This window comes from Marmota marmota, unplaced genomic scaffold (assembly GCF_001458135.2).
Source record: "Marmota marmota marmota unplaced genomic scaffold, marMar, whole genome shotgun sequence".
Classification (NCBI taxonomy): domain Eukaryota; kingdom Metazoa; phylum Chordata; class Mammalia; order Rodentia; family Sciuridae; genus Marmota; species Marmota marmota.
This window is the reverse complement of record NW_026000026.1, coordinates 33,023,828-33,088,303: the sequence shown is the minus strand read 5'-3', so window position 1 is coordinate 33,088,303 and position 64,476 is coordinate 33,023,828. Positions and strand designations below refer to the sequence as shown.

General features: G+C 35.6%; 1 protein-coding gene across 2 annotated transcripts; it reads left to right on the top strand.

Moving 5' to 3' along the window:
* The first annotated feature begins 13,096 nt into the window (after positions 1 to 13,096).
* Tmx4 (thioredoxin related transmembrane protein 4) lies at positions 13,097 to 53,959 on the top strand. Of its 2 annotated transcripts, none has more exons than XM_015482839.2 (8): positions 13,097 to 13,482; positions 22,336 to 22,451; positions 30,999 to 31,044; positions 32,676 to 32,804; positions 35,581 to 35,626; positions 43,014 to 43,115; positions 48,315 to 48,378; positions 49,535 to 53,959. In XM_015482839.2, exons 1-8 carry the CDS (start codon positions 13,307 to 13,309, stop codon positions 49,903 to 49,905), a joined length of 1,050 nt encoding a protein of 349 aa, XP_015338325.1. In that variant the 5' UTR covers positions 13,097 to 13,306; the 3' UTR covers positions 49,906 to 53,959. The 2 variants fall into 2 exon arrangements, with proteins under 2 accessions (XP_015338325.1, XP_048667252.1); XM_048811295.1 differs by lacking the exon at positions 13,097 to 13,482 and adding an exon at positions 13,768 to 13,805.
* Positions 53,960 to 64,476: the final 10,517 nt, after the last annotated feature.

Sequence of the window (64,476 nt, the reverse complement as noted above, 5' to 3'; positions counted from 1 at the left end):
TTGGTTTATTGCTTCCTGCATTTCTAGGATATCTGTTTGTTTGTTTTTTATAACCTCTATCTCTCTGTATAGTTGACCTTTTGCTTCTTGGATTTGTTTATGTAATTCATTGTCAAAGTGATCTTTCATTATCTGATTTTGCTGTCTAATGTCTTCCTTGAGACTCCAGATCATCTGAAGTATGTATATCCTGAATTCTTTATCTGACATTCCATCTGCTGCAGATATTACCTCTTCTAAAGTTGAGTTGACCTGCATTGCTTGTGGTCCTTTCTTTCCTTGTCTTTTCATACTGCTCACGTTTCTTTCTGCTTTGTGAAACTGTTGTGTTATTTATTTTCCTCCTATATATTTATATTGCTCTTGTATAGTTACAAAGTCTCCCTTTTGTGGAGAAAGACAATGTTAACAGTTCTCAATATCAATAGTACATCATCTAAGCACACGTTTTCCTTATTACTACATTTATAGCTAGACTTTATGTCTACAAATGTTGGTTTTGATTTTTGTTTACAAATATAGTCATCAGTTTCATGAAAGGCATACCATTTCTGGTAGCTTGTAGAAAACTGAATTTCAGGTGTAGGATGTTATGTTTAGGGGGAAAGGAGTGAGGGTATGGGGTTAATCTAACTTAGTAACTTTGGAAAGCTCTAACCAATAGATGGGTAATTTATGGAAGAATGTATAGATTCAAATTCCTATCTATATTTATAAGATTACTCTACTTATAAATAGTAAAATTTAGGGGGTTGCAAGTGGGATAGAGGGAGTAAGAGGGAGAAAAACAAATAACAAGGAAAGAAAGAGAAAAAAGAGAGCGGGAAAAAGAAAATAAGAGAAAAAGAAAAGAAATAAAAAGGGGGGGAGGGAGGTGGGGCATATGCAATTCCTCTATACTATATTATTCTGGTGATTCAGTTGTTAAAAGACTTTTTCATGTACAATTTTTGGTTTAACATATGTTGAGGTTGCGAGGACCAGAGGGGGAAGGGTAGAGGAGACTGGATGAATAGATGAAAAGAGAGAGAGAAAAGAAAGAAAGAAAAAAAATGTCTCTCAGAACTCTGTTTTCTTTTCTTCCAGTTGGTGGCATTGTCTATTCCTAGCTTGAGTCTCTGGGCTCAGGGTGGTGATGGTAGTCAGTGTGAGAGGACATGAGCTTCCATCTGTGGCCTCTCTACTCTTATTCTCTGAGATGTAAACCAGGTGCCTGATCTGCTGCAGAACCGAGCTGGTAGCCACGCCCACCTGTTGGTGGGTTTTAAGGGTTGGTGGGATTTTCCAAGATGAGTTCCATCAGTTTTTCTCATAAGGTGTTTGATGAGGTGGGGGTGTTGGGGAAACCTTATGTTTGCCCAGAGCTCGGTCAGGTGACCGCACGGGCGGGCGGCTGTGCCCCCTCTCTGGGCCGTGTGGTCTGCCTACCATGCAGGCGGGAGGCTGGGCTCCTCCTCCAGCTGGGGTAAAAAAAAAATGCAATCTCTATGAAAAAATATAAAACTTTATTAAGATATTAAATAAGTTATCTTTTTCTATCTTGTTACTGTATATTGAACCCAGGTTCATTTTACTACTGACCTACATTCCCAGCCCTTTTTATTTGTTGAGATAAGGTCTTGCTAAATTGTCAAGGCTGGTCTTGAACTTGTGATTCTCCTGCTTCAGTCTCCTGAGTGGCTGGGATTACAGGTGTGTGCCACCCTCCATGCTTAAAAAGGACATCTTTAAAGAAATGATATACATTATTGATAGATTGAAAAACTAACTTGATATACCTAGGGTAATCTTTTTTAAAAATCCAACAGGTTTTGGTTTTTGGTTGGTTTGGTTGGTTTTAGGATTGGCCAGAATATAATATATTCTAAAATGTATATGGAAAAATAGAGAAACAAGAATAGTCAAGGAACTCACAAAAAAAAAGAAAAAGGGGCATAATTTTCTCTACCAAATATCAAAATATGTCATAAAATATATTAATTAAAGCAGGATATCATTAATATAGGGACTAAAATAGCTCAATGTTATAATTTTGAGCTATTTATACTTAGCTTATGACTTACAAATGTGCATGTACTCTATGGCAAACAGGTTAGTATATCAGATCAGTTAAGGTAGTATATTATTTCTTGGACCACTGAGGAACCATATTGAATTGAATTGAGTTGAATTGAACTGAATTGAATTGAATTAAATCCCTACTTTACATCATATTAAAAAATTAAGGAGTGTAAAAGCCTAATAATTAAAAGGATAATTGGATACATTTTTTAGGATAATATAGGAAAAATAGATTTGTGACCTTACATTAGAAGACAAATTCCTGAATAGGACTGTGAAAGTACCAATAAAATAGAAAACACAGGTAAGTGTATTAAAAACTTTTACAAACTTTATTCATCAAAACTAATTTCACCATGAAATTAGTGAAAAACTATCTAGGTGTCATGGCAAAAGATTAATTTCAAGAATACATAAAGAAATACTACAAATATATAAGAAAGTCTCAGACAACCCAGCAGGAAACAAATGAGCAAAATACCTGAACTGGTCCTTCATTAAAGAGGAGAAATTGGCAAATAAACATTTGTAAAGACTCTCTAGGATATCACTAAATATCCACCATATAGAAGATTCTTACAGTAGAAAACAGAGGAAGCTGGGTGTAGTGGTACACATCTGTAATTCCAGCTATTTGGAAGACTGAGGCAGGAGGATACCAAATTTATTTAAAAAAAAAGATGGAAAAAGGGGGATAATTTTCTCTACCAAATATCAAAATATGTCATAAAATATACTAATTAAAGCAGGATAGTATTAATATAGGGACTAAAATAGATCAATGTGATAACTTTGAGATATTTATACTTAGCTTGTGACTTACAAATGTACACCTTAAAGTGGATAAATCATATTTTTTTCCAAACAAGCAAAAAGGTACAGTAGTTTAAATGGAGTATAGCTATATTCACTGAAATGAATAAGGCAAACCTCAGCGACTTAGCAAGACACTGCCTCAAAATATAAAATGAAATGGACTGGAGATGCAGCTCAGTGGCGAAGAGCCTTTCTTTTTTTTTTTTTTTTTTTTCTTAAAATATACTTCTTTTATATATAATAAGTATATTATACTTAGTACTAACAAAATAAAGGACAAGAAAATACTGGAGAAAATAACATTCAAGAGGGATTTTTGTGTACTACCAGTAGAAATATAAATGGATACAACTATTTTGGGAAAGAATTTAGTACTATCTGGTGAGGTTGAAAATACACATACCCTGGGATTCAGTATTCAGTCCTATGATGTCCATCAACTGGTAGACAAGCGTGCTAGTGTTTGTGTACACAGATGGTCCCACCAGCATTGTCTGTGGTCCTCTGAACCTAGAAGCAATTTAAACATCAATCTACCTTAAAGTGGATAAATCATATTTTGTTCATACAAGCAATCAGGTGCAGAAGTTTAATAGAGTATAGGTACATTCACTGAAATGACTAAGCCTTAAAGACATAATAATGGGTAACAGAAGTATCTATTGCCTATTATCTAAAAGTATGAAAGTCACTTGAAAATTCTATTCACAAAATAGTCAGGACAGGTAGAATTCTTTTCTGATATTTAGTGACATGAGCTGTGACATCAACTGTGAAGGTAGGCAAGCAAACAATTGCCACATAAGTTGAGACAGAGATCACCTCTGAAAGGGATGGAGGGCTTTGTGATTAGGGAGGACCAAGTGAGAGACTTCAACGGTGCTGAAGATATCCCATTTCTTCGCCTGTTTGATTTACATGTGTGCAAATGTTCACATTTGTGCAAGGTTTCTTTTAACATTTGACTTTTTTGAGGGGTTGTTCTGTTATTATAGGGTATTTACTAACATCCCTTGTCTTAGTCCACTAGCTATCACTAACATCCCTTCCTTCCAACGTTTTCTGATAACCCAAAGTTCTCCAGACATGGCCAAATGTCCCCTGAAGGACAAAGTCATTTATCACCCTCTGTTGAGAACCACCTGTCCAGTAGTTTTCTAATGAAAATCTCTGACACAAGACTAGTTATTACTCTTGCACATCAGCAAGATATGCAACACCTTTTCAACTTGAACCTACATTTTTTTTAACATAAATAAAACATGGTGGACATTGTACATCTCCTTTCAGGAATTCTTTGCTGTTTCTCATAATCCTGGGTATGAGATTGCTTCTGTTCCTTTATCCAGTGAAAGCTTTAGAGGCCTCTATCTTATAGAAGAATATTTGATTATCTTGAATGATTTCATGAAAAAACTTTAATTTGCATGGCACAAAAATAAGATCAGTAGAGAATGTGCTTATATGTTCAACATAAATGTCTTAAATGAGCTTATTATTTCTGCTCCATTGGCATGGGAAGACTAGTATTTTTAAGAGTTAGCTGGACTTATTTTCATTTTTGATGGTTAAAAAAGAGCAAAAGTGAAAACTTGACAACACAGAGCATGTTTTATATTACAGATATTTTAAAGTATGTGCTGTCTTGTATATAAGTATAATTTGAGAAAAATAATGTTGTGATTCATTAGGGTTTAGGCAATGCTGTAAATCTGTCATGGAACATAGGAAAAGCATCATTTAGTTATGTTAGAAAGAGGATCATTGCCACAGCCCAACCACCTGTACTGAATCAAGTCATTTAAATACTCAAATGTGTGCTTGTGCAGTGGGTGTGTGTGGGTGTGTGTGGGTGTGTATGTGTGCATGCACATGCATGTGTGTGTGAGCATGCACAAATCAAGCAGTCACTCAACACAAGTTATATTCCTACATAAAAATTCACTTAACAATATATTTGTTCTTTAGTTATGTTCTAAAAACTCCTTTAAAAGAAAGTCATTTAATAATAAGTGCTAAAAAAGCATAGGATTAAATCAGGTACAATATTTTAAGTTCATAAATATGCAGCACACACCTGTAAAAATCATAAATTTTAATTTATACCATTCACACTCAGAACAAATAGAAGGTAAGGATTTTGATAAGTCGTAGTATACTATTATCAGTGTTTATGATGTGGATCTGGAATAAACTTGCACCCAACTGTAAGAACCAATTGGTAAAATGCAGAAATTTTGCTAGCTGGTGAATATCGAGTAGACAGTTTAAAATCAGACATGGGGGGATTCTTAGGTCATAGAATTTGGCAAACTCAACAGATGAGGTTATCTTGGACTCTGGAATGTGGGTTTTTAAATACTAGTACACCACATGTGCTTAGGCTGAGTGCTGTAACATGAACTCTATCTTATTATATTAGATTTATTAAGTATTATGTACATGCTTTAGCAGTAAATTGTAGAAGTGATTCATGAAAAATAAGAACTTTTGCTGGGCACAGTGGTACACACCTTTAACCCCAGTAACTCTGGAGGCTGAGGTAGGAGGATTGTGAGTTCAAAGCTAGTCTCAGCAACTTAGCAAGACCCTGACTCATAAATAAATAAATAAATAAATAGATAGATAGATAGATAGATAGATAGATAAATGGCTGAGTATGTGGTTCAGTGGTTGAGTGCCCTTGGGTTCAATCCCTCATACCAATAAATACATAAATAAATAAATAAACACATGAACAAATGGACTTTTTAGTTAGGTTTTCACTTAAAGAATCTAACATTTTCCCTGCTTATATCACTAACATAGAAATCACTGCCCATTCCAAAATATTTTATTAGGTAAAACACAAGGTATTATCTAATATGCTAATGCTTATCTGTATCTAACTTTGGCTTTAAAAATTTTATATGAAGACAATTGGAGAAGAGCTTGAAATATAGAAAAAAAGATTATAGATTATAAATGTAAAGTTAAGTTTATTACCCAGTGAATATTTGATTTCTACCTTTATTGAAATATAAACACAAAAAATAATTTAAAAATATGAGTTAAATATGTTGAGAAAGATTTGGATCAAATACAAAGAAATATTTCCTAAAACAAGATCTATAGAATAAAGTCAATTCTTGCTAGACATGCAAGAACTGATGGTTCAGTTAGCATGTTTTATTTCCTTGGAACACAGCAGTAAACTCAGCGGACATCTGTGTTCCTTTCCAGTTTCTCCTCTTCAATAAAAATAAATCTTGATTAAATGTGTCAAGTGCAGAAATACAGATCCTGATTTCTCAACCTTCAAATGCCAAAACACAAGAATAGATATTTCTTCATAATAAATGCGGTTGAGATTTTATTTGTTTTTATGTTGAATTTAAACCTCAAAATGTTTTCTTCTTTATTTTGCAGTGCTGGAAATTGAATGTAGGGCTTTACCTATGCTACACAAGTGCTGTACCATTAAGCTACATCCTTAACCCAATATAAATTCTTTTTATTTATTTATTTTTCAGATACCAGGGATTGAACCGAGGGGCACTTAACCACTAATCCACATCACCAGTTCTTTTTATGTTTTATTTTGAGACAGTGTCTCACTAAATTGCTTAAGGCCTCTTGCTAAATTGCTGAGACTTGTTTTGAACTTGCAATCCTCCTGTCTCAGCATCCTGACTCGCTAGGATTACAGGCATGTGCCACCATAACTGGCTTTCTTAATCTCATGGCATCTTCCCAGTCTGAAAATCTCTTTGCCCCTCTTCTTCATCTTTCCTCTTCCTACCTACATGTCAGAGTAGTTCTGAAGTTCACTATCTTGCATGCTATATTCTCAGCCTTTCCATTATGAAATGATCCAGATTACTGAATAGTTTAGAATATGAATCCATTCAATTAGCCTTTTTTTCAATATCTTATACAGCATCTTTTGGGTTACTAATTTCCAAACACTGCTTAACTATTATTATTTAACATGTTATTGATTAATGTTCTGTCTCATTTAGAACAGAGATTCACACCTCCTTGTCTCACAAAACCTAGCACAAGGTCTGTGTACCATCTGTTTTCTGTGAAATTTGTTCAATAAAATGAAGACACCATGGGTTGGGGTTGTGGCTCAGCGGTAGAGTGCTGGTCTAGTACATGCGAGGCCCTGGGTTTGATCGTCAGCACCACATAAAAATAAATAAAATAAAGGTATTATATCCAACCAATTACAACTAAAAAATAAATATTTTTTTAAAAATTTTAAATGAAGACACCAGGTTATATGCTCCAATATGCAAGGCCTGGTGATTACTGGAGAACACTCAACATTGTAGGTAATTTTACACATTATACATTTATTTCCTTTCATATATGATTTGACCTATTTAAGGTACATGATTGCTATTTAATAATTTTTATTCTCCTTCTTTTCCAGTTTCCATTTAGTTGTACTTTGAAGTTGATATGCACATGCCAGATTCCCAAAAGTCATGTAATCAGAGAGAAGAATCATAAAGTGAACAGTACTTATAAAGGGAAAATTATGGCTGAAGACTGCTGAGGATTTTATAGTATTGGGATGTCTAGTCCTAATAGGTTGACCCCTAAGGAGTATCATAGAGTATCATAGAGAAGTATCAAATAAACTATCAGTAATTACAAAATGTACTTTTCTGATGAGCAGTATGCTTGAGCAGCTTTTTGTAATAATCTTGTTAGTTTTTCATCTCTGGATATGTGTAATCTTGCAGTTATGTATAATCTTGCTATTATCCCTTTTCTTAATTATTTGTAGAACTTCAACTTTATAATTATTAAACCATTGTGTGCTATGGAGATTTCAGACCATTTCACTCTGTTTGGCTTTACTTTTTCAATATTGTTTTTTCATTATGTGGACAATTTCTAGAGCAAAAATCTCCTTGTAGTCTTTTACATGTCTTTCACCCTGCAGTGATCTTGGAGAAAGTCTCATGTTGAGAGAACAGAGTCATAAGATTGAAGCAGTGTAGTGTGTATTGTGTACACCCTGGCTGGTGTACAGCTTTTTTGGAGAGTTTCTTGAGTCCATTGTGAATTTGTATCACAGAGAATGGAGATTTGTGAGTTAAGCCTCTGTGTTTGTTATTGTAGCTTAAGTCTATCTTATCCTGACTAATATGTTGCATATGTAAATATATATGTTGCATATATATTACACACATACACACACACACACACAGTATGTTTATTTCTTGGGTCTTAACTATGAACTATTTATCCTCTTGCTGCTTCTTATGCCAGTTTCTCCATTTCACTATTTTATTGCAACTTTACAGTAGGTTTTACCACGTAAGAGGACCAAGACCTACATAATTGCTCTTTTCAAAATCCCTTTGACTGGTCATAAGTATTAAGACAGATTTTTAGAATTCTGTTAAAAAAAAAGACCTTGGTTGGATTTTGAATCACATTGCATTATATTTATAAATCAATTTGGGAAAATTTACTTCTGTGTCAAAAAAGTACTCTAGTATGTTCCCTGTATCTCATATGTTTCTTTTAATTTTTTAAAAAGGAGTTTTTGTTGCTATTGTATAAAATCTTTGTCTATATTATATTTTTAATTAAATTCCTACTGATACATAGAAAGAGAACTGATTTGCCTACCTTTCTCTAAAATGCAGCTGCTCTTTTCCTGGGCTCATTTATTAGTTCTGTAGAAACTTCGTTGATTTTCTTTCATCAAGACATGGCCCAAAGCTTCTTTCTTAGAGATTTATTGAGTCTCCTTCTGGATTTGTTTCTAGTCACTAGTCTGCATACACTTCAGCTTATTTCCATCCTTCATGGTTTCTTCTGCCATCTGTTCTAGGACATATTACTGTGTCCTATTTAAATTCTCCATCCACCTCTTGTTCCTGTAAGGCATTTAGCAAATCTGTTTGTGTAATTAAATTCCTGTACTCTCATTACTTTATAGACTAATTTTACAGCATTGCTTAGCTTATTTAATATTTCCATACCAGTTTCACCATTCACAACAGGAAAATCATTGCATATCATTATTTCTATAACTTATAATTTTAGATTTTTGTGATCTGAATGCAATCTTCTTACCTTTCATTGATTATCTGCCTAATATCAAGTTCCAAGTTGCCATATTTATTGAAGTCTTTGATTGGTAACTCTGTATTAAAACTTGGTACCATTAGAACATAAGATTTTATCTCTCTTAAAAATTGTTTTTCTACACTCATTATTCAAGCAAAAACAGTTTCAGAATACAGATAGTTATCAGATTTTTACAGGTTTGTTTACACAAATATTCTCATTTTAAAAATCTTTTGGAATGTGTTTAACCAAAATTTTATGACCTTCTAAGGGTACTTAAATCAAACCATTTGGCTGTAGCAGGCTTAAAAATCATTCTCACAATTTTGCACAAATCAGCATCTCACAGGCACCTACCCACAAAAGATAAAAGGGGAGAGGGAGTTCCCATTCTGTTTTGTAGAAATACCACTGTACCACTGTCTTTTCCCTCAAAACACCCAACCTACTACTGAAAGGAAGACAGAGGGTTGATCAGAATTGCATAAATTGTGCTTCAATAATAAACTATTCCAATTTTTTTACTTTTTGGTATATTAAAAATGATCACAATTGCTGGGTGTGATGATGTATGCCTATAATTCCAATGGCTCAGGAGGCTGAGGCAGGAAGATCACAAGTTCAAAGCCAGGCTCAGCAACTTAGGGAAACCCTAAGAAAATTAGTGAGATCCTGTTTCAAAATAAAAAAGGGCTTGTCATATGACTCAGTGGTTAAGTGCTCCTGGGTTCAATCCCTGGTACAAATAAATATATAAGTAAATACCAAAAAGGGGGTCAACATTTATTTTGCTGCTTCTTGTTAAGTGGTAAAATCCGATTCCTCTTCTCTGGCTGGCCTTTAGTGCTTTGTTTGACCACTGGAATATGGTACAGGTGACATTTTCACATCTTTGAGTTGAGGTTAAGAAGCAGTGCAACTTCTAGTTGTATATGGGAGCTTTTGCTGTAGAGATCTTAAGGAGGACACTCCCAAAGTGCCAAGCTGTAAGGAAGTCCAAGATACACACAGGGAGAGGATGTAGGATAAGAGAGATGTCTGATCCATCTCTTGCTGTCCCACAAATCCTGTATCAAATGTCAGTTGTGAATGAAAAGATTTTGACTCTGGCCTTAGCTCCAAACATCTGCCACCACATGAACACACACACATCGCATCATCATCATCATCATCATCATCATCATCGTCATCATCGTCATCATCATCACCATCATCATCATCAATCCCTGGAACCATAGCGATGAGTTTTGGGTTGGTTGGTTATGTAGTAACAGCTAAGTTGAATAGGTTATCATAACGAATATTTCTTGCCTTTGTGAAGTGTGTTACCTTCTCATCACTGTGACCAAAATACCCTATAAAATCAACTTAGAGAAGGAAAAGTCCAAGAGATTCCTTTTCTTTGTAGGAATCATGTATTTTTGTGTAACCATAAGTGCCCCACAATATGACCATTACAAACTTATTCTGGGGACCGAATCGCTTTCTCCTAGTACCAGATACCACTCTTCATTAAAATGTAAAGAAATATTTCACATATGAAAATCATGTACATCACAAATTATCATAAATCTTTATGGATTAATACACCAATATTTATTATGTCACAGTTTCTGTGGGTACAGTGCTCTGCTAAACTCTTGTCTTCTGGCTTTGGGTCACTCTTCAGGCCCATGTATCTCAAGTGCACTGGGGATAGATTCACTTGTGGGTTACTCACATGATTATTCCCAAGTTTTGGGTTTTGGCTGACTGTTGGACTGAGGCCTCAGTTCCTCATGAGATATTGGCTAGAGGCCTCCCTAAGTTTCTTGTCACTTGAAATTCTCTATACAGTGTCTTGGAGTGAGCAAGCAAGGGGGGTATCTGAGCGAGAAGGAAGTTCTGATATTTTGTAAGCTTGTAATAGAAGAGCAATGCTATCACTTTCATCATATTTTGCTAATTCAAAATGAGTTGCTGGGCCCAGTACACACTCAAGAAGAGAGAATTACACAAGGGCCTGAACACCAAGAGATGAAGATCTTTGGCCCTGTGTCAAAAATTGTTTACCCCAAGTACTGCTATGAGGCGTGAATTCTGCTATTTTGGAGACACAAAGATGCCTAAGGTAAGACCCTTAACTTTGAAGAGTACCTAGTATGGATTGGAGAACTGAGGTGAGAGAGTGATAACTAAGTGTAAATGTGTTGAATCTAAAAGGAGTATGGTAGAGTTACACATAAGTGTTATTGGATCTGAAAGGAGATAGCAGCACATTTTGCATGGTCTATTGGAGGAACACTGTGAGCTACATGACAGAGGTTAAATAATGCCTCACTAGGCAACTAGGGAAGAAGAGTGTTTAAGCAGAATAAAGATGCAAGGAGGCATCCAAGTACCAGTGTGCTTTGGGAAAGGAGGGTAGTTTTGTGTTACTGGAGCAAGGGAGATTGTGGGAGGCCATCCTTGCACGTGATTGAGGGAGATTGGAGAATGGTAGAATGTAAGCGGTAGAAATGAAGCTGAATGTGAAGGACATTACTTCGGGAAAATTAGAAGGCCTCAAAAGTATTATAGGGTATTACTGACTCCAAATAATAATAACCTCTTCTGGATTATACCATGTCATAGGCATTATACTTTTATTATCTTCGTAGCCACCTTTTAAAGCAGGTTCTATCATTTTTTCATGTAAGTTTGGTACAAGCCACAATCACTTGGCTAGGATGTGTCAGAACTGAAAGTCTGACAGCAGCTGCTTCCTTTTGGGCTGCTCTATGCTTCCTCAAGACAAAGTCCTTTCCACACATTCCTGCTATATTGTTTCCTTCAGTCTTCTCTGTCCTCCTTCATCTGAAGGCCAAGAAATGCAATTCCTGAACACACAATTTGTAGTTGAGATAGGAAGTGCTCCAGCAGTGAGTTTCTTTTGTGCCTGAGATGATTTCTCCCTCTTGTTAACACAGTAAACTATTTTCTATTGACTGCAGGACTGATGTATAACAGTCTTAGTAACATTCATTGCAAAGACATTTTTCTAATTTACAATAGTTTGTAAACTCTTTAGTGTTATATTTTGATGATAAGAGCTGTGTCTACATAGGTTTTATCTAATACTAATTAACACCTAATTCAGACAAGCTCTTTTCTGCAAGTAAAACTCATCTTTCTTACTTATATTACTGATTGGAGAGTGATTGCAGGTGCTTGAAGTACTCTTAGTGTGTCTAAGCAACCACCTCTTTTTCAAGATCTAGTAACTACACTACTGAGTTTCATGCTTTGTACACCTAGTAAACGCTTATAAAGCAACTTTGAAATCACTCACCCACGCTTTAATTGTAACCAGTCTTACCTACTCAGGGTGTGGTGGTCCCCCAGATTCATCTAATGTATTACCTGCAAAGAGATTTGGAAATCATTTAAGACTACAGCTTATTTTATTTTTTAAATTAATTAATTATTTGTTTATTTTTAGCACAGGGGTTTGAATCCAGAGGCACTTTACCACTGAGCCACATCGTTAGCCCTTTTTATTTTAATTTTGTTTATTTTGATACAGGGTCTCCCTAAGTTGCTTAGGGCCTTGCTAAGTTTCTGAGGTTGGCTTTTGAACTTGAAGACTACTTTTATCTTAAAACACTAACAAAACTATAGCTGAGAGAAAGGTGAAGTTCATTGCGTTGCCCATGGCCATATTCTTATTAAATGATGCATCCATCTGTCAGTGCTCATGTTTTAATTTTTAATAAAATTAAAATATTTTAGTAAAAATTATATAAAATCGAATCGTCTAGTTTCATCATCATCTCCAATTACGCGGTGATGCTTCAATGTATGCATGCAGAAAGCACTTAAATTTTTCAGCCAGAAGCCAGCCCACATGTCCCTCCATTTTTCAGTGACCTTAAGATTACTCCACAGCCCCCTGCTGCTATTTTAAAGAGCATGGATTTTAAATGACCGGCCACGTTTCTCTTTAGAGAAACGCACGCGCTCCAACCCGCTATTCCAGGGGCCTGAGCGGTGCTGGCACTAACTTAAACAACGTTGGGTCATCTGTTTATTTTCAGTGTGGCAGTCAGGGAGAAAGGGCGGCTGTTGCCATGGCAACCGACACCCCGGGCAACGGCAAGGCGAGGCGGGAGGGGGCGTGGCCTCGGCGGACGCAGGCCGATAAGAGGCGGTGCCGGCCGCCCGCCGGTGTCGCGAGCGGGGTCTGTACACACTGCCAGGCGGAGGCGGGGCGGCTGGGCATCTCCTTTGGACTACCTGGCAAGGCCCCGCCGGGCGGGCAGGCGACCAGGCCTCGGCCCTGTAGTTTCCTTGGCCCACACTCCCTGCTGGGGAGTGTTACTCCGCGCCCAACATGGCGGGCGGGCGCTGCGGCCCGCTGCTGACGACGCTTCTGGTCGCTTCGGTTATGGCATTGGCGGCGACCGAGGGCCCCGACCAGGCTGTGCTGCCGGCGGAGCAAAGCCGAGTCCAGCCCATGACCGCCTCCAACTGGACACTGGTGATGGAAGGCGAGTGGATGCTGAAATTGTGAGTGTGCCCGCCCGCCCCGCTCGCCACATTATCCTCGCGGGCGCCACCTTCCCGCAGCCCGCGTGGTCGGCTCGCATAGTGGTCCGGCTTGGCTAGACCTAGGGCCGGGTACCCACCCTGCCAGCGACCGGCGGTGCGGGGGCCGACCTCCTCTGCGCATGCGCGCAAGACCCTCCGCGCTGACGGCTAGGGGTGAAGTGCATCCCCACATTTTTCTCACTTGCTTTAGGGGAGGTTGTTTCAGGGAGAGAGAATGCAGCTTACCAAGGGAAAGAGGGTGGAGGGGAGGAAATCTGCATGAAAACCGTGCCCTCACAGGAGTGAGTATACGTGTATGGGATAATTGGCAGTCATTCAGTGACATCATGTACAGTATGAATACGGAGGAAAGGATAGGTAACATTTGTGTTGAATAAGTTACAGTAGATTAGAGAAGGGAAACCACTTTGTACTAATGTCTTAGTTTTTCTTTTGAAGACCTTGAGATGTCATTGTGAGAATAAAACATTAACAAGCGTGCATTTTAGTTTTAAAACAGGATTACAAATAAATGCTGATACTATATAATTTTTAGAGGTCGATCTTTTAGGTGGATTTAATAATTTAATTGTGCTGACTTTATAAAGAGTAGGTTATTAACAAATTGTTCCTTTTGAACAACAGAAGGTAAAATGTTTTCAGTGCTTTTGCTTGAAAGGGGTGGGCAACTGTTTTTTAGTTAGGAGAAGGCAGGGGATTTGTTGGTTGTAGCTTTCAATTAACTCTGAATAGTAAGGAAGTAATCATTTGAAAGAAGACTTGAAGTTGACCGAGGACAGTTGTTTGAATAGACTTGAGAGACCATCATGATGGGCTTTTAGGGAAAATGAAGTTCTGGAGAAATAATGGCTGAGACCACATCTCTGTAGCCTGTGGTTTCAGGCCATATATGTGTATATATATTTCCTAATATTTGATAATTAATTTTTCATTCGGCACAAAAGACTCTCAAAATTGGATCTGTCTTTATCCAAGACCAAATTTTGATTCCTTAGAGTGCAATTTAGATTGCAAGCAGATGCCTAATAGAGTAAAAACAGTGTTGAGATGATGGACGAAGTTGTCACTTAACAAATTACATTGCTCAAAGAACATAGTGCATACTATCTCTTCAAATTTGCATTTAGCTTTTGGTTACAAAAAAAGGAATATTTAGAACTCAAAACAAATGCCCTTGTTATCATAATAAATCAGTAAAACTGTTGGAAAAAAGCTAGAGGATCGAACAATTAAAGTAAACCACTCAACTACTTTGGAAGGAAGTGAGGAAATCATATTCTATTTAAGAGAAACTTTTAAACTAAGTGGAGCTTTATGTTAGGAATGCCTGTTTCCCTCGAATAACTGTAAGAACTTTAGAGAAACTGCATTTTGCCAGCTAATACTACGGAAAGGTCTTTTTTTTTTTTTCTAGTAGATTTTTACACCACGTTCTTTTCCTGGATGTTAATTTTCTGATTAAAACAGTTTGTGTATGTAGGTGATAACAGTCAAAGAAGAAAACTCATATTTAATGTTGTCCATTATTGGTGAATAAAAACTTATTTTTAATAAAAATTCCAAACATCAGCTCCTTTATGTTTATGGTTTCTTTTGGAATTGCTTTTTTTTGGTAAGTCAGAGAACTAAGAACACTAAATCAATGGTGAGTTGAAGCCCCACTAAGTTTCTAAAAATGAGTGACAGCCAATAACTCTTATGTTTGGTTATGTTGATGGTTCACATTGTACCTTTTTATAAATGTATAAGCCTAGATGGGAGAGATCATATGCGATAAGCTTGCCATTTGTCCAGTTGTCTTGTGTAAGCTTGCACTGTGATGCAAAAAGAGTCTTGTAACCTGGAAGTAAGCTGTGTGCATATTGAGATCATTTTAGTAGGAGTTCTCTTTACATGGAGTATTCTGCAGAATTAGTGGATAGGAAATGACAGGAAAGGAAAGGATTCACCCAAATTACATTCCAATTTCTGCATACCAGAACCTCTTCAGAAATGTTTCCTCTGAATAAATACTATAGCTCTTGTCTATTTTTGATTTATTTTTCTGTATTATTAGATGATACTCCTTCTCTTCCCTTTGAAAAAATCCAACAGTTTAAAAAATATAAGATTCATTATATTATTGATACCACTATAGGCCTATGACATTCTAGGGATTCAAACATTATCAGGTTTTTCTTCTCGTAAGAGAAAAACAAAATGTGTTTATGCTACTTCCCAGATCAACATTGTGCTCAAGTGAACTGGTTTTATAATTGGAGGTAACTAGAGTCTGCTGCTGATGTGTTGAACTACCTAAAGAAGAAATGTTGGGAAACTTTCTCATGGTATTAAATATTTGATAAGGGGGGTAGGGCTGTTGCTTAGTGTTAGAGCACTTGCCTGGCATGTGTGAGGCACTGTGTTGGATTCTCAGCACCATATATAAATAAATGAATAAAATAAAGATTCATCAACATCTAAAAAAATTTAAGAAAAGAAAAAAGTTTGAGAATCTAACATCACTTTGAATGACAGTTCTTTCTTTATTCATTTGCTTATAAGGAACTTTTCTTCTGGGAATCTGCTGTTCTATATCTCATGTCATATAAAGCCTCTGTAATGCAATTTATGGTTATATTTGTGCTGTTAATTTCATTTAGTTTTAAGGACCTACCAATGTTTGCCTGGCTCTGAGACATGAAAAGATCCAAATACAAAATTCAATTTGTTATATTTTCTGTGTCTTTCAAACAGACAAGTTTGGGGATCCTTGTAGCTGAATTTCCAGTTTTAGAAAAGCAGTGCTGTGTTAAAGAGAAATTATCAGATAAGAATATATTTGCAGTAATTCATTTCTATTCTGAAACCTTTTTACAAATCTGCAAAAGAATTTTATTACTGCTTATATTTTCTTTAATGCTAAGGGCTTACTGTATTCTCTGTTTTCTCTTTTTGTTTGCTTTCATATAATCATTTTATAACACTCATCCATTTCTGCCACGGCACTACAACTGGCTTGCTGTGCTTTTTTTTTTTTTTTTTTTAAGATCTTCCCATGTTTTCTTTTCTTTTTTATGTTATGTTCCATTCCGTTGCTTTGCAACCTTTTGTTGTTTTAAATACTTGCTTGGCTTCCATTATGTCAGTCCTTGAGAATACCGCTTTTATTCTTTTGAAACACAAGAGTATGCAATATGATACACTCTGTATACTGTTTTGATAGCTAAACAAAGCAGATAAACAAGCAGATATCCAAGTAGCTTATTTTTGACCTGCTATCGTTAAACCAAAATGCAATGAAAAAATATAAAAATATTTGAGTTAAATCACATTACTTCTATAAATCAGATCAGGTTGATTTTTATAAAATACTTTTTCTGACCTTGTTCTTGGGCTGCTCATGTTTCAAAACAGATTAGACACCTGGTGATGGAGTAAAGCCTCATTTATTTGCTTAGGACCTCTAGATTTTGGAATTTTCTTTCTAGTATTCTTCTCATGCCTAGAGGGTGTATTGAACATTATTTCCTTAACTTATCTGTGTCAAGTAGTTGTCATTTCCTGCAGTTTATAGATTGTCTTGATTTTATTGATTGACTGTTAAAGAGGTAGTTGCTTAAATTCTTGTTGTAGGTTCTTTACAGGGTTGAAGACTTGGGAAGGTGGAGGTGAATGAGCTACAACCTTGATTTTAAGGGACTGGCATTTTATAATGCTCTGAAGGAAATAAATAGCATAAGTTACATTCATTTCATTTAGCAAATGTTTCATGTCTCATTGTCCTTCTCACTTCTATGAATGTAGTACGAAATACTAGTGAGATTGGAGTGAAGACAGAAGAAAAATTGTCCATTATTGGTGAATAAAAACTTATTTTTAATACAAATTCCAAAAAATAAATTTAACTAAGTCTTCCCTCTGAAATGTTTAGTACACCTAATGAAATTGAATTTGGTGACTTCATACAAAAAATGTATCATCACCGTGCATCTAGCAGAACCTCAGTGTACTTTGTATATGAATACTACCATAGATAACAATGGTGTGCTGTTGAATTTGGTTCCCCAGAAATGATTAAAAACGTTAAACTTATATCCAAGTTATGTAATTTAACAGCATTTTGGTTATCTGAAATATATTTCAGATGTCTTTATGAAGCTTTGTAATTTTACATATCACTGTGACTTGCAAAATGTTTTAATAGAAAATATGTTGACCTAGTTTCCAGGAATACAATGATATACTAATTCCCCATAGAGACTCTGAAATCAAAGAGGATTACATTATGTGTAAAGGACACACTTACTGGCAGATAAGATTTTTTTATAGTTCTTAAGAAAAGACTGCTACTATGAGGTAATTGTTTTTTTTTTTTTCAGTACTGGGAATGGAACTCAGGGACTAGAAAATGGTAGGCAAGCCCTCTATACACTGACCTGTGTCCCCAGCCTTTTAATAATTTTTTAAATTTTAAGACAAGTTTTCCCAGGATGGATTGAACTTTTGATTACAGACATCTGCCACTGTGCCTGTCTCCTTGTTTTAAACAATGTAAAGAAAGACCATGTTTGGTTCTTTCCAACGAGTTTTATTTATGCTTACATGCACATGTACATAAATAAATTATATATACATATATGTGGGGGGGGAGAGAAACTCGAAGATCACATGGCATATCTATGCATTCATTTTACCCCTGGCAATATTTTATTTATAATAGGTTTTAAATTCTTGTTTAAATTATTATCCCTTATATACAGAAGAATACAGGAGTACACATAAAAAAGCTGTGGCAACAATGGGTCAGTTCTCTTACTTAATCCAGAACTGGCTTATCTCCACAATTGAAGGAACATGTTGGTGTATTCCACCACAACCAGCTCTGACTAAATATCAGAAATAATGGCTTTGACAATCCACAGCCCAGTGGTAGCAGCAACATAGAAAATGGAATAACTAAAATTACTTCAATGGCTTATCTGATGGTGTATCATAATTGCATATCCGAATACCAGTTTCACCAAAAATCTAATTTACATAACAGTCTAGCGACTAAGGGCTTGATTTTTTAAAATTTGTGAAATTTGCAAGGTTTAATAATTAGTAATGTAGCACATGTATGCAAAGACAGAGTCCTAGAGAAATTAAGCAGAGAATATCTAAAATCCATTAAATTGTCCTTCAAGGGTTTTTCCTTATTTTTGTACATTCTTTCTTATGCCTCCTACCTCTTTCCCTCTGAATGTTGGTGGTGATGTTGTCTTTTTGTTGTTGTTGTATCTTGAAGATTTTTTTTTTTTTTAATCACAGATACCTCCATCTGTGTTCTTGCTTTAAGTGGTCTTAAGACTTAAGCAAGTCTCTCTAAACCTGCTTTCTCTCTTTGTCAGCAAGGATATGAAGTTCAGATGAGCTGAGGTGAGGTATCATAAACGTGTCTTGGAAACCTAGCAGAGTATTGCAAATGTAGTTTGTGTTAATGATCATTCTTACTGTGTGCTTGCTTTGTATGTATCATTTAACCTTCCAATAACCTTGTAAGGTAGCTCCTGTTACTATCTCATTTTATAGTTGAGGAAGTTTAAGCATGGAAAGATTATTAACCTGCCCAAAATCACATGGGTAATTCATGGTTGATCTGATTCCTGTAGCAGAGCTCTTATTCAAAATCCTGAAATGCCTATTGAAATATTCTGAATGATTTAGTGTTCCTTTTTCTTTAAAGTTTGCCAACTGCCTAAGACTCATCTGCCTTTTGGATATTTAGAAGTTATATAGAAAATAACTGTTTTTTTCTATGAAGAATGAAAATGAAATTTTTACTGAAGTTTATACATTTGCTTATTCAGCATACATTTCTAGACCACTTACTGTGTATCGGGAATATACTTTGCCCTGGAAATATAGAGATAAAATTAAAAAAAAAAAAATCCATGTTAAAAAAATGTTACAGGAATGTTCTCTAGCCCATGTCTTCTAGATCTTCTGTAATGGGAAGACTAATGGTCTTTTAGAGCGATCTTTGGATTAGCTAGAATAGTCTTTTCTAGAGATGTCATTAGGGAGTTTTGCTAGTCTTGCTGCTTTTGGGGCCTGATTGGATAGAGGTTTGGGCATCCTGTTTCTTCTGATTTCTGCTTAATTTCCAGTATTTTACCTAAAATAAATTCATCCTTTCCCCTAGTCCTGTCTTTTTAACATCCCCACCCTACCTTTTTATAATGTGAAATATTAAAATCTTTCCTGATTGCAGTTTTTTTTTTTTTACTTTGTTGTTGTTCTGCAAAGTGCATGTGTATAATTGCTTTGATTGTTTGAATAGAACTTTGCACAGTTCAAGATTTTAAAAAGACTTGCTTGCACAGGTGATCTGACATCCCTTTAACCCTAAACCTTATTTAAAAATTGGATCAATTTACTACCTTTCCCCTTTACTCTGTTTCCTTTCCTAGGACTTGGTGTATGTGTTTGTTTTTTTGGCAGGCATTTTTTTCCTACTTCTTTTTCTCCCCTGCCTCTTCCCTCTCTTAATGCAGAAATATTTTTTGTGAAAACGATTTTGTAAAAACAATTCAGGAATTGAAAACATAAAAAATAAATTGAGCATTTTATAATGTTTACCAAAAACTTGGTGTATCTCTTCAATCAAGTCTTTTAAAAAATATTATTAAAAAATCTTTCTACACAAAAATAGGTGTGTAGTAAATCCTTATTTTACCCATCATTCAGGTTTAGCAGTTATCAATACCTTGTCAGTCTTGTTTCATCTGTACTTTCTGTCCATTATCCTTTGGTGGTAAAATTTTTATACTGTGAGACTCATTACATGTGATCAATCTAGGGATAGCAATTTTTTCTTATGTCTATTTTATTTATTTCCTCAATATTTTGACTTACATTAAAGATTTTTTCAAAAGTTTAAGTAGATTAAAAAAATATGTCTAGTTGGTGGCATCCTGAAATGTTACTTAAAATGCGCCCAATGATTTATTTATTTTTGCCTGGAGTATCCTATTCTATTTTGTGAGTACTAATTATTTTATTTTCTATTGTTCTGGGAATTATTCAGCAAAACCAAATGTTTCTCCATTTGTTCCAATGTATTTTTGTGCCATTATTCTGAAAATGTTAATTTTCCTTTTAATTTTGTCATGATAGTATTTTGAATGTATTTCAAGCATGTGGTATTGTTTGTTCACAATATTTTATATTAAGCATAATCCTGCAAGCTTTGTTAAATCTCTATACAGCTTGTTTGATCTAACTCCTTCTAATTTCAAAGGATGTCTTCCTTTCTGTATTAGTTTCTTTGATCTGCTATCACAAATTACAGACGGGGTGATTTTAAACAACAGAAATTTATTTTCTCACCTTTCTGAAGGTCAAATTTCGAAGGCCAGAATGCAGCAGGGCTGGGGGCCCCTGTAGGCTCTGTAGGAGTGTCCCTTTGGTGCCTGTATGAGGTGGCTGCTGGCATCCCTGGGTGTTCCTTGGCTTGTAGCTATATTACTCATTTCTATGCCTCCGTCTTCACATGGTCTTCTGCCTATTTATCTTTGTCAAAGCTCCCTTTTCTTCCTCTTCAAACAACTGTTATTGGATTTAGAGCCCATCTTAAGTCAGAATGATCTCATCTTGGGATCTTTAATTATACGTACAGAGACTCCTACTTAAAGTAAGGTCATATTCATGGATACCAGGGCCAGCACTTGGACATATCTTTTGGGGGAATATTATTCAACCAACAACACTTTCTGAGCAGTAAACTTCTCTGGATTCTCATCTTAACAATTGCAGATTAAACCCTGAAAAAAATTTAGAGCTTTGTAGTGTGTATCTTTATGGTGTTTTCCAGACATGGGAGGGCAAGGTGAAGCCACTAATGTATTGTCTCAGGGCTCTGAGTCTTCACACATATTTGTTTTTCTCTGCTAAGGGTTGAACATTCTTTGACCCCTCCCTGATGGTACTCCTGTTTTAAATCTTTCTTAGTGGCTCTTTCTGAGGTACCCAAGCTCCTCAGTGTCACTATAGCATCTGTTCAGCATTCTCAATCATAGCATTTGTCACTTCGATTGTATTTACCCGTCTGTATCTTCTCTTCACCCCTGGATAATACAAGCCACAAGGAAAGGAGACACCACATCTATCCCATTCACTGTTGTGACCTCAGCTTTTAGTAGAGTGCTTAATGTTTTTTTATGTAAACATTAAATGTAAATTAATATTTTTTATTGAATAAGAAATATATATAAAAAGTGGGATTTCTGCTTGAAGGCCCAAGTATTTTTAACTCTTTTTCAATTTAAAAAAGTGTTGTATAGAACTTTTCCTTTTCTTCTTGGAATGATTCAGAACACAGATACTCAGATGTTTGGAAACATGCTTGAGGACCCACTAATGACAGAACTTCTGGCCTCTATCTAGTAGATCTACAGCTTTGATGGATCTGAAACTGGTTTATCATAAGGGTAACCTTGTGAAAATTACTTTCCTTTAGTGGGGCACTCAAAGTGCATTCATCCTCAGAGATCAAAATATATTTAGAAAGTAACAAAGTTCAGTGTAAGTGTAAGAATAGCATTAAACATTTTATATATAGCAATAATTCCTCAAACTTTGACTAATTTTTTCCAATAGAATTGATATATTAAATTCTAGAGGGAAAATATGCTTCTCTTTTTCTATTTTAAAGGACTTTGGAAAAGCTTGATTTTTATACTTGTCTTTAGTTTAGAATTTATTTTTTCATTTAAATATTCTATTCCTCTATTTTTTCTTATAATTTTTTCCATATATTTGTGCTAATTAACTATTCTTCTCTTCTAGTTATGCCCCATGGTGTCCATCCTGCCAGCAGACTGATTCTGAATGGGAGACTTTTGCAAAGAATGGTGAAACACTTCAAATCAGTGTGGGGAAAGTAGATGTCATTCAAGAACCAGGTATTGTAAATGTTGAACATATATGCAAAAAAAAAAATCACTTTTTATTTTGTAATTTTTTAAAGTTTATCAAAAAGTTGGGAGACTAGGACTACCTTTTAAATCATCAGATTACATTTTAGCACATCTGGGTCTGTCTATGTATGTGCATATGTATTTGTATTTTCTGAGACATTGGCAGTAAGTTGCAGGCATCATGACACTTCACACTTCACTTCTTTATCATGTAAAATCTTCCTGATTATTTCCCATGGGTGAGGGGGAATGAATCAAGGTTTTCAAGCTGCATTTGTTTTGTTCTGTGTTTTTAGTCTCTCTCAATTTAGAATAAGCCCATTTTTTTCTTTCATGACATTAATATCTTGATGAAGATAAGCCAGGATTTACCTACGTGTTTCCTTATGGTGATATTTAACTTACTCTCGTATTTTATTCATTTTCTATAAAGTGGAATTTTGATCCAGAGGTATAGTTCAATTCTGGCTAGACATTATGGCAATAGTACTTCATAGGTGGTACTCTGACTTTATGTTGCATCTCAGCAAAAGCCAAATGTTATCACCATTAGTGAAGTTAATTGTGTGCATTTAGTTAAGGTGGTAACACTATCTATCTAAATATTTTAGAAACAACCTGCTTATTAGCAAATAATCAGTGAAATGATACTTTGGGATTTTTAAGATTCATGATGATTTTACCTGACTCAGTGGGTTCCAAAATGGTGAGTATCTAATTTTGTCATTCCATCTATTCTTATAAGCTCTGAGGGCTGTAATTTTTTAAGAGAAAGAATCACTTCACCAAAGAGTAAAAGCGAATACTTTATATTTTGGAAAGCTAATATACAATAAATTTGTATTTGTAGTTTAAAAATAACTTTGTGTATTATATATAAGTTGAGAAGTTGTGGGCTTTTATGATCTAAATCTCTGAATGTGCCTATTTTTCAAAGTTTATCAGTCATCTTTTCTTATAGAAATTCAATTTTTACCTATGACATCACTTTATAAGTGAAAAAGAAGTTAAGCATGAAAGGGTAGCTGTTTACCTTTGTATAATAACTGTGAATTAAAAAAACTATACTAAGTAATGAAGTACCATTTACTTGGAAAAAAGAATGGATGATATATGTTAATATGGACATAAGGACAAACCCATGGAGAGATATTTTTTATTATAAGCCATGTAAGCCATGAGTCTTCAAGCTTCCACCTTTTAAGCATTGGAACAAAGTTGCTTCTGTCCATCCTCTACTTGGGGATGGGCAATTATGATTATTAGTTCTTGGTTTTGGCTGTTGTGGATCAAGAATACAGTAAGAGAAATTGCTTTGAAGAAATATTTTTAAAACATTTATTGTTAACTTAAAGTTTTCTGTAGATGTAAACTAATTATATTTGAAATACAAAAAAAATGACTCTTTCATCTGGTATTTTACAAGAATAACTAAGAAAATAAAGTTCAATGAAATAAAAGTATTTTATGTATTAGCACAATTTTTTAAGGCAAAGATTCTAAAATTATTTTAAATGATAAAATCTTGAAGACTGCAATTCATAAACACAAATTAGGAGACAAAGTTATACATGCATGACTGTTTGAATGTCCTAGAGAATACAATCATGGGCTACATAATCATGTTTTGGACAAGGACAAACTGCATAGATGACTTTGGTACCATAAATTCTTATTGCCTAATGATGTAGATTGTGTGTAGAATGTAGTTTGTGTCAGTGCATTCTATGATGTTCACACAAAAAAATTACATAATGATGCATTGGCAGAACATGTTCTGATCTTTAAATGATGCATGGCTATATGCTTCTGATTATAGTGTTTTAAGTTTATAATTTTACTTGAAATTTCAAACCTCATGTTTTCATTAACCCTTTAATAGGACTTAAAAATAGCATGTTCATTCAACAAATATTTGAATTCCTACCATGCATCAGACTTGAAAAGTAAACAAGGAATATAGAAGGCTGGTTCTTCATTGAGCTTACATTCTAGTAAAGGAGATAAGTAGTAATAAATACAAATAAAAAATAATGTCAGATAGTGTTTGGCGATAAGAAGAAAATAATAAGGTAAAAATTGTAGAAACCAATGGGAGACACTTTTTTTTTTTTAATAGGATGGCCAGGGAAGAAGTCTTTAAACCAGAGATCTTGTTATAATAAGAGAGTGAACTTCAACAAGATTTGGGGCAGGAGCATTGCAGGTAGAGCAAACGCTATGTGCAGGTAGGAGTATTCCTGGCTTATTTGCAAAAGCAATAAGAGGGCCAGTAAAGTACTCTGAATGAATGGAAATGGAGTGGTAGCTAGGCAGCAGGCTATGTAGTATCTTTTTGGCCATGGCACGGAATTTAGATTTTATATGAAGGATGATAAGAAGAAAGATTCTGGAAGTTTTGAGTAGGGAAGTGATGTGATGTGATTTTATGTTTTAAAAGAATTCCCTTTGGCTGCTATGTGGCAAAAGCTGACTGTAGGGAGCCAGAAATGGAAAGTAGGGAGAACAATTAGGGTGTTAACGCAGTAATTCAGAGTTGAGAAGACGGTAGCTTAGCCTAGAAGCAGTAATGGTTAAGTGGTTGGATTTGAGAGTAGGATTTCCTGATGGATTGTTTGTAGAATGTAGTAGGGAGACAGGAGGTAGGTCTGAGGAGGAGCAGATTTGGGATGGGTTAAGTTCAGAGTGTTAAATAAACATCCATTTAGAAAGAAGCTAGAGAGAGATATTTGAGGATCATCTGTGCAGATGTTTGAAGCTAGAGAAAGGAAGAATTGAGATTGCCTATGGGGCGTGTACTAGAGAATGAGAACTTGGGCACTCCAACATTTGGAGGATAAGAATTTTCAGCAGAGAAGTAGAAGCCAGTAAGGTAGAGGAGAGGGGTGAGGGGAGAGAGGGCATAAGCATGCATCTAACCTGGTACCAACTCTCAGGCAAACCTATGTGGCAGCTTGTCCCTATGCCTAGAAACAATTTTACTATTTATTTTTATAAAATTTATTATCCTGAATGAGTAATGGAAAACCATTGAAATGTTATTGATTACTTTTCCCCAAGTTGAGCACTCTACTGGATATTTTTCTTTTTTCTTTTTCTTTTTTTATTAGTTGCTCAAGACAATACAATGATCTTGACATATCATACATTTGATTCAAATGGGGTCTGAATTCTCATTTGTCCACATGTACAGATTGCAGGATCACATTGGTTATACAGCCACGTTTATACATACAGCAATACTAGTGTCTGTTTTATTCTCTGCTGGATATTTTTCTATGCAAATTTCTATTTGGTTATAGAGCTTCATTTGCATATTCTTTCATCAAGACTGACTTGCCACAGGCATGTTAGTCAGTAGTAATTTCATTTTTCTCTAAGAGTAAAATTTATAATCAGGAAAGCAACAATATTTTAAGTGTTCATACATAAGAAAATGCATTAGTCATGCCCATGATTCTTCTCCTTTATGTATTATAAATAAAAGATATTTCACAATTATGAAAACAGACATTATAAACATATTGTGTTTTTATAGCTGAGATGTAGAAAGGAAAGGACAAGCTTTAGATTCTAAGTTACATTACATTGGCTGTTTAATACTGCATAGATAGGGTGATATTTCAGTTGGGTTCTCTTTTTGAAATTGAATTTAATGAGTATGTACAAAACAGTAGCTGCTCATACATCACCCATGGGTGATGGCTATGTCACTGGATTAGAAGGAAACCAGACCCTACCTCAACTAAGAATAAACATTGTTCTTAAACCACAATTTAATGCAGCAGAAGTCAGTTTAGTTTGCTGTACTTCAGTTAGTGTTATATTTTAAATTTTATAATATAACAACTTTGTATTCTACTATAATTGGCAACATTATTTCAATCTCAAAGATTAGGTTAGTTCTACTTTTTTTTAGTTGTTTTCCTTCACTTTCTTAAGTGATAACTAGAATTTAATAAGCCTTTACTTTTGTTTGTAATTGTGTTAGGTATACGCATTTTAGCTTTATAATAATTCTCCATCTTACTCAGAAAACTGAGCCTCAGGAGGTTTAGTAACATGACCAAGGTATCACAGCTAATAAAAAGTAGAACAAAAGCTATTAGTTTTCTCAATACTGACCTTAATTTCTATTGTGTTTTTGAATACCAGTATAATTTTTTTCCTCTAAGTTTTTAATCTTTATGTGTTTTCTGATAAGAAATTTAAAACTTTGTGTATTCTGGATTTATACCCTTTATACATTGTGCTATATATAGTGTTTACTTTAAAGTAGAAGCCACCCTTACAATAGAAAAGTCACACAGAAATTTTGGGAGTGTTGGTCAGACTCTGAATTTCAGAATCCACATGCTTTTTGCAGCTTGCTGCAGTGAATTATCATGTGCTCCTGGAAATGGCTGCTGCCATGCTGTTCTAATTCTTTGCAAAATTCACACTTGGCTTACTGGTTTTAAATTCTGAAGTCCCAACCTCAGATAGTTCCTATATGTTACAGAGTGCTCATATTTTAATTTTGCAGATAATGAAAAGATGTCTCTTGCTGCTTTATAGCATCAGTATAAAAGGTTAGAACATGTTTGAAACACTGGCATGGATTTCCTATGGTGTCACATCTGCAAGGGTTTTAGTAGTGTGTCATACTTCAAAGATGACTTTGGCTCTTCTAGATTTTGTTGTTGGTTTTACTGAATTCATCCTCACTGATGATATATTATTCTAGAATAAACTGAACTCATATCTACAGTCCTATTATGCTGCAATCCTGTTCTTAATATTCCACACATGTATTGTCATTTGAAGTCAAATTGACAAAGAAGTATAAATGAAAGCAGTCTTGAGATGGTACTATTTATTAGCAGTAGTCTTTATTTTAAATGTATCATTTTATGGCCTTGTAAATTGATACAATGGTTACAGAAAACAAATCAGCAGTTCATATCAAGAGCTGCCGCAGTCTGGCTGGGCACAATCAGGAGCCACTTGTCAAAAGAAACTAACTTTATTTTTAGAACCACACACGCCAAACAAAACAGCCTCTCAGGAAAAATCCTCAGAGCCTCAACTGCCACCACCGGCTTTCCACAAGCCTCTCTTCACCTCCCACAATCCTCCTGCTCTTGAGGCCGATTGGCTGGGTCACGTGGGCGGAGCCAAAAAAAGTCCCCCAATGAGCAGCTCCGTGGTCTGAAAGGGCAGGGAAACAGTCCAATGAGCATCACCGCAGAGGAGCCAATCAGCTAGATGTTGCTGGGGCCGCTGTGAGCCAATCATCAGCCGGCAGCTGGAAGTTTGCTGGCAGCTGGAAGTTTGCTGGGGCCCCTTTGGCTGTGGCTCTCAACATCTCCCCCTCTCTGTTTAAACAACAAGCATGTGGCTTAGGGACCGTGTCTGTTAGGCAGTCCAATTCAACATATGGTCCTTACCCGTCATCGGATGAACTGACCTCTAGGCGTCAGCCTCCTGTCTTAGGTTGGTACCACTGCAATTGGATCATACCCGTCACTGACTACCGGCCCAGCATACAGCTATACTTGTGGATAGGCCTTTGCACCAGTGGGGGGGGTGAGGTTCTTTGCCTCACCTCTGTTGGCCCCCAAATTTTAGACCATCACTAGTAGAGGAGGATGCAAAATGCCATGACATTAAGCCAATTGAGGGCTCCTTTGAAAAATTGTACCACCGGTNAGACCCTGAGCACCACATAAAATAATCGATCCTCAGCACCACATAAGAATAAAATAAAAAGGTATTGTGTTCAACTACAACAAAAAAGTAAATATAAAAGAATTTAAAATTATCTACCCCAGATTAAAAAGGCAGAAGTGAGATTAAATCGCAGGTATGCTGGCTTCTGAAATTGGAAATATTTTCTGTATTGTGTAAATAAATATTTAAGAAAATTTTTGTACTTTTATGCATTTACTTATTTATTGCTATAGCTGATGATGACTAAACATATATAAAGGACTTTAAAAGCAGGTTAAGAAAATTGCAGTGATATATAACATTTATTAGAAATTCCATTTATTCTGACAAAATCTAAATAAAAAACTTTAAGAATAAATGAGAGATACTGTTTATTTTTTATTCCAACTAAAAAAACCATGTAAGAAAAATGTGTTTCCCCAACACTATAAATCTCAGATAAAATTTCAGGATAGGTATAAGAATTAATAGCTAGGAAAGAAGTAAAACATGACACTATTTGTAATTATTTTAAATCAAAGCATGTAATAATTTTTAAATACTTAGAAATACCAATACATTTCCACATCGCAATTTAGAGTTGAAAGTTTAGTACAGCAGAGGTATCCTTGCTCTTCATTCTGGTGGAATTCCAAGTAACGTCAGAGGTAAAAATGCCCTCAGAAGTGCTTGTCAAAATAAAATCCTCATTTGACCTCTCCTTGGGTCACTTGCATATTTATAGCTGACAAAACAACTTTTTAAAAAAGGGTAGAGTGAAAAATTTTTGTAGTAAATGTTTCTTTTTGTGACATTGATTTTTTACACCCTCAAGTGCTGTGTTTTCTTATAGAGTTTTATTAGAGTCCATTTGTTCTGTTATGAGAAGAAATAGAGAATCTTCCTTTAAGAAGACTTATTGTTAATCAATAAAGTATTATGTTGAATATAGATTTAATTTATAAAATGAGTTAATAGTAAATCTCTCATGTTGTTAAAAGGAACACTTCAGCATTTCAAAGTTCAGGTGACTTTCAAGATCTAAAATTTGAGCAAGTTTTTTAATAGTTATTTCATTTTGTTTGGATTATTCTTGAATGGGAGAGGTAGAAGTAATGAGAAATGTTAGAATGATGTCTCTTGTTAATTTTATATGCTGGGTTCTTTTGCATTCCTTCTCTTTACTCATTTTTGATGCCCTCATTAATACAATTTATTTATAAAATATCATTTTTATAAACATTTGAAGGGCAGAGATCTGTTCTCTACTTCTAGTCTCATTAATATTTTGTTTTATGCCCCTTTTTCTCAACATCATCTATCTCTGTTTATAATCATGATTTTGACTGTTTGCTTAAATTCTTTTTCCTTTGCCTCCAGATTGTAAGCTCTATGAGAGCAAAGTTCTCTGTTTGTCTTGAACAATCATCATAGTTTCTGGAACAAATAAGGTTCTAGTGAATATTTGTTGGAGTTACTAAGCGTTTCAAAATCTTTGCCTTTATATATATGTAGTATAGCATTTGATTTGTATTGAGTGTTCAGTAATGTTTGCTAAGACAAATTGGAAAAGCATGGTTTATATAAACCATGCTTTTATACATATCTATGTATGTATACATAAATATATACATATGTATATATGTACATGCAAACATAAATATACATACATACATGTGTATATGTGTGTATGATATATGTGTGTATTTATCTATATGAGATATATGTGTAATATGTGTGTATATATCCCTATATGTGCACACATACACACACACACGTTCCTTTTATAGTACTTGGGAATTTTATAAATGTACAAAGATTATATGTGATCTTAAATAGTTCATATTCTTTACTCTTCTTTTTAAATTGATAACTGATAATAATATTACCTGTGATTTATTGAGTTCCTCACTTTTTATCAGGCACCAGACTAAGCTCTTAACATCCTTGATGTAATCTAACTTCAGAATAATTCAGTTAGGTTTATTTTATTTCATTTCATTTTTTTGATACTGGGAAATTAACCTAGGGATGATTAACCACTGAGCCACATCCCCAGCCCTTTTTAGTTTTTATATTGAGACAGAGTTTTGCTAAGTTGCTTAGAGCTTCGGTAAGTTGCTGAGGCTGCCTCAGCCTCCTGAACCACTGGGTTTGTAGGTATATCCCACTGTGCCTGGCTCAATTAGGTTTTAATATACCCATTTTATGGAGCAAGTGACTGAGATTTAGAAAGGTACATATATGAATATACCACAGTAAATCTCACCATCAAGTATATCCACAAGACACTAATAAAAAAAAAAAAAACTATAAGTAAAGAACAGAAAGATCACTTGAGTATAGGGAATGGAATTGGGGGTAGGAGGAAAGGAGGGGAAGGGGACTGAATTAGAACAAATTATATTTCATGCTTAGAACAAAGTATATTCTATTGTCATTTAAAACTAAAAAGAACCAATAAAAAAGAGAAAAGTGAAATAATTGATCTAAAGCCATAAAATTAATAAATAGGGAAGTTAGTATTTAAGATTGTATGACTTTATAGGTATCTTTTCAACCTCTCTATATTCCCAAATGGCACACAGCTAGGAAATTCCAACGTACACATGGAGGATAAGCAAATTGTATGTCAGTGACTATAAAGTGTTATGTAATCAAAATATGTAAAAATAATGTTTCCTTAAGTCAAAAAAAGAAATAATAAATGTGATTCAAAAATTTTAATTATTTTAATAATTGATTATAAAGGTAAGTGTGAGGAAACTTTTTCTTAGTACTTAAGTTGCTCAGTTTACTCTGAATTTGACTTATAACCCTTTCTGTTTATGCTTCTTATAGGTTTGAGTGGCCGTTTCTTTGTCACCACTCTCCCTGCATTTTTTCAGTAAGTAGAAATAATTTTTCTGGTCTTGCAAAGATTATAAATCAGTCAGTATATACCAGATATTCTGAGGAGTTTTTCATGACTGTCACTAGTTTAGCAGAGTGTTTGAGGAGAGGAAAGCCTGCATTGCTCTGAATGATAGATGTCAAAAGATCAGGTTGCCTGAAGTGCTGTGGAGAAGAGAACCTAATATCAGATGGGGAAAAGGTATAAGTAGGGGTCAGAGAAGATTTTCTGATGATATAAAGGTGTGATAACTCTTAATGGGTACGTAGATATGAATTAAACCAACAAGATGAAGAAAATCTTCCCAGATAAAGGAAATAGCATAAATAAGCTCAGAGAAATGAGACAACTTCTGAGAATTTTAACTGTTTCTGTATGGCTGGCCCACAGGTACAGTTGGATCATGCTGGGTGATGAGGCTAGAGAGACTCAGTAGCAGGGGAAAGAGAAAGGAAAAGATGGATTTCAGAGGTTCTTATAGATGAGATTATTGGGGTTTGGTAACTTATTATCCAAGGAAGGAACAGTCTGTGATGACTACCAACAGGTCATTTAAAACTATCATGTGCTATTTCTGGCCTACAAAATCAGAAGCCCTTAAAATAAAATGAGATTTGGAAAGTAGAGACCAGAATGGAGAATATAGTGTTAAGTGCTTATTTTGATTACAAATGGAGAAGTTCCAGTGGCAGTTTGATGTCAGGATCTAGAACTATGAAGAAAGATTAGACTGGAAATACATGTTGGGGATTCCTTGGGCTTGGGTAATATCAATTGAAATATATGTAGGGAGAGCATATACAATGAGATGTGAAGCAGGTGAAGGGTAGAGCCTGGGGTTGACCAATAGGACATCTGCCAAGGAAGACAGTGATTGAGGAAACTGAGAAGGGATGGTCAGAGTAGTAGGAATTCAGGCTAAATGAACTGGGAGTGTGGCTCATTAATGGAGCAATTACCTAGCATGCACAAGGCCATAGGTTGGATCCCCGGCACTCCCCTCCCCTCAAAAAAAAATGTCAAGCTAAAGGAAGAAGGAAGGAGTGTCCAGTAGTCAACAGTGCCAATATCATGTGAAAGAAAAATGTCAGAAAAGTACTCCATTTGTTGTGGCATTTACGAGTCACTGGAGAACCCCAATCAAGTTCAATGGAGTTGTAGGAGTAGGACCCTCCCTCACAACAGTCTCCCTGAGTGGTGAATGAGTAATGAAGAGAAGAAAATGGTAAATGCAGACACTTGCCCTGGTGAGACTTGACCATGGTAAGAAGGTAAGAGGGAGGGAAGACTGAAGGCGATTGTGAGTTTTTTTTTGTTGTTGTTCTTGTGATTCCCAGGGGATGGACTGAATGCCATAAGTTTGGAAATGTGGATACAATTTTTTAAATCTGATAATAATGGCTATTTTGCTTTTAGGACAGAAAAATTAAAATAATTCTAGAAAAAGTAATGAAAAATAATTTGGCAAATTAAACACTGTCGAGAACTTTGCTTGAAGTTGCAAAATGTTAAATGCTTTCAGTTTTAGAATTTCTCATGTATAGCCATATTTATTTTGATTTTTATGATCTATAGCCAGTTATATTTTGATTTATTTCTATTCTACTTGTTCTTATAATCTGTAGTGCAAAGGATGGAATATTCCGCCGTTACCGTGGTCCAGGAATCTTCGAAGACCTACAGAATTACATCTTAGAGAAGAAATGGCAGTCAGTTGAACCTCTGACTGGCTGGAAATCTCCAGCTTCTCTAACGTAATTTTTAAATTTTTTAATGATAAAGTATTAAAAACAAAATACTAGGTATCAAGTTACCCTGCTTAAAAGCCTACATTTTTCTTCATATTCACTTCTGTTACTCATATCACATACATATGCCCATAATTGGCTCATGGAGGGTTTCTGATTTTCTGATCCACTTGTATTTCAGGTAGTTTTTATTCTGTTGGGAACTGAGTAGCCAGATTTCTGTGGGTTACAGAAAGCCTCCCCTCCAGCTTTTGCCTGTTGACCACTTTCTCTTTATAAAATATCATATTGAATGCCAGTTGTTTTTCTTTCTTTTATATTATTGGTAAGATGGAGAGCAGTTCTTTCCTGAATTATAGTAATTCAGGAAATAATTTATAAAGGAATAAATTATTTGTTGTGTCTTATGTGAAAATAAAGCGTATGTGGTTTTTAACTGCCTGGCAGAATATTAGTGGCAAAAACTTTTGGCCATGATCATAAACTTTATAATACTTGGCAAGAAAGATAAGGCCAGATCATGGTAATTTTTTCCATAGTTGGTTTTAATTTCGAATAGACATATTTATAATTAATTTTATTTTAACATGCAGGCATAATTTCCCTAACTAATGTAGGAACAAATGGTTTAATATTTCAGGAATAAATCATCTAGTGGCTTCTATATTAATGTTCAGGAAACATATAACTTACCCTAAAAGCAGCTTACCTCTAGCCTTTCTTCTACAAATAATTAAGCCTTAATTTTATGCCAGATGTTTTTTCAGGGTGCTAGGTATTTATCAGTGAATGAGACAGACATGATCCCTCTATTATTTTTAGGTAACTCAAAGTGAGTAAGATTAGAAAAAACGGGGGATATCAAGAGTCATAATCTGGATAAACAAAAATAGCATAGTTGGTTCAGTCCCCAGCACTGCAAAACAAAAACCAACCTACCAAACAAACAAAACTGTACTTTACTAAGATAGGTAAAAACTGTGGGGTTCTGGGCCTATTAATTTAGAAGGGAGGGTTTAGGAGGAATTGCTTGGAGGGAAGAACTTGAAGTGTAAGATCTGAGGGAGAAGGACTAGCCCAGGTAAAGAGCAGGGGAAGACTATTCCCAGCAACAAGTATGGCATGAACATAAGCCCCAGTTTGGGAAACACCTTGATGTACATGTGGAGCAAAGTGGTGGCCAGATTGGATCATGGTGCAAGGGAGAAGAGTAACATTAACTTTACAAGTAAGAGGCAGGCTGAAGCTAGATCCTGTAGAGCCTGTGACCCTAAAGTCAAATTTGGAAGTTATCAGTCCATGCAATGAGAAATGAATGAATGATCAGAGTCTAGTTAGAAGTATTTCATAGTGTCCATCTTTGAGATGATAGCTTGTAGGAGAGTGACAGTGGTGGAGAAGGAGAAATGAATGGATTTAAAGTATGTTTTGAAGGTAGACTTGGCCAAGGTGAAAAGAGGGAGAATTCACAAGTGAAAACTGGGTTTCACGTTTGAGTAGCAGATGAATCTTGGTATTACTTACTTATTTAGGCAAGAGAAGATCAATGACTCTTTGTTGGACTTATTGAATTTGAGATGTAGACTTTGTAGAGCTGTTAAATTGGTTACATGGAAATGGGTCTCCATGATTTCAGGAACACAAATAGAGGTGTCCATCTAGGACACGCCTACATGGTGTTTAAAGTCTCAGAAGGGAAAAAAACACCTAGAAAGAAATAGGATTGCTTAGTATTGATCCCTGAACTATTTCCAAATTAAGAATTTGCATAGAGAATAAGTCAGCAAGAGAAAACTGAAAATGAATACAGAGAGGCAGGAAGAAAAATGGAGTGTACCATTTTCCAGATAACAGGTACTCAAGAAGGAAGGAGTAGTTACTTGTGTCCCTGTTACCAAGAGATTAAGGAAGATCAAATGGTGACATGGGCATAGAATGAAGCAGTGTAAGATCATGCAATATTAGCTTTACAAGTAAGAGGCAGGTTTGAATGTTAAGATATGATGCAGAAGAAATAGTGAGCACTATTCTTTGGAAAAATTCATCTGTGAAACTGAAGGAACACTTGAGGTCCAGGGTTGCTCTTTTTAAAAGATGGGAGGAAATATATATGCATGCTGAGGAGAGATGTCCTGCAGAGATGGAGTAACACAGGAAGAAGGGATTACGGAAAGAACCAAGTCATTAATAGGACAAAGTGAAAAGAACTAAGGCACAAGAGTAATTGGACCGTAGTAGGGAAGATAGAATTTCTTGTTGAAATGAGAAGGTAGATGCAGGTATACACCAGACTTAGATTTGGTGGTAGAAAGATAAGAGAGATCACATAATGGCTTCTGATTTCAAGGTGTTTGTTAGCAATGAGTATTTTAGGAGTGGGGATACATGTAAGGTTTAAAGAGAGGGAAGAGGAAATGAGCTATTATCCCAGAGTCTTTAAAAAATGCCCTAAGACTAGGTGGAACTGAGTATTCACTTAGGCTGGGGTTCATCTGTACATGTAATCTTTCCCCAGAGACATTCAGATGTTTATGTTTGGGATTTTTGCCAGACATATACAATGAAGGGAGAAAAAGCCAAGAAATTGGAATGTATTTACCTCAGGCAGATTCAAATGACAACCACAGATGGTAAACTGTGTAAGAACAGAAGTCAATCCAAGAAAGAGAACAATGTGTAGTGAGATCAGTGAAGGGTAGTCCCTCTGATATGAGCATTTTTTTTTTTCTTTTTCTTCTTAGTATACATGATCAGTTGTCCTCTTCTCTCTTTATTTTTTAAGGATGTCTGGAATGGCTGGTCTTTTTAGCATCTCTGGCAAGATTTGGGTGAGTAATCTTAAGTAAAACCATCACAATTATATTTGCAGAGAGGTTCTTAAGAATAAATGTGTAGCTTTTAGGCAAAAGGAAAATTCTGCTTTTCTCCTTAAGTTATACAAATTGTGTTTACAAGGGCATATTTTGATCAGGGATTTGTCGATACGTTGTCTAAGTCATATCTTTTTTTTTTTTTTTTTTTTTGATTGGAAATTAAAATTCTTATCAAGGCAAAAGGGCTTATATCATTTTATTTCATATATAGTATTTTAATTTTCTCATTGACAAATCTCCCTACAGATCAGATTATCTAAGTATGAAGGTATTAGTATATTTCAAAGGTCACCAAACGATAGCCTATGGGTAGGCCACTATTTTTGTAAATAAAACATTATCTGAACACAGCCATTTTCATTCAGTATTCATTATCTATGACTGCTTTTATATGATAGTGGTAGAGTTGAGTAGATGTTACTGACAAGGAGTTCATGAGCCTAAAATATGTCTTATCTGACCCTTTTATTGTTTGTGGACCTTTGCTGTATGTAATTATAAAATTTCACTTAGTCATTTCAGTGTACTGTTGTTCAGGTTAAAATGTTGAACCATTATATAACCTTGGCTATGTCTATGACCTTTTGTTTCCCTTTTCTGTAGAGGAGGCTAAATTCAAAGATTGAATGAGAGTGCTCTGGAATTAATTATAGCTCAAAATACTTAAAAAATTCTTCAGACATGAATTCTTGTTTATGTTTTTTTCTAAACAATGATCATAGGTCATGGTATCATATTTGAAACCTAACATTTAAAGAACTCAAGAAGACTCTGTTTCTTATACACATTGATATATAGTGAGGGAAATTTAAAAACAACCTTTCATATACCAGTTTCTTAGTTATATATTCTGCCTTGTTAGACAGATATCTATTTCATGGGGTTTTTGTTTTGTTTTGTGTTTTTACAAGAAGCTAATCAGAGACTTGGATTCAGTCTTTTTGGTTAAATTTAACTTTTTTTTTGACATTTTTAAAATCACATTCAACAATAATTAGTATTTTTCCTTTTTCTAAATAGTTTTAAGTTTCATAAGTTTTCCTTCTGTTGATTTATTAACATTGGTGCGAAGTTTAGTCAAGAGCTGAGAACTGTGAATTGCAATCCGAAAATTGAGAATAAGGGATTTTGCCTTTTGCAGTATGTTGACATTAAAGGTTGATTATCATATAGTCTAATAGATATCTGAGCCTTGTAGATTTGTTGGTTATCAGACAGCACTGAGAGCAAGATCTTAGCACAGAACCTATGATGTAAAAAATAATAGGTGAATTTATCCTCCAGGTTGAGAAAAAATCATGACTTTCATTGATGCTAGAGAAGAGTTTTACTTTCAAAGACTATATTAGGGAAGATATATAGTTAGTACATTCTACTAGCTCTTGACTTCTTATTTACAAGATGTATGATATTTGGCCTGATGGGGCCTAGTCTTTGATGTCCCATCAGGTCTTTCTGGTCCCCATTTCCAAATCTTGGCATAGTCTGGCTTTGTCAGCCTTACTTAGCAGTCTTAGCTGACTGTCCTGTCTGCTTAGTTATCTGACTTTTTCTTTTGCCCAGGAGTCTCTTGTCAGGGTCAAATATATAATTGTCTGGAATGTCATCTGTTTTTAACTTATGTCTAGATAAAATAAAACTGTAGTATTAACAGTGAACAGAAGTAAAACTGTAGTATTAACAATGAACAGAAGAAGCACAGCACGTGGTGTGGGAGGGAGAGACAGAGAGATCATGGATGAGGCTAAAACATAAAGTGTGGAAAGTCTCAGAGAAAGAAGATAAAAACATGTAAGCAAGAAAGAAGTAATGTAGCTAAAGCTAGAGAAGCAAAATTGGTGATGTCTGTCTATAGTCTTTTATCCTACTGAGATTTTGTGGATATGTATACAAATAGAAGTCAATTTTTCCTTAGCAGTCAACTTTCCTGCTTGGCTAGCTATTAGAAGTAAATTTTTCTGAAAAGAAAGATGCAACTTATTAATTGGGGGGAAAGATAGCAAAACATTATGTATCACTTATATAGAAAAATGCCTAGACAGATCAAATAGATTCTTGACAATGATATTCTCTAATACTGGAATTCTGGCTGATTTTAAAGACCTGTTTTTTCTGTACTCTCTTGTTGAGAGCCACAGCTGAAGGGGCCCCAGCAAACTTCCAGCTGCCAGCTGATGATTGGCTCACAGTGCCCCAGCAACTTCTAGCTGATTGGCTCCTTTGCGGTGATACTCATTGGGCTGCGCCCTTTCAGACCATGGAGCTTCTCATTGGGGGATTTTTTTGGCTCCGCCCACGCGACCCAGCCAATTGCCCATGGGCCTCAAGAGCAGGAGGACTGGGGGAGGTTGAGAGGCTTGTGAGAAGCCGGTGATGGCAGTTGGGCTCTGAGGGTTTTTCCTGAGGAGCTGTGTGGTGCGGTGTGTGGTTATAAAAATAAAGTTCGTTTCTTTTAACAAGTGACTCCTGAATTGTGCCCAGCCAGACTGCGGCACTCTCTAATTTTTCTGTAATGAAAAAAAAAAAAAAAAACCAATGGAAAAAAATGTCAATATCTAGAACATCAGATCCTACTAAACTAGTGATTCCTTAAAGTCCTTGAATTTCTGTTTTAGGAGTGAAGTCAACTTGCTTGTCTGACATTTTGGAGTTAAAAACTGGACCTTAGGATTCTAGGGTTGCCTGGTATTGTGATACCCACTTAGCTGAATTCCTATGAACTCAAGAGATTTTATTTGGTTTGCATTTGTCCTTCTTCATTTTGCATCAGCCTCCCCTATGTTCTTATTTGAAGTGAACCCTTAAGTAGGGCAGTCGCTTGAATAGCCTTTTTGCAGTTACCTTGAACCCTAGGATTTTTTTTTTTTTTTTGTAACAAGGATTGAATCCCAGAGCAATTAACCACTGAGTCACATCCCCAACTTTTTACATTTTTTTTGTTTTGAGACAGGGATTCACTAGTTTGCTTATAGCTCATTAAGTTGCTAGCTTTGAACCTGCAATCTTCCTGCCTTAGCCTGCTGAGCTGCTAGGACTATAGGCATACTCCACCATGGCCAGTGGAACCCTAGGAATTTTTGATTGGTAATTTGTACCACAATGTGGCTAAGAGTAAATGATCATCAGTGTTCTCTCCATCACCAAATTCAAATTGTTTTTCTAATCCAATCATGAGGGCATTCACCTGTATACTAGATATCTTTGTATAAACTCATAGAAGTAATCCTGTCCTCATGGATTGTCTTGACATTCCATATGCTTCACTCATAAAAGGAGTCAATGAAGTCTAGAAGGTGAACAACTTGAAAAGTTTCTCAGAGAGGAGACATCTTCAAAGTCCAGAATTGACTCTGATTTTCTAAGGCAGTAGCAATATAAAAAACTTTTTTAAACTTTTATTAAAACTTAAAATGATTCAACTTAATGCAATGTTAATACTCTCAAAGCAGTATAGGGTGAGGTGAATGTCATGAAGGTGATGTGAAGAAGACTGCATTTTAGGAAGCACTGCCATTGGCTCTGGTTTCATAGTCAGGACTAGGGTTCTCCAGGCTGAGATATTTTTTTGTCTGATGGCACATGTGTGGACAGAGATGTTCTAGTCTTTGTTTTCTTATCTCTCTTTATGATTGGCTACCATGCTTCAGAGGCACTATCCTTCTCCCTTTCAAAACACAAGCCATCTTTTTCCTCCTTGTGTTCATGTTTCTGAAGCTGTTTGCTTTCTCTGACATAGACTGTTCTTACCAGAACTCTTTGAATGTTTAGCATAGAATCTGGCACTTATGTTATATTTGATAACTACTTTTTGTAGTTATAATCATTAATCATTGCCATCTTTATTATTTTATTTCCCCTTCTGGTGATAGACAACAAGAATACTTTTTTGTTGTTGTTTTTATTTGTTTATTTTAAACAAGACTAATTATAAACTTAAAACACAATTCTGTGGCACTTGTACAACATACATACTTTTGATAACTAGGTTTAGTGTTTAAATGTATTTAAAATATTGTTTGATCAAATTTGGTGAATTACTAAAACTAATATAGGATATAACTTATATCTCCTAAAGGTCACTGTTGTTATGAAAGGGCATAGACATGGCAAATTTTAGCTAAACTAAGGCATGCTACATCCTGGAGAGGACAATCTGTTTGATGAATATCACCTTCTCTTTTGATTAGATTATCATAACAGAAAATTTAGTGTTTCATAAATATCCAAGGATGAGAATTAAAGGTCTTGCATGTTTATATTGGAGAATAATACTATTTTAAAACTTGAGGGCTGGGGTTGTGGCTCAGTGGTAGTGCTGCTTGACTAGCATGTGGGAGGCACTGGTTTTGATTCTTAGCACCACATATAAATAAATGAATAAAATAAAGGTCCATCAACATCTAAAAAAATTAAAAAGAACTTGAAAACATTCCCTTGTGATTTACATAGCAGTGTCTCTTGTCTTACTGTTTTTTCCTCTCTCATAAAAATGTCTAGAATGTTTTGTAGAATGTTACAGTGAGACTGTGCCATTCACGAGGTTCCTTTCATGGACTCTACAAGAGATTGCAAGTCTGTGTCTCATTGCAAATATTGGGGGTAGAACATGGAGGAGGATTGAGTACTCCACTACCACCGAGGAGTCCTTCCTGCCTGCTCACACATAGTGAAAATATTTTGGCAATTCTGATCTGTGTGTGTGAGGGATCAAGCCTGTCCTTGACCTCAGAGTATATATTCTGTGATACAGGCAAGTTCTAAATCCAAAGACTTTCTGTTTTTCAGGGCCAATTCAGTTTTGAGTGAGACTGTGAAACATTGGTTTGGATGGGTGGATGCTCTGGGTGGCATTTTATTCAGCCTGTAATGGTTTAGACTTCTGGAGGGAGTCCTGGCCTTCATGGGGAAGGAAGGTTCTGCCTCTGACCATGGGGACCTTGGCCTGGTTCCTTAAATCCAGTCTGACCACTGATTGGTCTGTTCTCATTTACTCTGTTGTAGTGATGTTTTTCATTTGGTCTTTCAACTCAGTTATATATTTAGCCAGAAATTAGCCCTAAGTCAGATAATATAATATATAATGGTATAGGTTATCATACCCATCAGGTGACATTTGAGTGCATTTTCAGTAAATATCCAGGTACTTCCTTGTAATGAGAACATGTAATATTGAACAAGGACCAGGATTTTACACAAGTGAAAACTGGTATTTAAAGAAACATGGCTAAAGAAACAAACATGAAAATCTAAAATTAAATCAAATAAGTGTTAGTTATTATTTTGGACACACATACATACACACATGCACACATGTACACATAGGCAAGGGGGACCAAAAAAATCTTTGATGATGGAAGAAAAAATGAGCAAAACAATTTTATCATAGTTCTATCCAGATCTTGAAGCAAAACTCCAGATACTTAATATTGTGACTTATAACATTCACAGAGGGTCCCTAAAGCCATTATGAACTCAAAGTAAACAGATAGATTCATATCTACAGATTGTGAAAACATAACTTGATTAATGTCTTTAGTAATAATTACCTGAAAAAAACCACAAGATGGCAGAGTTTCTTTAAGAAGCTCAAATTGCTTCAAGAGTGGGTTGGTATAAAAATTGAAGTGAAGCTCATTACAATAAGATAATGTTTTGAGAATGCTAAAAAATGTTGGACTCAGAATGCAATGATTCAAAAGCAAATAACTTACTAAAATCTAAAAGAATATTTTCTTGAAAGTTGCAATCATTTATTTTGCAGAAAGGGCATAAGACACAATCATCTAAAAATTTCAGTTTTTTTATTCCAATCACATAAATGAGGTAAATCAGAAGACACAAAACAAGTTCCAGAATGCATCCCTGAGTCAGCACGGAGGCAGATTGACTTTTAGTATCTTAATTAGTATCTTAATTCTTTGGCACATTTCAGAGCTTAATCGTGTTGATTGCACTGAGTCATCAAGAAAAGCATAAATTGTTCAATAAACATTATGTTCTAAAGTAGGAAATGTATAATACTTTTTGAACTTACATTGAAAGAGTTTTAAACTACCCTTCATAAGCAATCGTCCTGACTAAGCACAGACTGATGACAAGTGCCATCAACAGAAGAAAGACAGCAGCTTTACAAATTGTTTGTTTATATTTCATGTGAATAGTTCAAGCATTTGATATCTTTTCCTTATTCAACAAGTGTTGATTGAATACTTTGATTACATGTGTTAGTGCTTAAAATGTTTGCTGAGTCTTCATTTAGATCTATCAGATTATATGAGATCATTTAACCAACTTTTTTGTTTGCTTGTCTTTCATTCAGAATTAAGCCAGAGTAAAATGTATTATTAAATTGCCCAAAATAAAACTAGGAAACCAATGGGAATGATTTAAATTTTGAGAAATATGAAATTAAACAGAAACTTGAATTCATTTTCATCTATTTTATCAGTTCTAGGCAGATCATTTAATCATTATCTCTGCTTGTTGATTATATCTATATAACTTGGAACCATTTTACCCCGTGTCTAGAAATTGCTTGGATTATAGTTGATGGCAATGTAAGGATCAAAACAGATGACTAAATTACCATGGGGAAGCATTAGCTCTGCAACTTCGCATCTAAGTGGACCTTGACATTAAATGAGCAGGTTCATGTCTATAACCCTGTGTGAGTTAGCAGGTAACTAGTTCCTAGCTAAGATTGTGTCTCTTCAAGTATTTGTCATTAGAGTCCCAGAGAATAGTAAGCATAAGATAATGTATGTTCTACTGAAAGACTAATAAAATCTCATTTGCTTAAAATAAATTAATCAAAAAATTTCTTCTGTTCAGTATTGCATTTTATTACTTGTAGTAGTTAATAAAGTTGTTAAGGGATAGAATAATAAGTCTGATTTGAAAAAGTAAATATGGAGACAATTTTAAATAGTTGGTTCTGTAGTCATTTTGCTTTACATAAAAATTTCTAAAGGACCAAGAATTTCATTTTTTTAAAAGATGCCGTGTTATGAATAAATACTGAATATATATAATTATTTATATGAGGGACCAAAACAAAACAAATCATGATCGAAGAAAGGACTAGCAAAACAGTTTACTAGAGTTCTGTTCAGGTCCAGAGCTCTAGGGAAAGATAACTCTTTTTAGATACAACCTTTATAATTACTCTGAGTATTTCAATGTTGAAAAACTTGACTTGCTCATTAAGAGTCATTTGGGTACATATTTGGGGTCATTTTGTGGAAAAATGTATGGATAGACAATTTGCAGGTTGGTGTTAGAGAAGATGATTAAAATATTTTTGGTCCTCATTACAAGTAATTTTTTTTTCTTTTGTTTGCAGCATCTTCACAACTATTTCACAGTGACCCTTGGAATTCCTGCCTGGTGTTCTTATGTCTTTTTTGTCATTGCCACTTTGCTTTTTGGCCTCCTTATGGGTCTGGTAAGAGAGAAAACCAATTTTTTTCTTCTTTAAAGAAATGTGGATTTCCTGTAAAACTCAAAGGGGACTAAGAAAGAAAAAAACACAAAACATTCTTTTGTGTATAATCAAGTAATTAAATAGCATTTGACTATTTAATGTTACTTTTAAGGGTAATATGAGATATAATGGAAAGTTCATTAAATTATCGCTCCCTAGTCCTATCCCTTAACTATTCTGAAGATGTGTATTGCCCAGAACATAAACACTGGAGAACGAAGAAACAGAGACCCAGACTTGATAGTTTCCAAGACAACTGAGTTGACTATGGTTTTTACACATTGCCTACTTGATTAGACTATGGTGGTGATAAGGCCAAAGTTGTGAATTTGTTTCTTACTTAGATCAAAGTTTTTTTTTTTTTTTTTTTTCTGTTCATATCCTCCAATTGAACCTCTGCTCCTGACCAGCTGCTTATACATACAGTTGCTTATACATATTTGGTTTTCCTGAGGTGAATTTTGTAAAATAATGTGGATGAAAGAACACTGTCATTAATGTGGGGGGAAAAAAAGATTCAGCGTAAATCACCATGTTCTCCTTGGACATGAAAATCAGTATCCAGTAGGTATCTCAGTATTTTATCCCTAGGTGTTTTAGGTGAAAGTTGAAATAATAAATTTATTTATTTAATTATATAGGCAACTATAAATGTGTGGCATATTTTACTTTTTTTTTGAAGGGGGGACTGGGGATTGAACTCAGGGGTACTCGACCACTGAGCCACATCCCCAGCCCTGTTTTGTACTTTATTTAGAGTCAGGGTCTCACTGAATTGTTTACTGCCTCGCTTTTGCTGAGGCTGGCTTTGAACTCCCAACCCTTCCTCCTCAACCTCCTGAGCTGCTGGGATTACAAATGTTTACCACCACACCTGGCATATTTTACTCTTTGATACAAATTATTTTTGTCTTTCTCTTAACCTGCCCTTGATCAACTTGATTTCCTGTTGAATTCTTAGAAGTTCTGAAAAGCCTTTTTACTGTATGGTAATGACATAGCTGTTAACTACTCCATGGTGAGAATAATTAATGATTATAAAAGTTTTATATTAAAGAACAAACTTTTAGGTAAGATTGTGTACATTTCTTTTTAATAAGCTTAAATGCTTAGCAATTGACTTGATACTAAGTCACAACTTGGTCTGACAAAGTAATAACTCTAAGGAGTGGAGGACACTTAGTTCTTATTTTTACAAGAGCATGCTGTATTCACATTATGGCTTATCTTTGAGATTTACTACTGGTGTTAACTTTAGAGGTAGGGATGAAATTTAGCAACCTGAATAAATTAATAATTAGGTCCCTGGTGTGTTATATTCTGTTATATTAATTGTATTGCTAGTTTACATGTCTCCACTGCCCTGTTTTAAAGGGATTTGACTTTGGATTTAAGTAGAATTAACTGTTTGTGCTTCTCCCATGTATTTTTAATGTCAGATTTTTCTAGCAGTGTGAGGCTTTTGTAGGGGAACAGGATGAGGTCCTGGGTAATTCAGAGATGGAGACAAAGGGAATGTAGGTTGAGTACGAACCTGTTGGAAAACCAGTGAAAATTCTCAGCATAAAGAGTTTTAGACTTTGAGGTTACTTTTAAGTCTAAGAAATTGAGTCAGGCCTGCTTATGCATGAGGTTCATTTTGAAACTTAGATTGAAATAACATTATAGGAAGGTTATTGGAGGCTTGACTTGAAGAAAGAAGATTCAAGTGATAAAGAAAACACTCTATTGTGCCTTTATAAAAACATGGGAAGATAATGTTATTTAGCAAAATAATCTGTTAATCAGAAATAGTAAATACATCTTTAAGATCACGTTTTTGTAAAATTGTAAAGTATGTAGAATTTTTGCCTTCAGAAATCTTTATTTTTTTGTAGTTTTAAATCTTATCTTTAGGAATTAGTTGTACAATTTGAAAGAGCTGAATTCTTTTATCTCTTTTGAAATCATCTATTCCAGAATGGCCTTTTCACTAGCTTCTAGGATTATAGAAGAAGCATTTCTCAATTGTTTTCACCTCTTAGCCACAGAGTGAATGTAGCACACTAGGGAAAAGGATGCTGCTGCTCAACAGAATCACTGAGACTGGCTCTGAATGGCCCAGAGAAGCAGCTGCCCCACATCTTGCCCACATTCCCTGGGGAATGACACATCTGTTGTGAAGCCAGGATGTAAAGATGAGTAGTTCAGATAGAATAAATCTGAGATAAAACTGCTGAGTATAGGATTTCTCAAAATAGAAGAGTAGGAATTGCCCGAGTACTCAAAGGAAACAGCCTTTAAAATACTCTATTTCACCACCCCCCTTCCCAGAGAAGCTGCAGCCAGCAGAGGCTTTGTGACTCACTTGCTTTTTACAGTCAGGATTAGAGGCCAGAGCTTCAGATGTGAGTTTCAGCACTCTGTGACACCTCTGCCATTACCTGGGGCTAAAAGTCAAGGCCAGGCTTGCAGACATGTGAACTTGGTTCTGATGACTTTTGAGACATTCCTTCCTTTTATGTGTGTCTTCATAGTGCTAGGAGGGCAAGATGTTTTCCATAAGAAATGTTCTCTATTATTTCTTCATTTAGCTTGACTATTGTATTTACTATTCCCCCCCCACCCCAGTTTTAAAATATGGGAAATGAAAACAAGTCTGCTGATTTGACTTTTGTTTGTTTTCTTGATTGAGCCTGGTAATGGTAGAAGTATTTTATAAAATGTTATTTTTCACATTAAATAAAGAGCTCAGTTTTAGAATCAAGTATATATTCTGTATTTTTAACTAACATTGGAGTGATCTTTAGTTCATAGTCTATAGATCAAATGACTGTGACAGGATCACATTGTGCTGTCAGTAACTGGACTCTGAAGGGTGAAAGGCAGCAAAGTTTTAGAGAAGCAGAAAAGCCCTGCAGAACACAGGCTATGATCCAAGTAGCTTAGGTCTACAAGCTTTTCAGTTCAGATAGTTCATTCATGGAAAAAGAAGAGGCTGACTTGCTTTCTCCTCTGCCATATCTATTTCTGTTGCCATATATAGGCACTATTCAAATTCTGGTGCTTAAGTAGATTATTTTTCTAGATGCTGATAACCAATGTCTAGCCTGGGGCCTTCCACAGAGGAAGGTCCCCAGTGTTAGAATCATGAATGTCATAACTCTGTGAAAAAACTCCATCTTTCAGTGCACCTCTTCATTTTGGAGCATGGTTATCTGCATCTAGGTAGAAGCCAAAACCTATTATGGTCATTGTAGAAGATGAAGAGAAAGGTACCATTCTCCTATAGACTGTTTCTGAAAGGTTTTCTAGACCAGAATTAGACCTTGAAGTGAAAGAATCTAATGAAAAGATGAGAGGATTTCCTCCCAGTTTCTGAGAAGGAAGACAACAGGACTTGGTGGTAGGCTAGCTCAAACCTGTCCTTTTGAGCATAAGCGAAAGCAGTTAAGGGAACTTCAGGTTATTCAGCTAATGCAAGAAAGACAAAGGTGGGACTGGTCCCCTGTGAGTCTTTTCTCCAGTACCAGCCTGCCCTCTAGTATCATAAATGCAAGTTTCTCCCTTGTGGGCATTGTTGGAAATGCTTGTATTGTCACTGAAAGATATTTCTTCTTCACTTGCAATATATTAGGACTTTGTCCTTCCTGGTGAAATTAAGAAAGAAAAAAAGTCACAAGAGATATTATGTCCTGAAAATAGCTAGTAAACATATGAATATCACATTAAAAATGTAAGATCCTTAACCTCAGTCCTAACACATGGAAATGCTTCCTCTTTGCTGGTAAGGGTGATTTAATGGCTTGGAGCTTGTTGTTCCCCAACCCACAAAGCCTTCCTGAAATGCACTGCCTTACTTCATGGGTCTCCTGAACCTGGCACTTGTGACTTTATCGAGATCCAGGAGCCTCAGGAATCTCACTGGCTGCAGCTTAGAGCAGCCACGCAGTGAATGTTGCCTATGCTGTCCACTCTATGCTCTGGCTCAATGCTTTCTCCATCCTTGATCCTTCTCCACTCCATACCTGGATGTAAGCTCTTTATCTCTTAAGTATCAGAGTGCTTTGTATGAGACTTATTTTCCATAAACTTAGTTTTTTTCTCTTTGCAACACACGCCCCAGATATTAACATGCATGGTACCTTGAACCTAATGAACCAAATATCAAGTACAGTAATAAATGAATATATGCCTAGTAGTAATCCTGAACACAAAGTAGAGTACTCATTTGATACTTATAATATTGAATCAAAAGGACTATGAATTGACTTATTTAAAATTTTAGAGCACATGTAAAACACTAGTATATGTAGCACTATTCCTGTTTTTAAAGACTGGACAATTATTCAAAAAGAAGTTGTAATCTAAGCATTAAATACAAGAAGAAATGTATAGCCTTCTAAATGGGCAGCTTTCTTTATTCTTGGATCTGTTTGTGTTGTGCTTTAAGGGCAGGGAAAATTGTACACGAAGAGAGTGGATCCTAATTTTGTTCTGGCACCAGGTGCCTTATTGGATGTAGCCATTAGTATCATCAGTATGGCTCATTACTGGTCCCTGGCCATGGCAGATGGATCCTATCCTTAAGGAGCTTAGAGTTCATCAAGGAAAAAGACATGGTTATTACAATAGAAAATGACTTATGCTTCAGTCAAGGTCAGAGATGAAACTAATCCATCACTGCCTCAAATAGGATTTAGTTCACATTTTTGAGTAGTTTTCTCACAGTTTGTCTGTAGAAATTTCAATGGTATTCTTAAGAATTCCAGACCCTGAAGTGTTCTTCCACTCAATTGAGGGTTACCCATTAGTGTGGGGCAGCTCAAATAAATACGTAGTAGTTTTTTTTGTTCAAAATAGTGTTTTTAAGGAGACCATTTTAGACTTGGCTTGTAGAGCCTGTTTTCTTATACCTGTTTCACTCATCTATTTATAGTAGACTCTCTGTAGGCTTTTGACTTTGTGGCCCTTGTTCTAAATTATTGGTATTTTCCTGTGTTACGTCACATTTGAAAGGAGGAAATTCTTAATTATATCTTTATCTTTTTGAAGACTTTTGATCAGCTATTAATTATTAGTCTAAGAATGTGTGTTTATATAGAAGCAAGGCCTAATTTTGATACCCTTTGGTAATAACTGTTATGTGAACTTACTATAAAATCACTTTTCTTCCTCCAGATCTTGGTGATAATATCAGAATGTTTCTATGTGCCACTTCCAAGGAATTTATCTGAACATTCTGGTAAGTCTGAAAAGCTCATATGTGAGAGTATGTTTAGAATTTTATGGTGTTCTATGGTTTGGAATTCTTTTTGTGCTTCTTATACATAGGGGGTTTCCCCTGATTTTTTAAATGAACAAAATATCACCTTGACAATTTTCTTAAAATATGTTCTCTGAGTATATTTGAAAATAAAAAATCCTTTTTCTCCTCTGTTAAGTTGGAGTATATTTTATATTGGTAATTGCTCTTTAGTTTTATGCCCTTTATTAATCATTAATCAGTGGACAGCTTTTCCTCATTTGAATTGAACAATAGGAGGGAGAGAAGTGCACATTTATTGAGTCTCTACTGTGTGTTACTGTCCTTTAAGGCAGTATTCCTGAATCCTAGCAATGTTTCACACTGCTTCTGGAATTAAGTGGCCCTGGATTTGAATGTCTTTTTCATGGCTATTTTTTGAGACTTTGCATAAAGACTTTGTAATTGTTGAATTTTATTTGAAGTTTAGATAAATTTGAATTTTCATACTTGAAATTTTGGGGGCTTTGAGACTTCCATAGATAATTGAATAATATATGTGATCCTTAGAATTCTTAAATGTAACAGAAACCCAGTATAAAGCATCTTCAGGGGGGAACATGAAAATTTATTAGCTTACTTGTCTGAAAAGTCCAAGGGTGTTCTGGCATCATTCCCAGCCTGAGTGATGTTGGATTTCTGTTTCCATGGTGCTCATTTAGTGGCTGTCAGCAGTCCCAACTCACATCTTACCAGTTTAACCAGTTACTAAGAAACAGGATGGCCTTTCTTCCTGACTCTCCTAGGGAGTATTCTGATTGGTTCAGCTCAAGTCACATTTCTGAACCAATTGCTATGACCAGTCAGCCACTGACCCTTTTAAAAGCTACAAAATACAGAGCATGAAGGAACCTTTGCTCTCTGCCCACATGTTCTGCCAAAGTCAACATAGTAACTGAAGGCCCTCAGGGAAGGAGAAGCCTAGGTGGGGGCTAGGATGCTAAGTAAGGAATTGTTCTGTATAATACCAAGAGCTTCAAGGTGGATAAAACTGTCAATTCACCTGTTTTTTTCATTTCATAGATAAACACACTCAATTGAATACTGAATTACCATCATTTATTTGGAGGATGTTTTTCCTGTCTTCTCTCTACAGAGCAGAATCAGAAGTCTGAGGAAGCTCACAGGGCTGAACAGTTGCAGGATGCAGAGGAGGAAAAAGATGATTCAAATGAAGAAGAAAACAAGGACAGCCTTGTTGATGATGAAGAAGAGAAAGAAGACCTTGGTGATGAGGATGAAGCAGAGGAGGAAGAGGAAGAGGACAATCTGCCAGGTGGTATGGATGAGGAGAAAAGTGAAGTCAGTGACCAAGGGCCCCTGAGAGAGGGCAGTATGACCCAGGAAGAAGTTGAACCTGATGAGGCTGAAGAAGACGTCACAGAACAGCCCCATTCACCTGATACAGAAGTGGCAGAAGATGCATTGAGGCAGCGCAAGAGTCAGAATGCCAGTAAGGGACCATAGATAGGTTCGGTGATGCAGTTTCCAACAGTGCAGCCCAAAAGAATATGTCAGCTTTCCTCTGGTCTGCAATTTAAACCAAATCCTTAATTTTTCCTGACTGAGAAAGCTTCTCCCTTAAAAGATGATCTCTAGTGGCATTGTATCATAGGCACAGGCCTCATGTACCCTAAGGACAATCTTTCAGTCATGACAATCGAGAGATAAAAACAACATGCTGTTATGATCTGTTTGGGGGATCTGGATGGGAACAAGTTCATTTAATTGGGGCTTGAGAGTCTTAACCAGAGGAGGCAACCCCCAGTCATTAGCACCCTCTGGAGAAAAAGCTACAGATCCATAAAATGAAGGCAAAGCAGCCTTTACTTCTGAGCATCCTCAAAGAATAGCAGAAGTCTTGCTTCCTTTTCATGTGTTAACTGTTTATTTTGTGAAACTGTAAGAAACATCATGCACCACAGTGCACAAATATTTGTTTAGAGATAGAAATCGAGAGGGCCCTGGATACAGTTTTAGAAAAGAGCTTGGAAATATGCCAGCTCTAAATCTCCTTTGTTATGTTTTATTTCCTATTTTTTATTTCTCCAACTTTTCTACTATGAGCCTGTAGACTACCCACACTCTTCAGAGTTGTTTCTCACTTAGGAGATGCAGCAGCCAGGTCTGCTTCCACCATGTTTATTCTCATTTGAAGGTTTAGAAAATCAGTAACACAACTGATGAAGCCCTGACTGCCAACTATCTCAAATGAAATGTTGTAACCTTTGGAGTTTCAAAGGAAGTAGGGATTTTACAGGACAGATTTTAAAACAAGTTTTTGGCCAACCTGTAGTAGTTTTCTTTTTTCAGAAAGTTTCTTTAGCAATGCTTTATATTTTTTTGAAGCCAGAAGTGATCTAAGTCTTGCCCAGTACAGGGTAGCCTTGTGAAGAAAACTTGAATACTGTGTTGTTTTGTTTCCATCTCAGGGGGTTCCCTGGCTCTTGAAACACTTTAATAATAACTGGAAACTGTTTCTAGTTTCCTTCACTTGATGTGCTTTTGGTGAAAAAATTAATGAATGTCAGTATCAGGATGTAAAAGATTTGATTTTGTTTCCATCTTCCTTAACTTCTAGAGAATTGTATCTTTGTAAATCTCTCACTCCTCAATCTACTATAAGTACCCAGGGAACCCAATTTCTTTTCAAAATCCATCCATATACTTTTCTCTTACCTGATTTATGTCTTAGAATAAATTCATAAAATTAGATTCCAAGCATATGAAAGATGCTTAAAGTCAAGCTTATACCCCTTGGGTCCAGACAGAATAATGAGTACAGGTTTATGAAATTCAGAAAGTTTCTGTCATCTTTAAAAAGGAAATGCAGTCTATTTCTATCTGACTATTTATATAACCCTTTCCTTGTATTAACTGTTAACAATGGGGCTCACTGGTAGGGGAGGCTCTGAAACTCTCTGCCCTCCTGTAGTTGATTGAAGCTCCTTTCAACTTTGCACAAAGGAGATTTTTACTAGGAGAATTGATTTTCAAAGATAGTTATTTTTTATCTTTCCAACTCAGCTAATAGTCTCTTCCCTAATATGCTGAAGTTTGTTAAAGTTGCTAGTAATTGTGCTCTTCAGACCATCACAGAATTGATGGACTGGGAGGAAGAATTTTGACCTGACCTGTGCCTGTTTCTTCCCCTCCCTCCAGTTCCTGCCCCTCTGACACACCTTCACCCAAAGTGCCATGGTTCTGATGGGGGCAGTTCTACTCCCTGACACCAGGACGCTTTTCTGGATACTCTCAAGCTAAGCTGTGCCTGTCCTCCTGTCACTGGATTTCTTTCTCTTACAATCAACTGTGTAAACAAAGATTTCAAAGAATAGTGAGTTCAAGTTTAGAGTTATGAAATAAGAAAGGTTTCATAGATTGGCTTTTCTATATAACGTCCCTCCTGCAAATAGAATTTTTTAAAGTGAAGTTTTCAACTAGAGGAAAGGCATGAGAAAGAAAACACGTTCTACTTTGTTTTTTTGTTTTTGTTGTTGTTGTTGTTTTTGTTATTTTTTTTATTAAGTGTAAGCCCAATTTACAGTTGGACCCCAAATAATACCTAACTACATGATAAGAAAAATGTATTTTCTTTTTTAAAAATATAGAGTGGGAAGAAAAACATCTTGGGAAGAGGCTCCAGTAAAAGTTTAAGTATCTGTCTATAAGAACCATTTTTTCCTGATTTTTCCTTTTTTTTTTTATCATCCTAACAAAAGATAGCTTTTCTAGGAGGTGGCATGATTCATACACATCTAATTTATTATCTTTCCACTTGAACCTCTAGGTTTGTTTTCAATACTTAATATAAAACTAAATAAAAACATCAACCTAAACTTAAAGTCAGATCAGCATTTCAATTGGTTTTTTTCTATAGTAATATATTTAATCCAGTGGTTAAATGCATGGAAAATGTGATTTTGATTTTAAAATTTTTTTAAAAAGTCATGCTTCCCTCTATTGCAGTATCAGTTTGTTTAATCATACAATTGTGTTTTATGCGAATTCAGAATAGGTGAATGAAGTAAAGTAATGATTGTGGAGTGTGGGTACATAGCACTTTATGTGCAGGTAGTTGGGAGCAGGGTGCCTTGTCACTGATTAGAAGGAATGTGAAACTTCTAGTTACCCTATTGTTGATTTCTTTTATTATTCATCTCCTAGAAGGAATGTGAAACTTCTAGTTACCCTATTGTTGATTTCTTTTATTATTCATCTTCTGCTAGATCTGCTAAAAGAAGCCTGCTTGGTTAGGGATCTCACTGAAGCAATGCACAAGCAATTCCACTTTCTTTCCCTTTGAAGTATAATTGAATAGGTCAGGGATAGTGCCTGTTAAATTCACAGGGCATTGCACTGTTTGGCACGTACTTGCAACATCATCTTGTGAATATGATCCCTGTAAGCTAAAAATAACTACCTATAAAAAGTAAACAGGCTTTGAATAGGTTGGCTTTTGCAGCTATGAAAGCTGTATTTTGATTTTTTATGATCCCAAACTCTGTTGATAGTTTGGAGGTTGCTTCATGATTTGAGTGTATGTAAGTTTGCAGATCTGCATCCTGTACCTCCTTTGGGTTGGATGATAAAAATGCTATTTAAGGGAATACTTGCCATCCAACTTTGTTAGCAAGGCTTTTGGGACTTTAGCTGCTCTGTTGCTTACAGGATGGGAAACATTAAAGGGTCCAAATTAAAATAAAAAGGTAGAAAAGAAGAGTAAATTTCAGTGTAAAATCTTGAGCATGAAGTGAGAGAAAGAAGAGGGATTGGTGCTTTTGCTAGTGTTTGTCAGTAGGTCCTTCATCTCAGTGTTGTAGTGTTATTTCTGTCAGTATTATACATGTGTTGTGAACCCATCCTGTCAAATATATCAGCATTTTGGAGGTTATTCATGTAAATCTTTTGTGCCAACAAAAAAGTTCCCTCTTGTAGTATCTCTTTACCTCAGTCTTACATTTTGATTCCCTTGAGAAGATTATAGCTTATCTTGCAAAAGCCAAATGTTATCAAGTCTGATGAAACCTGATGGGGCTGTTGTGAACAGCTTTCTGAAAGTGGAGGTTTATTTGAAAACTTCAGCCCAGGATATGGCCTTCAGATGGCTTATTCTCAGTAAAATTTATGTAGATTGTGATGCTTTATATATGTGATATGTTTTCGGTATAGTTAGATCATATTTGTTAGTAGATACTTTCTTTGTGGAATGCAGTTGTTATAGTAAAGACACTGCTTATTTGTATTGTCATGCATTATAAATTTGTTATGTATATTTTCTGTAATGGTATTGATTATTTTGCCGTTTCATTTAGTGTTCTGTTTATCCATGTATTCTTTGTACATCTTTAGCAAGTGAAATGAGAAATCAAGATATTGTTTCAAGCAGTACATTGCCTATATTATAGATCATCTGATACAGAATTGTACATAATCCTTAATCCTGTGTGGTTTCACTTTATTGTAAATTTTCATTTATGTCAAAACCCAATAGTGATGACTACATAAATGCAAAATAGTGTATTGCTTTTCATATAAGTATTTTCACAAAACCATTTGCCTAGGCAGTTAAAAATATTACTTTGTTAAAAAATTTTTTTTCTTCTGTGTTTGCTCTTTATCTGTCTGTTCATTCCCCAACTCTCCCACCCCAACTCTGTAAAGACCAAATTATGTGCCATTTAGCTGCTCAAGGACGAGTTCTATGATTCAAGAGCTCCTCATCATCATACATAGCCAATTGTATTGCCTTTACAAAATCATTCCACTCACCTCCCAGTCCTGAGGTCTGGGGGTGGCAGGACTGGAACCGATGGCAAATGATGCTGTGATTCCTCCAAGACACTGTGGACCGACCTGGTATCCTAAATAAGACATTTGGAAAACTCCATTCTACACCTGGCTCTCTTGCCACTATTGCAGTAAAATAGCACAAAGGAGGTGAGGCAATTCTTTAAACACTGTCAGGCCTTAATGTGATGGGAGATTTGATTTTTCTCTTAGAAGATGATAGTGGGATATGTAGTAAGAAAGTTATTAAATTGGTATGCCTCTAAATCCCTCCCTCAGAGTAACTAACTCTGAATCTTATTTCCTCCTACAGAGAAATATGTATGTTAGCTTTGTCTCAGCCTATATAAACTTGGTTATTCTTGGTAGAGATTCTTTGCCTACCCAGCGAGATAAATTCTGGCCCTTACTTTCTTTTTGAAGAGAAAGTTATGAATTCACTTTCTCTCTAATCTTTGCATGAGCTTTTCCTCCTATTTAAATATCTGATACTCTTATCAGAAATTTATAGATTTCTCAAATATTCTGTTTAGTAGACATTTGACTAATCATGTTAACTTAAATATTATCCTTTGGAAAGTCTTCACCATCAGAATTCATTGTGTACTACTGTCACTTATGGAGACCTTTTCTAAAATTATTTTTTGTTGTTGCTTAGGTAGAGACCATAGGATAGACCCAGAGAATATATGTGTTCTAGGACAATCTTAATTACTGGGCTGTTATTCTATGGAACTGCTCTTCAAACAAGCTCTCTGTGTATAAGTTCTAAGCATGAATCTTAGTCTAATAAATAGCATTAAAACCCAGTAGTTTATAAGTTGACCACACACTCGTAATTACTTTGGCCACTAACATTATTGTACAATGCATTCTTTAATACTTTTGATATCCTTGACTGCCAATAGAGGGAAGGCTCTCTCCACTGGTGGAAAATAGCATACTACTGCAATAGTGGTGAGAGAGCCAGGTATAGAATGGAGTTTTCCAAATGTCTTGTTTATTTAGGTCAGTCCATATATAACACCATGGGCCAAGCCATTGGATTATAATTTTGGCATCAAGACATTTGACCCTCTTTTCAAAGCATTTGTTTTGTAGACCCTGGAAAAGTAGGAATTACCTTCTAACAGAGGCAATTGTCTTTTTAAATGGCATAAAGGAAGGTAATTTTTTTTAACATAGATATTGACATGTTTTAAAACTGTAGTTCTGCTCTTATACTATAAGAGGAAGATAAGCCCTTGTCTTGTGATTCAAACATGGTCTTATTAGTAGGTCCAAGTAAATGACTTCAAGAAACTAGTTCATGGCTCTTCTTGGGCTAGCAGAATGGTCTCATTTATAAAATGCATAAAGTGGTGATTTATGGCCCAACCCAAGAAGAGATTTTTGTGCATTGTATGTCAAAAAGAGTTTTTGATCAAAGGAATTTTTAAATTGGTGTCCTCTAAGGAGCTAATAATGTGAATCTTCAAGGAGGAGTTTAATCTCTAGCATTTCCAAAACACACTTTTCAAGAAATATGGTAGAAAACATTTGAAAGCTCACTACAAAAGCTAGAGATCTTGGCTAAACTAGCTTTTTAAAGGCAAAGTTGATCTCAAAAAGAACATGAGGCTGAAAATTTACCATGAAACAAATAAACTGAGTTAGTACTAGGACTCTCCCAGTGCTGGTGATAATGGTAATGGTGGTGGTGGAAAGCTGTTGCCCTAGGAAATAGCAGAATATACGTTTTATTGGCCACGTGGTTAGAGGATAAAAGGTGTTGGCTGCCTCAAGATGGGATACTGGAATTTAAATAATATCCTATTTACATACTTGGCAAAACAAGTCTGTTCACTAGCACAAGAAAACCTTTCTTAGCCTGGTGTATGTGTTGATACACAATAGGCCTCTCTAAGAAATTATAATCATGGGTGTGACCTTATAAAACTTGCAGTTTGAGAATAGTTCCATAGTCTCAAAACAGAAATTATAAGGCTAATGGAGCAGCAGGTGAGGTCATATAGGTGAAAGCAACAAAACTACTCTTTAAAACATCCCCATCCTGGCTTAAAGATTCGCATAAGTAAAACCCCATTTAAGATGAATTCACAATCCAAAATTACTGTATTAGCTTTTCTTGTCTGTGACCAAAATAGCTGACAAGAGAAACTTAGAAGAGGAAAGAATTTAAAAATTTTTTTTGACGTTTTGGTCAATTGTAGGTTGCCTACAACATTTTAGACCTGAGGTGAGGAAGGAAAGAGAGAGAGAGAGAGAGAGAGAAGGCCAGGACAAGGTACAGTCCCCCTAAGGAAATACCCCCAGGAACCAATATCTTTCAACTGCCTACAGTTTTTATCACCACCCAGTGGTCATAGATCATCAGTGTATTAATCTACTGATGAAGTCAGCCCTCACATTTCAATCAGTTCTCAAAAGCCCTACCTCTAAACATACCTGCATTGGGGACCCAAGCCTTCAATACATGAGTCTTTGAGGACACTTCATATCCAAACCATAACAATTACAAATCACACAAGGAAGCAATTCATCAGAGGGCCGATTAGACTTGTCTAAATTCTTGAGACAAAATTATTATAGAAACATCATAGTTTTTTTTTTTTTTTTTGGAAAAACTTTAGAAACCTGAAAGGAGTATGAAATATAAAAAGGTACCTTTTTTTTTTTCAAAATAATGTATTTGAGTTTCATTCATTCTGTATATATTGGTTCAATACTTTTTAATTTTATTATTATATGAACATATTACCCATAAGTTCTATTATTGTCAGGTATATACAATGTTTCTATGTAACTGATCCTTTGAACATTTTGACTGAGACATTCCCTGGATGATGATGATGATGATGATGATGATGATGATTATCATCACCTTTGGGAGAAATACCATAATGTTAGAAATATATTCCTCAGGACTTTCCATGATTTGTTTTGGAAACGCTAGAAAGCAACATATATTTCCCTAGCAGGCAAGTAGCTGATGATTGAGAATAGACACTGGAACAGATCTTCCTGGGGTTGAGTCTAGGTCCACAGCTTGTCATGGATCTGAATTTAAGCATGTTACCTAAAATTTCTGTGTCTCATATTTACAATGATATTAATAGGAAACTTCCACATCATTAATCAGGAGGCAGAGGATTTTAACTAGCTCTTTCAATGAGAACAACGTGAAAAATTGCTTTAGAAGCAATATAAATATGCATGTATATATTTTGTATTATATGGCATTAGAGTCTACAAGATATCAAAGAGCAAGGGGTTATCCTGACATTCATGGCTATTTTTCTCCTGATGGCATTTGCTCTTTCTAAGAGGAGAAATAGGGGAGTGTTGATAAGCTTAGGGATGCTTTTGAGAGTATCCTGTGGCTGAGGAGACAGGGATTGGTTAAGAGTGGAAGGGTTTATGAGACCCTTTCATTTGGGTTGGGTCTCTGAAACAAGTAATGTTAAGAATAAGGATGAACCAGAAATAAACAGATCCATCAGAGATCAACACTCAACCTTTATCTATCCAACTCCTGAAATCAGAATAAAATGATCTTGGAAGCAAGTGTAAATACTGGGAGGAAGCTAATTGGTGATGATTGTGTTCTTAGGTTGGATGATTTTTTTTTTTTTTTTTTGCTATGAGGTAGGATGCCAGATACTAATTAAATTCTGAGGCTCAGATAGCCCTGTCTGTGGATTATTGCATTCAAAGGACTATAATCCAGAAATCTTTCGATTTATAAATGATTTTCTAAATATTATTATAATTCTCTCTTTTTATTCCCTGAAGCTATTCATTCCCCAAACTAGTGTATTGCCTCATTATATTTTTTATTCTCTCCCTAAAAATTCTTTGTGGTGTTCCCCCAAAGTATCAGCACCAATTGTTTTCTTCTCCCTAGCCACTTTCCTTTTACTACTAACTCTCTTCTTTACTTTCTCTAAAGGAAGATCCTCTTTCCACAGATCCTTTCTGACATAGATATAAATATACTGTCTCTGTTTCTAAGGTTCATCTTGCTGTACAACAAAACCGTGGATCTCCAGGAAAGTACTAAATATCAAAGACGATGGCCAGAATTCTCCTTTATTGAGAGAGGAAAAGGGTAGGAGGCCTTCCATATCCATGTGTCCAAAGGACTTGTCCCTGTATACCTACTACATTTTCCATCTGTCAGCCCTTATCTGACATATTTAGTTTATGCTGGCCAGATCAGAATTCTTGCCAGGCTTTTGTCATAGAACTTTTAGACTAGTTCCCTCTGCCAAAATTCATCTTTGTCCTCTCCACAAACAGTGTAGATAGAAAATGGAAAATTTCCTGAAGGCCTACTTATCAGATTCAGGATTTAATCACACTCATACCCTCTCCCCATTCAGAGAATCTTCAATTTCCTCCAGTCCCTGTTCCTTGTGTAAGGAAAGCTTATATTGCTTTTAAGTACCCTCATGGTGGAGACTACTCTGGAAGTTCCTTCTCTACAACAGAAGCAAGTGTTGGACACTTTCAGCCCTCCAGATTTGTCTGGGCAGGTTGGGGTGATCCTCCTATGGACTCACCCATGTTGGATTCTTTTAGATTCCTCACCATAGGAAACCTATTGTACTGCAGTCAAATTGGTGCCAATTCTTCAAGAAGAATTGTGTGTGTGTAGGGGATCCTGAAGGAATTTGGACCTTGTTTATGCTTACCTAAGAAGATCTGAATAAGATGGATTATGCTTGCTATCACTCCCAGTTCCCTAAATCTGCTCAAGGAATGTAGTATGGGCCCCATGAGATGGTTCTTGAGGTTGTTGCTATCCATTCTATTGCCTCCTCAGGTTGGTCAGCTACTTTAATGCTAAAAATTCTTGCTCTTGGATTAAGAATGTAGCAAATTGTGGCTCACTCACCTATGTACTTCACCCAGGGGAGTGGCCAGGGCTCATGAGTCCCATCTTGCAGTTATTCCACCTCAGGAATTCTCCCAGCCATATATGAGCACATCCTTTCCACCAAACATTACATTAATTTCAGCCTCTTTAGTTTTACCTGCATAAGTCATCCTTGGAGTAGGATGGTAGGTGCTGCACCTCTGTAATTTTGTGTCTGTGCCTTTGTATCACTTTAGTGGACTGCTCTAATCACAACTCAAAGCTTTTTTATTTGGACCTTCATTGGCATATTTTTCCAGAAATTTCTCAAGTTTCTGGGAGCTGTTAGCCTGTTCTGACTGCTACAAAGTTGGCTTGAAGTTGACTTCCATGGCAGCAGCCAGATCCCCCTGGAATGAAACCGTTCACCACCAATGGAGCAAGGCAACAGCTTTTGACGGTTCCAAGTGGTATTGACGTAGGCTGTTTTTCTTTGTTAAGAGTGTAATATAATGTCTTAAAAAAATCAGATGGCTATTGAAGCTGTCTCAAAGATAATATACAGTTTGCAATTTCACAGGGAAGATTTGCTTCTGAAGAGAATCTCAAGTTTACTACATCAAATTTGCTCCTTCAGTCTGATTTTCTAATTGGAAACATGCATCTCCCTACCCGCAACCCACCACCAAATCAGTTTTCATATTATCAAAGCCTCAACCACATTGTTCTGACTTTCTGGAGTTATTTCAAAAAACCATTCTTCAGTTCCCACTTCTTTATTCCATTGTTCATGCATTTGGCTTTCATACCAAATATGCACTATTGATTTGGGTAATAATTTAATCCAAGATGTGATAAGTGTCACATCACAAATATGAAGACCTATAGATTCACTGCCAGAATATAAACTGTCTAAATTTAGTGACCCTACATGGTCCAGTAATTCCAGCTAACAAAACTCAGAATCACAAATAATTATTTTTATCTCTGGAAAGAATTTTAGTAAAATCTACTTTGTTATCTAGATTAACATATGTTAAAAGCTCCACAGATTTCTTTTGTTTTATTGCTCTCTCCTACACAAGTCTAAGTGCAGAAGCACCCTGGAAGGTGGTATGAACATTACTTTTGAGTCAGAACCTTCAGGGTCCATCTTGACTCACTCACTACTTGTGTAATACTGAGCAAGACATTTCACCTTCCTGGAGCAAATCCAGCATGTCTACACTGCCTAAAGTCTAAATTAACTTGACTTTATTATTCCATACTGTGTTTGTCATCATAATTTTTCCAGAAAACACTTGCCCAGGAAAATAAAAGTGACAAATAACTGTATGTTCTATCCAGGGACCTTCTAAAAGACCCACCAGATTCTTCAATAGAAGAATCTTGTGATCTTGTACAATTGCATTCTGATCTTTACCCAATCCTAACTAACCAAGGCTTCAGTCACTTGGAATTTTAATAAATATTTCAGTTTTGTCATCCTTCATCTGAGGTGCAATAAAGACTTCTTTGAGGTAGCACTCTGCCATACCATAGTAAGCAAAAAAGCTTGATTTTGTCTCATTAAAATTTGTTTTAGAGATATTCTGGTGTACCACCAAAGGGTCTCAGTGTTTTCAACTTACTGAAAACTATTGTTGAACTACATCAGTTGTACTCAACTGTGGTTTCATACTAGAATAACTTGACATTTAAAACAAGCCCATACAACTTATTTCAGAATGCTTTGGATAAAGGGAACTCTGTGGGGGACATGATGTGTGCAGTCATCCCTACAAGAACTCAGAGCTTGATTTAAGTGCTAGGCTGTTGGTATTATTTTGAAGTTTATAATAATTTGTGATTAAGGAGCCCTATACTTTTTATATGAGGTCCTGCAACTTATGTAGCTGGTCCTTGCTGTTAGGAGATACAGCATGAGCATTTTATACTTCTTCAAGTGGTTTTAATGTACAGCGAGAGATAAGGAACAGAGGGCTCGTACTTCCCTTGAACTATAAAACATAAAAATAATAACATTCGGTAAGTATTGAGTGATTATATAAAGTGCTTTCTACATACACTCTCATGAGCCTAACAGACAAGACCTAAAAGTTCTTAATATACAACCTCCCTCCAAAGTATTATATTCCTCTATTAAATGGACTCATTAAGTGAATTCCTATTGACTGCATCTGTATTTGTTCGCTATTGCTGCTAAAACAAATTGACCACAAACTTAGTGGCTTAACACAAACATTTATTAGCTAAAAATTGTGGGTCAGAAATGATGGGTCTTATGGGGCAGTTTAACTTAGCTTTTTTTGTTGCTGTGACTAAAGGATTTGACCAGAAAAAGTTTATTTGAGGGCTTAGGGTTTCAGAGGTCTTAGTCCATAGAAAGCTGGCTCCATTTTTCATGGCTCAAGATGAGGCTGAACATCATAGCAGAGGGAAACATCTCACATCATGGTGATCAAGAAGCATAGAGAGAGAGAGACTCCACTCTCCAGATACAAATATACACACCAAAAACACACTGGAATTACCACCTCCTCCAACCACATCCTACCGTTTCAGTTACCACTCAGTGAATCCCTATCGGGATTAAATCACTGATTGGGTTAAGATGCTTACAACCCAACCATATCTTCTCTGAACCTTCTTTCATTGTCTCATCTGTGAGCTTTTTGGGGGACACCTCCCACCTAAACCATAACAGGTGCTAACATCACAGTGTCTGGAGGTTATTGTCTTCTGGAGGCTTGATGGCAGAGTGCATCCTTGCCTCTTCCGGCTTCTAGAGGCTGCCAGAATTCTGTCTCCTCCCTTCTCATTTTCAGTTTCATCACCAGATCATCATTGATATAGTTACCTCTCATAAAAAATCTTTGATTACATTTAAGGCCCTTCCAGATAATCAAGGATAATATACCTATTTTGAGATCACTAATTTAATCCCATCTGGAAAGTCCCTTTGCTACTTAAGGTAACATAGTCACAGTTTCTAGAATGAGAAGTGACCCAATGGTGGTAGAGGAGGATTTTATTCAGCCCACAATGGCATCCTTTAAGCCACACCCAGTTGTGGACATTGACAAGTCAACTGTGAAAGATGAGTCTGTGATTTCTAGGAGTTGATGTTTTAGTATGGGGGCAATGATAATAATAGACACATGGATATGTGATATAATTTCAGATTTTCATATGTGTAATTAAGAAAATAAAGAAGGAAAAGGTCAGGGCTCTGGAAGGAAGATACACTTTTAAATAGGATGGTCCAGTATGGCTTCTCTCAATAGATTTTGAGTAATGAGTCAGCCATGGAAAGTTCTAGAAAGTGTTACTTGGAGAAGGGAGAGTGATCATGAAGTCTTTGAAGATAGAATAAGTTTGATATCTTCAAGCAAAAATAAGCAAGAAGAACAACAGTTGGAGATGAATGCCGTGTGTGTGTGTGTGTGTGTGTGTGAGAGAGAGAGAGAGAGAGAGAGAGAGAGAGAGGAAAAGACTATTTAATAAGTAAAAATCACCTGTAGGAAAGGTGGATTTTATTCTCAGTGTGATGAAAAGGCATTGGAGGGTGGAAAGCAGGGCAAAACATGATTTGACTTAAGTTCTGAAGTTTATCCTCTGGTTATCACTTCAAGAGAGATAGGGTGATGGCTTGGGCCAGGATGGTTAAATACATGTATCATTTAATGGGGGAATTGGCATATAATTTAATGCTACTGGACAAGTTGTGGACAGTGAAAGGTAAAGAGAAGAATTAGTAATATTTTCTAGTTTTCATTATGAGCATCTGTGTGAGTGATCATGCAAGATGAAATTATTGGGTTAAACTACTCCTGTGGATGTAATGTTTGCGTTAGTTTGCATTTCCATCAGATCTCTCTCTAATTTATGAGTTGTAAAATTGCTCAAAGACAATGAGAGACTAGAATCCAATAAGCTTGGAGTCTGTGGTCTCAATAATCATAATTTTTCATTGAAGCTATTTTTTGTTCCTATATGTAGTTAGTTTCTCTGAAAGAACATTTATTAATGACCCACAAAACCCAGTTTCTTTAGGAGTTGCTGCCTTCCTACACATGCCAATCAAGGGATATGGAAAAAGGCAACACAAAGATTATGTGTCTCACTGGTTGAACTTGAATTCCAGGTACTGCTCATTTTATATGTATCCAAACATTTTGAGAACTTACATATCCTCTATGGGCAGAAATTATTTAACATTATTAAATGTTGATTTTCTGCCCCAGTAGGTATGGACTCCAGACTGCAAGAATCATAAAAACACATTTCATTTCTGTTTAGAAATATATTGGTTAAAATAAACAAGCTGCCTGCATTACCATAATTTTTAAGTCTTTCATTTTTATATTTCCTGTGCTTTTTGAACCTGACTATCCATTGAGAAATTGCTTCCTGCACATTGGAAATGATGCCATTTTCTTTCTGGAAAATGTTGATGTCTATCAATACCGAAATCTCATTAACAGACACTTTCCTGTTACTGAGAGCTGAAAAAGCAGAATAATTGGTATGATCTTTATCCACATGATTTCTGGAAAATCCTATTAAGATAAAAGGGCAGAGTTGTGAGTTGGCTTGATTCCTAAAGTTGTCTAACTATGGTCTCACTGAGGAGATGAATGTGGAGACTAGGAGAGTAGAAAATGTTAGAAGCTGGTGGGCTAAGGTCTTGGGAGAAAAAAAAACCAGAGACAATGTATAGTTATATTTTCAAAAGGAACATGAGAAGTTGAAGGGGGACCATTGCTTTAAATAATAATTTGAAAACTATTTGATACCAAGAATGTCAAGGTGGATATTTTTTCTAATTTTCTTTCTGTTGCAAATTCACCATATTCTTTTCAACCTTTCAGAAAACCTACCTTTTTGTGTGTGATTTTTCTTTCTCTGAAACAAGGAGTACAATAGGAAAGTTAAGCACATGTATATCTAATTTTCAGGAATTATTCTACAATAGGTAAAGGAGAGCTTAACAAAGAAAAGAACTATAAGGTTTCATTATAAAATGGTCTCACTTCAACCTGGAAAGGAAGACAGCCATGCAAAACCTGTGATTTGCCTTTTTGCTGGGGCTAGGGAGACATAAAGAATCATACACTTGGAAAATTACTACTTTTATATTTCTGTAGTGTCCTGAGTGATAGACTTCACATAAATGCTATATAGAAGTTGAAAAGCATCTTTTTTTCCTGATTATAATGAAGCTGTTGGCATAAGGTATATTTGTACTAACCTATAGAACTTGGGAACATTTTGATTTGTTTTTAATAATCAGGAGATTGCTAAAATAGTGATGGTCTCATTCAATTGATTGAGTCTTTTTAAAAAACTAACAACTTTTGAATGAGTTTATTTAAGGAAAAAAA

Bases quoted from the DNA above. Each gene is read 5' to 3' on its own strand.
- Tmx4 (XM_015482839.2), top strand. From the start codon at position 13,307: ATGGCGGGCGGGCGCTGCGGCCCGCTGCTGACGACGCTTCTGGTCGCT. The intron at 22,452-30,998 runs GTATTGTAAATG...TGCTTCTTATAG, and splicing joins AGATGTCATTCAAGAACCAG to GTTTGAGTGGCCGTTTCTTT. The intron at 48,379-49,534 runs GTAAGTCTGAAA...TTCTCTCTACAG, and splicing joins GAATTTATCTGAACATTCTG to AGCAGAATCAGAAGTCTGAG.